General features: G+C 47.1%; 2 protein-coding genes across 2 annotated transcripts; one reads left to right on the top strand and one right to left on the bottom strand.

Moving 5' to 3' along the window:
• Positions 1-34,116: 34,116 nt before the first annotated feature.
• On the bottom strand, positions 34,117-59,457 carry agpat2 (1-acylglycerol-3-phosphate O-acyltransferase 2 (lysophosphatidic acid acyltransferase, beta)). The gene is made up of 6 exons (XM_078426104.1): positions 58,987-59,457; positions 48,511-48,644; positions 45,300-45,475; positions 43,071-43,166; positions 42,165-42,237; positions 34,117-35,804 (listed from the first exon to the last, which is right to left on the bottom strand). The coding sequence occupies exons 1-6, from the start codon at positions 59,160-59,162 to the stop codon at positions 35,653-35,655; spliced, it is 807 nt and encodes a 268-aa protein (XP_078282230.1). The 5' UTR covers positions 59,163-59,457; the 3' UTR covers positions 34,117-35,652.
• A 3,671-nt stretch (positions 59,458-63,128) lies between these two features.
• LOC144608335 (V-type proton ATPase subunit G 1-like) lies at positions 63,129-71,722 on the top strand. The gene is made up of 3 exons (XM_078425996.1): positions 63,129-63,261; positions 68,398-68,498; positions 70,523-71,722. Exons 1-3 carry the CDS (start codon positions 63,180-63,182, stop codon positions 70,694-70,696), a joined length of 357 nt encoding a protein of 118 aa, XP_078282122.1. The 5' UTR covers positions 63,129-63,179; the 3' UTR covers positions 70,697-71,722.
• Positions 71,723-72,089: the final 367 nt, after the last annotated feature.

Genomic DNA, 72,089 nt, shown 5'->3' with positions numbered 1-72,089 from the left:
GACGGTAGACGAAGACAAGGAGGTGCAGAATGTGCAGGAGCATTCTGTACAGTGTGCGTCTCTTCACATCACGAAACGGCACGCTGGGCATCTCGGAAAGGCGGCTCAAGTTGTGCGGAGCCGGCGCCCGAGAAAAATCCCGGAGCCTAGGCCCGATGAGCAAATCTGATGGAGCGGGGGTAAGCTCAGTCAGAACCACTCTGGGCGCACGCCTCTCCTCGACACCCGCCATGACAGGGTGAGGACCGGCCACTCCCGCAGCCACAACATCCCCCTCCCCTTGTGGAGCAACATGTCGGCTGAAAACAACCAAATTCCTCACTCTAAGCACGTCACGATAGAAACTAGGCAGACCCCGTAAGGCGGGTCGACTGATGCCCGCCACCGGGAGCCGCGAAACCCCCCCGTAGGCAACAACCCCGATGCGCGCTCTCTCTCTCTCTCTCTCCTCTCTCTCTCTCTCTCTCTCTCTCTCTCTCTCTCTCTCTCTCTCTCTCTCTCTCTGTGGATACAAGAAACTGCAGTTGCTGGTTTACTAAAAAAGACACAAAGTGCTGGAGTAAACTCTGTGGGTCAGGCAGCATCTCTGGGAATGTGTATAGGTGACATTTAGGGTCAGAACCCTTTTTCAGACTGAAGAAGGGCCACGACCCGAAATGCCACCCAGCCATCCATGTTCTCCAGGATGACCCATTGAGTTACGCCAACACTTGGTATCTTTCTCTGTATTTCTCTATTTTTTTAGTAAACAGTTTATTTTTGAAATGTAAGCATCGGCTCTTTTAAGCATTTTGAGTGCATGAACTAGATTTAAGTTTACATTTTTAAAGTTTAATTAAAATGTAATTCCCGGAATTTAAGTTGAACTCTTCCAGACTCTTTTAAGCAATTTATATTCTTGAACTAGGTAACACCTCAGCCGCTAGCAGCCAAGGAAATGCAGAAGCAGAATGCAGGGGGGTGGCACGGTGATGCAGAGGTAGAGTTGCTGCCTTACAGCGGCAGAGACCCAGGTTAGATGCCGACTACGGGTGCTGTGTGTACAGAGTTTGCACGTTCTCCCCGTGACCGCTTGCATTTTCTCCGGGTTCACCGGTTTCCCCCCACACTCCAAAGACGTGCGGGTTTGTAGGTTAATTGGCTTCAGTACAAATTGCAGATTGTCCCTCGTGTGTAGTGCTAGTGCTAGTCGGCGCAAATTTGTTGGACCGAAGGGCCTGTTTCTGCGCTGTATCTCGCTTTATCTCTAAACTAAACTAAACTAAACTAAACCTGATCTCTGAAATTTCGTAGCCCAGTAAAAATGCCGTAAATCCACATTGCCACTGCTCCAAGGCCAGAGAGCCCAGAAATGAAGGCAGTGCTATGGATAGAGTCTAAACAGAGCTTTATATAAAGCTCTAGCATACCTTCCACGCTCTGTACTTCAGCTTTCTCTGCAGACAAAGGCCAGCATGTCATCGGTCTTTAAACTGTCCCACCCCATCCTCCTGCTTTCAATAACTGGGAGCTTTGGCAAAGTCATGCCTTTGTTCGGGATGCATTTTATGGATTTTAATTTATTTAGGTGGAGACGAGGTAAATGGAAGAGTGTGGAGGTTTAACCAGTTTTAAGAAGCGGGGGATACATTTAATTTGCTGAACGAACTGAGGAAGGCAGCAAAACTGTCGAACAAAGGGAGGAAGTGTTGTATGTGCCTCCCTGTTATCTCCCTCCAGCAGTCGTGACCTGCAGACTGAGAGGAAGGAGCTGCCTGTGTGGAGGAATTTCCTGTCTCAACTTAATGAGCTAAAAGTGGTTCCATGGAAAAAAGTGTTAAAGAGCATACCTTCGGCTGTTTCTGTCAGAGTAGGTCAGGTGAATTCTGGATGTCGAAAATGGTCAATCGACCATGGTTCCTTTCCCCCTTATTCTCTTGAATGTTATCTTCCAGACAAGGGGCAAACCTGGTGCGATTCACTCCAGCCTTTAGGCAGGCACGTACGTTCTCAGTCACCATGGAGTGACGGTGAATACACTTTGCAGACAGGCAGAGAGGTGAAGTACAGGACACGTTCCCACAACTCTTCATAATGAGTCACACGTTGTCATGAGAAGATAATATTTTAAACATTCATCCTCAAGAACAAAAGCCACTCTTAAAGGGAACAACTATGCTAATGGGACTGCTGTTCCCGAATATGCCTCCTTTGATCCAGCTTTAGACTAGACATTGGACTTAAGAGGAACAGCGCGGAAACAGGTCCTTCAGCCCACCGAGGCCGAGCTAACAAGCAATCGCCCTGTACGCCAGCACTATCTTACACACCAGGGACTATTTACAATTTTACCGAAGTTGATTAAGTTACAAACCTGTACGTACGTCTTTGGAGTGTGGGAGGAAACCAGAGCACCCGGAGAAAACCCACACGGTCACATGGAGAACGTGCAAACTCTGCACAGACAGCACCCGTAGTCAGGATCGAAGCCGGGTCCATGGCGCTGTAAGGCAACAACTCTACCTCTGCGCCACCGTGCCGCCTCAATGTTAAATGAGGCAATTTGGGTGGGGACCTATGGATGATGGTGCAATTCAAGGAGACTTTACATCTGACATCGAATTTACTGGAAAATATGGGTGAATAGTTTCTCCCAACCAACAATCACCAACTGCAAGAGAAAGAGATACAGAATTGATGGAGGAAGAGCAGCGCTCCTGCTGATAAATATAGACAGAGGCACACAGACACACGCACACGCAAACACACACACACACACACACACACACACATACACACACGCACACGCACACACACACACGCACACACACATGCACTCAGACACACGCACACACGCACACGCACACACACGTACACACACATACACACTCACACACATACACACACACGCACACACACACGCACACACACACGCACACACACACACACACTTAAAAATACGCAATGACTTGGCCTCCACAGCCTCATATTCATTCTAAAGGTACCCCCTTTTATTCTGAGGCTGTGCCCTCTGGTCCTAGACTCTCCCACTACTGGAAACATCCTCTCCACATCCACTCTTTCTGGCCTTTCACTATTCTGTAGCCGAGTTCCCTGTGTGCAAAAAAAAACAATGGGTCCAGATTGTCCGGGAAGTTGTCGTTCTAAGAAACACAAAACTTTGGCTTGCAAATAAATATTTTTCTGAAAATACCTGCAACAAAATTGAGCAAAACACAAAGTACTGGAGGAACTCAGTGGGCCAGGCATTATCTGTGAAGGAAATGGGCAGATGATGTTTTGGGTCAGGACCCTTCTTGAGACTGATTGTAGTGGGGGTGGGGGGGGGGGGGGAGCAGGTGAAGCAAGGAGCGGATTGGGGCAAAGCCTGGCAAGTGATAGGTGGATGCAGGTGGGATCAATTGATAGGCAGATGAAGGGAGTAAATGATAAAGGCTAGGGGTGAAAAGGAGACGAAAGGGTGGTGGGGTTGTGGGGGAGAGGGGCAGGAAGGGAGTTTACTGGAAGTATGAAACCTGAAAATGGAGGAGGTTACCAGGTAAGTGGGTGGGGTATGGAGACCTCAGATGTTTGTGGAATTTGAAAAAACAATCAAATGGATAGTCAAGGAAGTGATGGTCAGCCTTGTTTTGGTCACCACCCAAATCATGGTCCCGACCCAAATTATTGTCTACCCATTTCCCTCCACAGACACTGCCTGACCCACTGAGTTTCTCCTGGAGTTCTGCTTTTTAGACAGGTGAAATTCTTTTCTCCGCAACAAAAGGAGGCTGAGGGGGGTGACCTCTTGGAAGTACATAAGCTTACGAGAGGCATAGATGATATAGTTAGTCATCATCTGTTTCCAATGACAGGAGTATCAAAACAGAAGGGCGAAGACGTAAGGTGGGAGGGAGGAGTTTTAAGGGGATCTGAGGGGAAGTATATTTACGCAGAGACTAGTCCCACCTACCTGCATTTGGCCCATATCCCTCCAAATCTGACCTGTCCATGTACCTGTCCAAATGTTCCTTAAACGCTGCGATACTACCTGGCTCATCTGCCTTCTCCGGCAGCTTGTTCCATACACCCACCACCTTCTGCGTAAAAAAGTTAACCCTCAGATTCCTATTAAATCTTTCCCCATTCACCGTAAACCTATGTCCTCCGGTACCTGATGTCCCCAACTCTAGGCAAAAGACTGTGTGCTTCTACCCGATCTATTCCACGTTTGTAGTCATGTATAGTCTTTCCACCGACAGGAGAGCACGCAACATAAAAGGTTTTCACAGGAGCTGCACATGACAATAAACTAAACTGAGCTAAAGAAAACATTTGAAAAGAACTTTATCAAACAACTTGGGCTTATTGGGCATGATTAGCAGAACATGAACGATTTTGTCCTTTTGAGCAGTGTTGTTGAGCTGATCTAACTCCATCACTGGGATGTAAGCATATGCTCCCAGATTGCTATGGACATGAACCCCTTCAGAGGCAAGGTATCGATTTAATTTACATCTTCTCCCTTCACTCAGTGCACTTTTCACATTTTCACAACGCTATCTCAGCTCATCATCAAATACTTGCACAACTAAATCAAACGTTCACCTTTCTATGGAAAGTGCGACCTGACCATCAGTCTGAAAAGGACTTTGAGCAGGTGGGGACAGTTATGTGCCTTTTCCAAGTTAAAACTCCCACAGAATTTTTAAGGAGAACCTGGATGCTGCTTCCCCTATCTAGTATTTAGCAGAGGCTCTGATGCAAGAAGATGAGCACTATTTATATTACTCTAAACCAGAGCTTCAAAATTGCACAGCGCACTAGTAAGAAATACTTGCTTGTATACTGAAGCGTCACAATATAATTAACTTAAAGTCGGTATATAGCAAGATTAACTGAATGGCTTTTGATTTGTGGTGATAATATTTGGAAACTAAAAGCCCTGGGGTTCAATGTTTTGGGTTAATTTGGTCTCCAGCCCCTTCACACCATGATCAGCTCGGGTCTGATGAAAGATGATTGAGCAGGAACATTCATTTTGTTTCTTTCTCCACAGACGCTGCCTGACTTGCTGAAAGTCTCCGACATCTCTCCTTATTCCACCTGGTGGCGCGGTTCAGATGGATCACAGAGCAGGTCCCCCGTAAATCAGCAGTTTATGACACAAATTCCCTTCAACGTCAAGAGATGATTCAAGCAATCATCTTTGCCAGTGATGGAATTTTAGTTTTATTTAGCTTAGAGATGCAGCACAGAAACAGGACCTTCGGCCCACCGACTCCACATGGGCCAGTGATCACCCCCTACACAGGCACTACCCTTAAGGAGAAAAAGAGGGCCTTTAAGTTGGGAAATAAGGAGGAGCTGAAGGCTGTGCAAAAGGAGCTGAGGGGGAAGATCAGAGAGGGGAAGAACAGCTACAGGAAGAAGTTGGAGGACCTGCTGCAGAGGAATAACATCAGCAGAGTCTGGAGAGGCCTCAAAACCATCTCTGGGTACAAGGAACCGGACTCCCGGGCCGTGGGAGACCAGAAATAGGTGAACGATCTGAACCTTTTCTTCAACAGGTTTGATCAGTCACCTACCCCTCCCCCGGTCCAGTTACCTCTGATGCCATCCCCTTGTCTGCACGTCCAGTACACTGCCCCACCACCCCTCCCACAGCACTTGGGTCACAGTCACCACCCACTGCTTCTGCTTCTCCTGCCCCCCCCCCCCCCACCATCCCCACCTCCTCCCCCCACACCCCCTCCTCCTCTCACACCCTCGAGCACCTAGCCCCTGTGCTCCAATCTGTCTCTCTCCACAGAGCAGGTGAGGAATGCGCTCAGGAAGATCAATGCGAGGAAGGCGGCTGGTCCGGACGGCATCAGCTTGAGGCTCCTCAAGTCCTGTGCAGACCAGCTGTGTGGAATAGTGGAGCACGTCTTCAATCTGAGCCTGAAACTGGGGAGAGTTCCACAGCTGTGGAAAACATCCTACGTGGTACCGGTGCCAAAGACGCCGCACCCGAAGGAACTCAACAGCTACAGGCCGGTGGCACTGACATCACACCTGATGAAGACACTGGAGCGTCTGGTCCTCGCTCATCTCCGCTCCCTGGTGAGACCATCAATGGATCCGCTGCAGTTCGCCTACCAGACTCGCAGTGGGGTGGAGGACGCCATCATCTACCTACGGAACAGAGTTCCTTCACACCTGGAGAAGCCGGATAGCACTGTGAGAATCATATTTTTTGATTTCTCCAGTGCATTCAATACCATCCAGCCGGGGCTTCTGGGGGACAAGCTGGAGCGCACAGGAGTGGATCACCACCTCACATCCTGGATTCTGGACTACCTCACCAACCGACCACAGTATGTGAGGACAAAGGGCCTGGTCTCGGACATGGTGGTCCGCAGCACAGGGGTTCCGCAGGGAACAGTGCTAGCTCCATTCTTATTCACCATGTACACTGCGGACTTCAGGCACAGCTCTGCAAACTCCTATCTACAGAAGTTCTCTGACGACTCTGCCATCGTCGGCTTCATCACAGACGACGATGACAGGGCATACAGAGAACTGATCAAGGAGTTTGTGGACTGGTGCCAGCGGAACCGCCTCCGGATCAACGCGGGGAAAACCAGGGAGATGGTGGTAGATTTCCGCAGGCACAGCTAGGTCCCCCTGACACCGGTGAACATCCAGGGAATGGACATCGAGAGGGTGAATTCTTATAAGTACCTGGGTGTCTACCTCAATAATAAATTGGACTGGACCGAAAACATCAATACACTGTACAGAAAGGGCCAGAGCAGACTTTATCTGCTGAGGAGACTTCTAAGGAGGGGGCACTTCTAAGGACCTTCTACAACACGGTGGTTGCATCAGCCATTTTCAATGGAGTGGTCTGCTGGAGCAGCAGCATCTCAGCAGTGGAGGGGAAGAAACTCGACAAGCTGGTCAGGAAGGCCAGCTCTGTCCTGGGTTGCCCCCTCGACTCAGTGCAGGTGGTGGGAGAGAGGAGGATGATGGCAAAGTTAACATCGCTGCTGGACAACGACTCCCACCCCATGCAGGACAGTCACTGCACTGAGTAGCTCCTTCAGTGACAGACTCCTTCACCCCAAGTGTGTGAAGGAGACATATCGGAGGTCCTTTCTTCCCGCTGCTGTGAGACTGCACAACCACCACTGCTCCCAGCAGACGAGTCAACAGTAACAGTTAAGGAATACATAGTAAATGATGAACATTTATCCTTGTCTTTTATTTATAATGAATGATCTCTTGCTATCCACTTTGCTGCTGTAACACTGTAAATTTCCCCGGAGTGGGACAAATAAAGGAATATATATATAAACTCTGGACAATTTACAATTTTTACCAACACCAATAAACCTACAAATCTGTATGTCTTTGGAGTGTGGGAGGAAACCGGAGCCCCCGTGGGAAAACCCACGCGGTCACGGAGAGAACTCCGTATAAATTTAGTGCAGACAGCACCCATAGTCAGGATTGAACCCGGGTCTCTGGCGCTGTAGGGCAACAATTCTACGGCTGCTCCACCCATGGTTTTGTTGCAGAATAAGATCCTAAACTATGTCTGGTCAATTTCAAATGTCTGAATTGGGGGGTGGTCCATAGGTGGGGAAGGTCAGACAAACATAAGTGGAACTGTCACCCCTCAGAGTTATACAGTTCGAGCATTTCAAATAAATTTTATGACCAAAAAGAGGTAATTTTTGTGTACAGTAGTGTGAAATGATAGGGAATCAGTAGTTGGTCCTGGAGTAGGAAACACACCACGATGGAATCATATTATACAGCGTCCCCAAGCTAAATTCAAGCTATTTGATGTTTTACGTTTAATTGAGGCCTAATACTTGAGGCCTCCATCACTATTGTGATTAAAAATATCATAATAGTGATACTTTCAAGGACATCATCCAAAGATCAAAAATATTTCATTAATACCTACCTTGTGGTTCAGTTATAGAAAGTGTATCACGTTTAATGGTGCCGGTTTTTCTCTCCAATTTGCACTTATTTAAAAAAGTAGGCGGTTCTCTGGAACGCCCAAGGTTGAGGGGAGAATTGATAGAAGTATATTGATTGAAATAACAAGTGGCATAGATGGGGAAGGCAGTCACTGATGAGGTTTAAGTGAGTGCCTGGAATACTCTGCCAGAGATGTTGGTGGTGGCAGATACAATAGTGGCTTTTAAGAGACTTTTGTTAAACACACTGGTAGCACAGGGGTGTAGTGGGAGAGCTGCTGCCTTACAGCGTCAGAGAGCCGAGTTTGATCCTGACTGTCCGTACGGAGTTCGCACGTTCTCCCTGTGACCACGTGGGTTTTATCCAGGAACTCTGGTTTCCTCCCACATCCCAAAGACAGGTTAATTGGCTTCGGTAAAATTTGTGAATTGTCACTAATGTGTAGGATAATGTACGGCGCGATCGCTGGTCGGAGCAGGCTCAATGGGCCGAAGGGCCTGTTTCCATACTGTATCTCCAAACATGGTTATGTAGGGAATGGAGGGATATGGAGCATATGCAGGCAGATAATAGTTGATCATGTTTGGCACAGACATTGTGGGCTGAAAGACCTGTTCCTCTGCTGTGCTGTTCTATGTTCTAATAGTCTGACAAGATGTTGCAAGCCCAATGCTGAGAATAGAGGCTAAGTCAGTACCAGTGTTAATGAAGGCCACAATCATGGAACAATGTGTATATGTACATCATGGATGCACTTACTGCACTTTATAAACGTGGTACAGTACATGGGCACAGGAGGACACTTTTCAACAATTCCCTTTAACTTGTTTTGCCTTCAGCTTCTCCAAGCTGCTCATTCAAGTTTCCCAAAAACTGAATCCATTTGACGCATTTCCTTTTCCCATTTAGATGGCAATTGTTCTTTGAAACATGTTACAATCCAGCAGCTCCGCTGATTTCCTTCCTTGCTGGTAACAAACCTTAAGGGCCACAATGAGAAATTTGATCTTCCAATAAAAAAATAAGACTTAGCAAATTGCGTTTGTAATTGATCCTGTTCCATTTGCTGAGCTGAAGGTACAATTCGGAGAATTATTAATGTGGATATTGAGGTTAATTCATTCCTCCCTGCATTCTTTGCTTGGTAATCATATCAGGAGCACATTTTTGGAGTCTTCAGTAATGTTCATTGTCTTGTGAAGATTGCTTTACAAAGCCAGAGCACCATTTCCTTTCCTGTATTTATTAGTGTTATGGCAAAGCTGAGAATGAACCCAACCATTTGTCAACGTCTGTGCTTTCCTGGATTTTTACAAATATAAGTAGAAACACGTGTAAGTCACTCGTGAGCTTCCTCTGGCATTCAATGTGATCGTCACTGCTTTTGTTATCTCAATGCCACTTTTTTTCCATTCATCCAATATTCCTTAGTCCTCTGAAGATCCAAAACTCTTTCCATTTCGGCCTTGAATGTGCAGGAAGGAACTGCAGATGCTGGTTTAAACCGAAGGTAGAGTCAAAAAGCTGGAGTAACTCAGCGGGTCAGACAGCATCTCTGGAGTAAAGGAATAAATGACAGACAACTTCAGATGGCTCAGTGGGACTATTGGCTCTGGAATTTACATGTATCCCAATCAATCTCATTGAAACATACAAATTCTAACTGGGCTTGACAGGCAAGCATAGAGATGGTGCATTGCTTGGTTGGGGTATCTCGAACCAGAGGCTCAAAACCTTGGCCATTCAGTGTGGAGCTGCAAAGACATTTTTCCTACAAGAGAATAATGATTCTTTGGTTGTGAAGGCCATTGCTGAGTATATTCAAGGCAGATAGACACAAAAAGCTGAAGTAATTCAGCAGGACAGGCAGCATCTCTGGAGAAAGGGTCTGAAGAAGGGTCTCATCCCGAAACATTACCCATTCCTTTTCCCCACAAATGCTGCTTGACCCGCAGAGTTACTCCACCGTGTTGTGTCCATCTTTGGTCTCATTCCAGTTTCAGGTTTGTGCTCAATGGTTGCTTCGGGTGGATCTTAATATATGATTGTAGGAGGGAGTCTACTCTTTATTCCAGACTGGGGTCTATTTCTATTGTTTTGCTATGCTTCACAAAGGAAGGTGAGGGAAGTGAGACCAGAGGCCAAAATTTCTACAACATCATTAACAGGAGAAACAATATCGAATTGTCCAGGTATTTCGAAATCTGTTTCACTCTTGAATATTTATCCAGTTTGTTTCGGGCGGTGGAGTCAGATTCAATGAAATGATTCATTGATTCAATTCAATAATTCAATGACATTTTATTGTCACATGTACCGAGGTACAGTGAAATGCTTTGTTTTGCACACAACCCCGTGAAATCAAATAGCAGACCGCACCTAAGCACGACACAAGTGTCACCACGTTTTGGCGCTGGCAAAGTTACAGCGCCAGAGACCAGGGTTGGATTCTGACTACGGGTGCTGTCTGTCCAGAGTTTGTACATTCTCCCTGCGGCCGTGCATGTTTACTCCCCCACACTCCAAAGACGTGCAGGTTGGCAGGCGAATTGGCTTCGGTAAAAAATGTAGCTTGCCCCCACTGTGTAGGATAGTGCTAGCGTACGGGGATGGCTGGTCGGTACAGACTCGGTGGGCAGAAGGGCCTGTCTCTAAACTAACCTGAACTAAACTTGTTTTTGAAAAATTCACACCTCGACTGCCCTGACAGTTGGCAGGTTGGACTCTCAATCGCCGTTAGGTGTTGTGGGGGTGGGCTGAGTTTCAGCTCTATTTTCATTTCCAGTTAGTTAGTTGCAGGAAGTTAAATTTGAAAAGGGCGAGTTCAACAAAATCTGGCGAAATTCCCAAGACACGTCAGCAAAGAAAGTGGGGGCTTTTCTTGGAGTCATTGAGACTGCAGTATACAACCCCCCCCCCCCTGAAGGCACAATGCCTGTTGAAAGTTATTTCCGACTGCACTGACAAAATCTTTCAGCTTCTAAGGTCAGCCTGAGCAACGGATTTGTACATGCGTCTTGACCTCATCAATATCCGCAGAAGACCTGAGATGAGAAGGGTTAAAACAAACTTCCTCTCACATCAAGCATTTCAGAAAATTATCAAATGCATTTCAGTGCAGGAACGGACTGATGATCGAGAGTCACAGATTCATGGGGTTATGTGGCAAGGGGGCAGACTCTTCGACCCATCTCAATAGACAATATAGACAATAGACAATAGGTGCAGGAGGAGGCCACTCGGCCCTTCGAGCCAGCACCGCCGTTCAATGTGATCATGGCTGATCATTCTCAATCAGTGCCCCGTTCCTGCCCTCTCCCCATAACCCCTGACTCCGCTATCCTTAAGAGCTCTATCTAGCTCTCTCTTGAATGCATTCAGATAATTGGCCTCCACTGCCTTCTGAGGCAGAGAATTCCACAGATTTACAACTCTCTGAGTGAAAAAGTTTTTCATCATCTCGATTCGAAAAAGGCCACCCCTTATTCTTAAACTGTGGCCCCTGGTTCTGGACTCCCCCAACATCTCGATCTTGCTGAACGATTACTTCCCCGAAGTGGTCCCATTTGGCTGCCTTTGGCCCGCACCGCTCAAAAGTTCTCATTAATGTACCTGCACAAATGCCTTTTAAACATTGGAATTGTCCTTAGCTCTATCACTTCCTCTGGCAGTTCGTTCCATACACCCACCACCGTCTGTATAAAAACACATGGCAGTTAGATTCCCATTAAATCTTTCCCCACTCACCTAAGCCTGTGCCATCTTGTTTTGGGCAAAAGGCTGTGATTATACAATTTATCTAAGCCCCTCATCATTCTATATATCTCTCTATAAGATTGCCCTCACCCTCCAGGGAAACAATCCCCATCTTGTCCAATCTCTCCTTGCAGTTTAGGTTGGCACAGTGTCACAGCGGTAGAGTTTTTGCCTTACTGCACCAGTGCCCGGGCTTGTTCCTGATGATGGGTGCTGTCTGTGCGCAGTTTGGACGTTCTCTCTGTCAAGTCAAGTCAATATTATTTGTATAGCACATTTAAACACAACCCACGTTGACCAAAGTGCTGTACATGAGTGCAGGTACTAAAAAAGAACTTACAATAGCACACAAACCTAACAGCACATACATAAACAGTTCACAGCGCCCCCTCAGAGGGCCTCAAACGCTAGGGAATAGAAATAGGTTTTGAGCCTGGACTTAAAGGAGTCGATGGAGGGGGCAATTCTGATGGGGAGAGGGATGCTGTTCCACCTCATATAAGGTCTTGGAACAAATGCATTAGAGGTGCATCTTGTACAGGGCAATGAATTATATTTTCCAAGTGCTGTGATACCATACTGCCTTCAAGTGCCAGGCCTTATATCTGTGTAGAGAAATCAGCTGGTATCTTCTGCACAGGATATGGCACCCTGCTAGATACATTTCCATGAAATAGTCAAAGCCTCTTCACTTGGCTCGCTATAAAATCGCTGAGTCAATGTGTTCAGCGCCTCCTAACCAATTTTGGTTTAAGTGCCGCCATGAAAATGTGTAAATGCAAAATGAGAAGCAATTGAAATGCAATGTTCCTCGTGGACATCCGAGTCCAATTTCAGTACCACGTTTGACCAGAAGGATGCCTGGATTAGAAGATATCACCAATAAAGACAGATGCTCTCTTCTGTGACCGTGTGGGGTTTCTCCGGGTGCTCCGGTTTCCTCCCACACTCCGAACAAAATGTGCAGGTTTGTAAGTTAATTGGCTTTTGTAAAATTTCTGTAAATGATCCCCAGTGTGATAATGGTGATAATAGTGCTAGTGTACGGGGTGATCGGGGCACGGCGCGGACTCGGGGGCCAAAGGGCGTGTTGGTCTCAACCTCGAGCCCTCCAGTCCTTTAACATCTTGGTGATACTTTCTGCACTATTTCCAACTGAATGATCTCCTTCCTACAGCTGAGCGACCAGAACAATGGGGCGGCACAAGTGGCGCAGCGGTAGAGTTGCTGCCTTACAGCGAATGCAGCGCCTGAGACTCAGGTTCGATCCTGACTACGGGCGCCGTCTGTACGGAGTTTGTACGTTCTCCCCGTGACCTGCGTGGGTTTTCTCCGAGATCTTCGGTTTCCTCCCACACTCCAAAGATTGACTGGGTAAAATGTTTTAAAAAAATTGTCCCTGGTGTGTGTAGGATAGTGTTAATGTGCGGTCGCTGGGTATCTCTAAATCTAAAAAATCTAAACACCGCACAATACTCCAAATGTGGTCTCACCACTATCTTGTTCAGCTGTGTGAAACATGACATCCCGACCTTTATACTCGAGGTTCTGACCGATGAAGGTAATTGTACCAAAAGTTGTCTTGTGTTGCAACTTTCAGGGAACCCCTCTCTCTCTCTCTTTCTTTCTCTCTCTCTCACTCTGTTCTACAACACACCACAGTGCCAACAGGCTCGGTCTGATCAGGGCGCTTGTCCTGTGTGGCACGAAATGCTGGAGTAACTCAACGGGTCAGGCAGCATCTCGAGAGAGAAGGAAGGGGTGACGTTTCGGGTCGAGACCCTTCTTCAGACTGATGTGTGTGTGTATGGCCGGGCAGTGTGCGGATGCATACTGCTCATGCAGTCCCTGTGAAACACGCAGTGTATGAGCGAGCCCTGTGAAAGCTGTCCCAGTGTGAGTCCAGCACTGTGAGTTCAGGGACCGTGAGCTGGCTCAGACGGAATGGGCATTGATCCCACTGGTCACAAGAGCGAATGGCTTTGCCCAAGTGGGCATTGTGCAAACAGGCACCTACCTACCTGCAAGCTGTCCGGTGTGTGTCCAACCCCTGTGTCTGCTCAGGCACTGTGTGAGATGGCACATTGTGAGCTGGCACCTCAGCAATATGCAGTATGCAATACGCTGCTATCATTATGTAAGCTGGCTTAACCAACAGGTTCCATGTCATCTATTAAGGGCGCTGGTCCATCTGGCGCTGTGACCTGGTGCCGTTGTGGCAGCTTGTGTGGTACGTTAGCTGTGAAGCAACTGTGAATGCCTGTTGACATTGTGCCCACGGCCACTGTATGAGTAGCCACAGTCTGAGCGGGCAATGAGCTAGCACGGCGTGAACGGCACTCAACACAAGCTCAGATACTGGACCAGCAGAAAGTCACAGTTACACATCCAGGAAATAGACCCTTCGGCCCAAATAGCAATACTGACAAAGGTGCCTACCTGAGCTAATCCCACCTGCCTGCACTTGGCCCATATCCCTCTACAACCTTCCGACATCTGAAGATAGACACAAAATGCTGGAGTAACTTTACATACTTCTAGAAGAGAGAAGGAATGGGTGACGTTCCTGGTCGGGATCCTTCATCCACTTGTATGAAGTACATGAGCACCAAGTGTCACAACGTCCCTGGTCTCACACACACACCACCCCTGTCACCTCCTAGCGGTTCCTTTATCTTGAGCTCCCTTGCAAATCCGGTTCATTACACAACACTGAATCCAGAATTGCCTTTTCCCTGGTAGGCTCCACCACAAGCTGCTCTAAGAAACCATCTCAGAGGCCCCATGACCAACGTGGCATTGCCATTCTTACATGCCGACTTATGTGTGTGAGCACGATATGTGAGCAAGAGTACGTGTGAATGTGTGTATGCGCAGGGATGCGTGTGTGGGAGAGAGAGAGAGAGAGAGAGAGAGAGAGAGAGAGAGAGAGAGAGAGAGAGAGAGAGAGAGAGAGAGAGAGAGAGAGCAGAATGTATGTGCGTGTGATCAGGGATGTATGTGTGTGTGTGTGCGTGTGTGTGCGTGCGCGTGTGTGTAATCAGGGATGTGAATGTGTGTGTTCAAGGTTGTGTGTGTGTGAGCAGGGACATGTGTGTGTGTGTGAGTGTGTGTGTGTGTGTGTGTGTGTGTGTGTGAACAGGGACGTGTGTGTGTGAGCAGGTGTGTGCGTGTGTGAGTAGGGTGTGTGTGTGTGGGCAGGGGTGTGTGTGTATGTGGGCAGGGATGTGTGTGTGTGAGCAGGGACGTGTGTGTGTGTGAGCAGGTTTGTGTGTGTGAGCAAGTGTGCGTGTGTGAGCAGGTGTGTGTGTGCGTGTGAGCAGGGACGTGTGTGTGTGAGCAGGGGTGTGTGTGTGTGATCAGGGGTGTGTGCGTGTGTGAGCAGGGACGTGTGTGTGAGCAGGGGTGTGTGTGTGAGCAGGTGTGTGTCTGTGAGCAGGGGTGTGTGCGCGTGAGCAGGGACGTGTGTGTGAGTAGGGGTGTGTGTGAGTAGGGGTGTGTGTGTGTGGGCAGGGGTGTGTGTGTGTGAGCAGTGTGTGTGTGTGTGTGAGCACGGACGTGTGTGTGAGCAGGGGTGTGTGTTTGTGCAACGCGTGTGGCCGTGTGGGTGAATCATTCTGACCAGGGTTTTGCACGTTTTTTGAGATTTCTGTGAAATATTAAAACGTCCACACAGCAAAACGACGATTTAAGAGAGAAAGTTTGTTGAAGAAAACTGTGGATTGCAATCCATTCAGCGAAAAGAAATTGTTCCAATAGCGGAAAGACAGGGCGGTTTGTGATATAAATATATCAGCGCGGGGTCGCTGCGAGGCACAGATTAGCCGAGGCAGGATGGCTGTTTGTTACAACAACTCTTTATCACTGCCAACAGGTAGCGGAATTCCGGTGCGGACTCCCGGGCGGCGCTGATTTATGAACCAATTGTCACCGGATGAAAAACGCACTCTCTAAAAAAATCAGCAGCTACAACTAGCTGAGCAGGAGCGTGTGGCAGAGGCTTGGAGCGGGACTGGGCGCTGTGTGGTAACGGGACTGGTGCTGTGTGGGGATGGGACTGGTGCTGTGTGGGGATGGGACAGGGCGCTGTGTGGTAACGGGACAGGGCGCTGTGTGGTAACGGGACAGGGCGCTGTGTGGTAACGGGACTGGTGCTGTGTGGTAACGGGACAGGGCGCTGTGTGGGGATGGGACTGGTGCTGTGTGGTAACGGGACAGGGCGCTGTGTGGTAACGGGACAGGGCGCTGTGTGGTAACGGGACAGGGCGCTGTGTGGGGATGGGACTGGTGCTGTGTGGTAACGGGACAGGGCGCTGTGTGGGGATGGGACAGGGCTTTATGAAGGGCCGAATGGCCTACTCCTGCACCTATTTATCCAGTAACGGGACAGGGCGCTATCTGGGAATTGGGATAGGGCTTCATCGAGTAACGGGACTGGCGCTGTGTGGTAACGGGCTGCTGCTAACTGGACAGGGCGCTATCCGGTAATGGGACAGGGCGCTGTTTGGGGATGGGACGGGGCTCCATCCAGTAACGGGACAGGGCGCTATCCAGTAACGGGGCTGTCCGGAGAGGGGCAAGACGCTGACAGGGAACTGGACTGAGCGCTGTCTGTGAACGGGATAGGGCGCTGTCTGGCAACGGGCTGCTCCTAACTGGATAGGGCTCCATCCAGTAACGGGACTGGGCGCTGTCTGGGAACGGGACAGGGCGCAGACAGGGCGCAGACAGGGCGCAGACAGGGCGCAGACAGGGCGCAGACAGGGCGCAGACAGGGCGCAGACAGGGCGCAGACAGGGCGCAGACAGGGCGCAGACAGGGCGCCAACTCCCGCGGACACCGGAGCGAGCGGAGAGGTCTCTTCAACCCTCACTGTGAACTCAGAATAACGCTTCTTGTTTGCAGTTTGCGGATCCTTAGCGGCCCCTGCCTCGTCGGATGGAAGGTACCGTCAGTGCTCACTGTCTGAATCTTCCGCACACGACCCCCTTGTTCGAGGAGCCTCCTCTCCCGGTCCCCCCACTCCTCCACTCCCACCCTGTGCGGGAATGGGTGCGGGTCGCCGCGTCCGCAAACGACGGCCGGGAGCGGTTCTCCAAGAGCCGGGAACCAGGGGGGGTTGAGTTAGCGCGCCAGCCGCGGGGCAGTGGAGTGCGGCACATAACAAGACAAGTGGCGCTCCTGGAAACCAAGCGCGCAACAATCAGAAGTATCTGTCCTTCACCTGAAGTGGCCTTTAGTCGCTTGGAGATCTCTCTCCGTGCTGCCTCGCGTTCCCAGCCTCTCTGCCCCTCTCCCCAGTCTCTCATCGCCCCACTCTCTGAGCCAGACCTCCGCCCTAAGACCCCCATTCCCATCCCCAAAGCCAGGTCATTCCGCGTGCCCTTCTCAGTCTCCCTCGTGTGCCAGCGGGTGGTGAATCTGTGCAACTCAGAGGCCAAGCCAGTGGATCATTTTTAAGGCAGAGATAGACAAATTCGTGATTGGAACGGGTGTCAAGGGTTATGGGGGTGAAGGCAGGAGAATGGGATTAGGAGGCAGAGATCAGACACGATTGAATGGCGGAATAGACTCGATGGGCCGAATGGCCAGTTCTACTATAACTTGTGAACGTGTGAACTATGAGCTTAACTCCTTTTTGGTATCTCTTTCCACCTCCTTCAGTCTCTCTCTCCCGTCTCCCCGCTTTGGTCTATCTCTCTCATCTCACCCCATCCTCCCCCACCCACCACCCCCCCCCCCATTTCTCTCCCCAGCCTCCCCCCCCACCCCCCCCCCCCCCCATTTCTCTCCCCAGCCTCCCCACCAATTTAGCTGGGAATACAACAGAAGTAAGATACGATAGAAATGTATTTATCCCGGGAGGGAAATTGATCAAAACTCAGCGGGACAGGCAGCTCCATCTCTGGAGAGAAGGAACGGGTGACGGTTCGGGTCTGAAGAGGGGTCTCGACCCGAAACGTCACCCATTCCTTCTGCCCAGCTTTCTGTGTCTATCTGTTGGCGGTAAGAAGCGGCCAGAAGGAAACAGGGCCGACAACAGATGGCCAAGGAAGGGTGGGGCCCATAGTGGCCCTTTGCTGGGTGGGGCCCATAGTGGCCCTTTGCTGGGTGGGGCCCATAGTGGCCCTTTGCTGGGTGGGGCCCATAGTGGCCCTTTGCTGGGTGGGGCCCACAGTGGCCCTTTGCTGGGTGGGGGGGGCGACGTGATAACGAGATGGAAACAAGGATGTGAACAGCCGCTGGTGTCAACAACACGGAGCGGGAGGGTCGAGGCGGTCTTTGTGAAACCAGAACCTACGAGCTCACGACTGAGAGCATACATCACCCATATGTGACCGTGAGTGAAACATTTTTGATTTATCTTTGAAAGGCTGGAATAGTCATGTCTCAAATGGGATCTAAATTATCCAAGGAGAAGAACATGACCTGAAAGCAGAATTGTGGGGAAGATTCGCGAGTGGATATTTTTTTAAGGCAGAGATAGATATATTCTTGATTAGTACAAGGTGATAGAGGTTTTGGGGAGAAGGCAGAAGAATGGGGTTAGGAGGGAGAGATAGACCAGCCATGATTGAATGGCGGAGTAGACTTGATGGGCCGAATGGCTTAATTCTACTATTCTTTATGACCCGTCTGCTGAGAGGAGATTGCTTTGGTCTCTGGCTCGGAGGGAAACGGGGTGCATTATGATCCTGACAGTGATCTACAAAAGCGCTTGTAAAACACATGCACAGGAATAGAGACACTGTCCTGGAGCAACTCAGCGGTTACGCCGTTGAGTTACTCCAGCACTTTGCGCCTCTCTTCGGTAAAAAACCAGCATCTGCAGTTCCTGGATGAGGAGGAATTTCTTTCGTCAGAAGGTGGTGAATCTGTGGAATTCATTACCACAGAAGGCTGTGGAGGCCAAGTCAAAGGATACTTTTAAGGCAGAGATAGATAGATAGATTCTTAATTAGTGAGGGTGTTTGGGGTCATGGGGAGCAGACAGGAGAAAGGGGTTGAGGGGGAGATATAGATCAGCCATGATTGAATGGTGGAGTCGACTTGATGGGCCAAATGGCCCGATTCTGCTCCTATCACTTATGGACTTTCTACACATGTGCATAGGGATGTTGAGTCAGGCCAGGGTTTTTCTCTCATTTCTCTGCGATTGAGAGGATAAGACTCAGGAATGGCCACTTCCCAAAAGGAGCCTGCAATTCATTCGCAGCCTAAAGTCTGACACAAAATGCTGGAGCAACTCAACGGGGCAAGGGGCAGCATCTCTGGAGAAAGTGAATGAGTGAGGTTTCTGGTCAAGACCCTTCTTCAGACTGAGAGTATGGGGAAAGGGAAATGAGGGATCTAGATAGCACATAGAACAAATGAATTAACGATATGCAAAATGCAACAACGTTCATTGTTTGTAGGGTAGGTGATAACGACTGATACAGACAGTGAAACTGAACAGGCCAACAGTGAAACTAGCACGACGACTAGGGTGGGGGACACATGAGTTTGCAACATGTACCCAATCATAAAGGCTACAAGCCATCACGCAGTTGGGGATCCTGTTGTCTATAGTTCTGCTGTTAAACCCTTTCTACCCTACCAAACTACATTCACATACATCATTTGTATGCAAATTTTGAATACTGCATTGTAATGATAATTCTTCAGTGCTTTTACCAATGGCTATTTTGTATTTAACTTTATTTTGCGTCAACACACGAATAATGAATTTGGGAGGTTACATTTATTTAAGGCAATTATAGAAACATAGAAAATAGGTGCTGGAGGAGGCCATTTGGCCCTTCGAGCCAGCACCGCCATTCATTGTGATCATGGTTGATCATCCACAATCAGTAACCTGTGCCTGCCTTCTCCCCATATCCCTTGATTCCACTAGCCACTAGAGCTCTATCTAACTCTCTTTTAAATTCATCCAGTGAATTGGCCTCCACTGCCTTCTGTGGCAGAGAATACCACAAATTCACAACTCTGGGTGAAAAAGATTCTTCTCACCTCAGTTTTAAATGGCCTCCCCTTTATTCTTAGACTGCGCCCCTGGTTCTGGACTCCCCCAACATTGGGAACGTTTTTCCTGCATCTAGCTTGTCCAGTCCTTTTATGATTGTATACGTCTCTGTAAAATCCCCTCTCATCCTTCTAAACTCTAATGAATACACGCCTAGTCTTGTTTAGCCTATAGGTTGTGAACACTGTATTCCAAGAGAACATTGCATTATGTATCTGTGAAGCAACAAAGAAATATTGAGACTTTGGCAAGCTGCAAGCATGGTTCAACTGACATCTCAGTAAGTTCAACGAAATGTGTAGGAAGGAACTGCAGATGCTGGTTTAAACCAAAGATGCATACAAAAAGCTGGAGTAACTCAGCGGGACAGGCAGCATCTCTGGAGAGAAGGAATGGGTGACTTATGAAGAATACGTCAGTCTGAATTCAGTCTGAAGAAGGGTCCGGACCCGATACATCACCCATTCCTTCTCTCCAGAGATGCTGCCTGTCCCACTGAGTTACTCCAGCATTTTGTGCCTACCTTCATCTCAGTTATGTGCCCTGATAGAAAGGACAGTTTCTCCACCTAGTGGAATTTTAAAGTACTTACACCTTTTCTAAAAATTACTGTTATGGAGAACTAAGCTCATGTCTGGGGTTTTAATGTGTCCTTTTACAATTCATTTTACTTTCTTTTAAATTAAGATTTTTTTCATGAGCAATGAAATTGATTCTATTTTAATCACCTGAAGGAACTAACGCTCTTGCATTGTTCCCACAGCTTGTTTTTAACCACAGCAGGTTAATTGGCTTTGGTAAATTGTCCCTCGAGTGTAGGGTAGTGCTCCTGTAAAGGGTGATCGCTGATCGGCATGGTCTTGGTGGACCGAAGGGCCTGTTTCCGCACTGTATCTCTAAAGTCTAAAGAAAGTCTAAATGAGCAGTTCCACAAAATAGATCTACAGAAGGTATAGAAGGTAGACACGAAATGCTGAAGTAACTCAGCGGGTCAGGCAGCATCTCGGGAGAAAAGGAATGGGTGACGTTTCGGGTCGAGACCCTTCAGGTTTGATTGGGGGTCATGTTTAGCACATACATTGTTGGACGAAGGGCCCTCTCCTGTGTAGTACAGCGCCATCTTCTGGGTGTCCACGGACTGTGGATAGCAATGGTCACAGGCTGAATGGCTCTCTTCCATCTCACTTTTATGTTTTAAAATTCTTCACAGGAGACAGATGTTGGTTGGAGTGGAGATGCTCGTGGAAATGGATGAAGGAACATTGAGCACGTGTCCTGCAGTATCTGTCGTTGTGCTTGTGCTGATTCCAGATGTTTACAGCTGGAGTTCGTGCTTGCGTGGAGATGCTGATAAAATGTCATATTTTGGTTTTCGAAATAGGTAAACAAGTTATTATTGCTTCCTTCAATGTTTCTCACCGCTTTGAAACTGCAAATGGCCAAAGTCCAAAACACAATCTTGTTAATTACTTTGCGAATAACAATAATTGCCCTTTTTCAATGCTCAACTGTTATAGCTCCACTTGCCTTTTTTCACACTGACAATGAGTTATGAAAATATTTTTAGAGTCATACAGCATGGAAACAGGCCTTTCGGCCCAACTTGCCCACACCAGCCAACATGTTCCATCTACATTCCATCCCACCTGCCTGCTAAACCTGCCATATCCTTCTAAACCTGTCCGATCCATGTACCTGTCTAATTGTTTCTTAAACATTGAAATAGTCCCTGCCTCAACTACTCCTCCAGCAGATAGTTCCTATACCCACCACCCTTTGTTTGAAAAAAATGACCCTTCAGATTCCTATAAAATCTTTCCCCCTTCACCTTAAACCTATGTCCCCTAGTTCTCAATTCCCCTGCTCTGGACAAGAGACTGTGCGACTACCCGATCTATTCCTCTCATTAGCTTTGCTATTGCAATTTAAATATAACTTTTTAAAAGGTAAAAGAATTACAGCGTAGGAAGGCTGAAAATTCCCCCACTTCCATATTATTCCAGAGTATCAGTGACACACACACAATACCCACGCTCTGACCCGCTGAGTTAATCCAGCTTTTTGTGTTTACCCACGCAGGAAGCTCAAGATTAGCTCGAAGGAATGTTTCAGACCTTTAGAGTATCTGCTGCAGTGGCTGCACCCATTGTTTCTCTCATGGACAGATTGCACATTGTTTAATTAAGATACCTTATCTCATTAGCAAAGTTGCCAAGATCAATATACTCTGAGATTTGCCCATGTCAAAGTATACTCATTCCTCCAGTGGAACATATCTAGTGATTCATTCTACTCACTCAAATGCTGAGCAGGGCTATTTCCCTTTAATCAACATTGCTGTTAAAACATACTTTAACCCATCGTTTCCCTACATTTGGTTCTTAATGATTTAGCTCTCAATGAAGCAGTTGGCGAGAACGATTGAGTAATCACTCCCCCTGAAGTTGATGTTTCTAGTATCTTTTCAACATGACATATTGCTCTCCTAAAGTGTACCCCCTTTCATTCCATTTACAAGCATAAAATTCATGCGATGAGATTTAATTTCTGGCAAGGTTTCACAGCCAACAATGATCTCAGTGATTAACAATGACACAGCCTAACACTGACTAGTCAAATGTGCCAAGGACTACAATTGTTTAATGCCGGTAAAAGCCTACAATTCCTGCCGACAATTATCATTCAAATAAGTAGGTGATTCAAGGCAATTATTTCTGCAATAAACACTGTTTGTCGGTAATTCCCCATAATGAAATTTCTAACTCTATTGTACATCGGACATCAGTGCCATGTAATGCTTAATGCATAGTGTTCAGAGCACTGTGGCAGAACATTCAGCCCCACCAGTCAATGCTGGTGCATTTAGTTTTTCCACTCTCAGTAAATCTCTTTCCATCTGCCCCTGGCTATCCCTATTTTGCAAGCCCCACACTGCCACCACTCTTTGAGGCAGTGTTTTCCCCCAATATTTCCAATAAGATTTGGCTGTGATCATTGAATTCCCCCATGAGCTGTAATCTCTCTTCCGCATCTGGTTCTTGAAATGTGGTGAGAGAATATTCAGCTCTTCCTGACAGTTGTACCGCCTGCTATCATCCCTGCAAATCATTCCACTCTTTCCTTCATGAGCATGTTATTTATTGTGCAACATAACTTCAAGTATAGTCAGTCAAGACACTCTAAAATAACTTTTCTTTCAATTCGACTCTTCTGAAAGTGGACACCAGTGCATGTTTGCATTTATTTGGAATGGGGTAGCACACTTTTGAGGAAATGATTCTATGCGATCATACCATGAGTCACATCTTCCCCCCCCCCCCCACACTTTACTGCTTTCAGCGGGGACCAATCTCCTTGCGATTCCCTGGTTTGCTCATCACTCCCCACCCCAACCCTTCACCTCCCCTGGCACTTTCCCCAGCAACTGTAGGAAATGTAACCCTGTCCCTACACCTCCTTCCTCACCTCCATCCAGGGTCCCAAATGGCCCTTCCAGGTGAGACAGAGCTCCACCTGCGCCTGCCCCCCCCCCCTCCAACCTCGTCTTTTGCATTCAGTGCTCCCGACGTGCCCTCCTCTACGTGGGTGAGACCAAACGCAGACCAGTACACTGCTTTGCTGAACGCACGCTCTTTTTGCAATGGCCATCTGGATGTCCGGGTTGCCAGTCATTTTAATTCCTCTTCCCACACTGACTTATCAAACCTTGGCCTCCTCCTCTGGCAGGATAAAGGCAAATGCAAAGCAGAGGAACGGCACTTCATATTCCACCCGGGTACTCTCCAACAACATGAACATTGAATTCTCCAATTTCAGGTATCCACCCCCCTCTGTCCCTTTCTGTCTCCTCCTCCCTGCCCTGGTACTCTCTCACACCCCCTTCTTATATCCTACCTCCAGCGGCTGTAATTCTCCACACATGGGATCACCCTCCCCGCCCTCCCCTCCCCCCCTCACTTCTCACTCCCCCCCCTCCCCACTTCTCACTCCCCCCTCCCTCTGTTGTCCCATCTTGCACCTCTTCAGTGTGATCAGGAAGTCGATGGTCAGCATGGACTCGGTGGGCCGAAGGGCCTGTTTCCATGCTGTATCTCTAGACTAAATTAAACTAAATTAAATTAATGTCATTTGCCAGTGGAAGCTTCAATGCAAAGTCCTGATTAAATTGCTGAATCCCGCTTTCAGCCACTGTTCGTCATGGTTCCTCATCCAGACTTTCTGTCTTCTGTCTGCGAATCCATGAACATCAATCTTTAAAATGTAATGAACTATTCCAGGAAATGATCCAAAAAAAAGGCTGGCGGTTTTATCAAATAGGCTGGAGGCAAGAATTTGATTGAGGCTTTTGAGGCGGTGTCGAAGGTGATCGATGAGGGTAGGACTGTGAATGTCATCTAAGGGATTTGATAAAGTCCCCCTGGAAGGCTGACCCAGAAGATTAACATGCATGGGATACACGGTGACTTTGTCATATGGATTCAGAACTGGCTCACTCATAGAAGGCAGTGGGTTGTGATGGAAAGGCATTATTGTGGATAGAGATCTGTGACCAGTGGAGTTGCATTGGGATCTGTGTTGGGACCACTGTTGTTTGTGATGTACCGTACATATATATATATAAATGACTTGGATGTAAATGTAGATGGGTTGATTGCAGCGATACCAAGATTACTGAAGTTGCATACAGTGAGGAAGGCTAGTAGGATAAAAAACTGCAGATGCTGGTTTAAATCGAAGGTAGACACAAGATGCTGGAGTAACTCAGCGGGTCAGGCAGCATCTCTGGAGAGAAGGAATGGGTGACGTTTCAGGTCGAGACCCTTCTTCAGACTGATGTCAGGAGAGGGGGCGGGACAAAGATAGGATGTAGTCGGACACAGGAAGACTAGTGGGAGAACTGGGAAGGGGGAGGGGATAGAGAGGGGAAGTGGGAAATCCCAATCTGACCTTTCTGTCCTGGGCCTCCTCCATTGTTAGAGTGAGGCCCAGCGCAAATTGGAGGAACAGCACCTCATATTTCGCTTGGGCAGTTTACACCCCAGTGGTTTGAACATTGACTTCTCCCACTTCAGGTAGTCCCTGCTGGCCCGCTGAGTTACTCCAGCATCTTGTGAGGAAGGCTGTCGAGGTATACAATGGGACATCAATCAACTACAGAGAAATGGCAGATGGAGTTTAATCCAAGTGAGTGTGAGGTGTTGCACGTTCGGCGGTCGAATATAAGTGGAAGATATACGATTGATAGCGAAACCCTTCACAGCATTGATGTGCAGAGTGATCTTACGTTCAGGTCCAGTGCTCCCTGCAAGTATCAACGCAAGTAGATAAAGTGATAAAGAATGTGTGTGGTATGGTCGGGGCATTGAGTATAAGAGTCAGGAAGTCATGATACAGCTCTGTAAGATTTTGGTTAGGCCACATTTGGAGTACAGCGTGCACTTCTGATCGCCCCATTACGGGAAGGGTGTGGAGGCTGAGGGTGTACCAGAGTACTGCCTGGATTAGGGGTTTTCAACTACAAAGAGAGGTTGACAGACCTTGCTTGTCACGCATTGGCAGAGGTGGCGGTCGAGGCAGATATATAGTCGTGAAAGAGGCTTTTTGACAGACACAAGGATGGAATGAAGACCTCTGGATCATATGCAGGCAGATGAGACATATTTATTTTATCATCACACAGGCATTATGTGTTGTAGGGCCGGTTTCTGTGTTGTACTGTCCTGCATTTTATATTCTAAGAAGTTCTGCTTCAGTGATCAAAGCCCCTGAGAAGATCACATTTGAAGCAGTTGGATAGACACAAAATGCCGGAGTAACTCAGTGGGTCAGTTCGGGGCACCATATCTGAGATAGAATGTACCTGTTTTGGATGGAGCATAAAAATAACTTTATCGGAATAGGATCTGGACTCAAAGTTGATTTAAATTGTCTTTTAAATTTTAAATTGAGGAGATTGCACCAACTAAGGCCGTGCTCTCTTGAGGGAATGCAAAGACTTGGTGATTTTGTTACTGGTCCAGAATCCATTGACCTGGCCTACTCTGGGGATGTGAATATGTAATTCCTTGTAGTTACTGGAGAATTTATATTCCAATAATTAATTGAATCCAGAATAAGAAAGACAGTATCATGATTGGCGAATACTTAATTGCCAGACTGTCATGAAAGCCCAGAGATAGACACAAAGTGCTGGAGTAACTCAGCGGGTCAGGCGGCATCTCTAGAGACGTTTCGTGTCGGGATCCTTCTTCAGACTCGAAACGTCACCCATCCTTTTTCCCTTGAGATGCTGCCTGACCTGCTGAGTTACACCAGCGCTATGCGTCTATCTTTGGTATAATTCGGCATCTGCAGTTCTTTTTTTCGACTGTCTTTTATAGCCCGTCTATTTTACAAATATCCTTCAGGGAAGGACATTTGCCATTGCTGCAATTGACTTTTATTTCCTCGTTGAAACATTACAGGTCAGTGGTTTTAAAGGAATGCGTGGATATCCAGTAATGATCCAATATCCGACGAAACCAATAAATGAAAATAGAAAAGTGCAGGAAGGAACTGTGGTTGCTGGAACTTCGTTTCTCGTCATAATGAGACAGAGGTCACTACTTCTTCAATGTCATCGTATCAAGGACCTGCCTTACAAAATTAATGGCAAAACCGTCACCACCTTCATCAAAACGAAGTAGATGAGAGGGGATTTGAGAAGAAAGGTTTTTACACACAGAGTGGTTGACAGCTGGATGTCACAAGTTCACAAGTTATAGGAGTAGAATTAGGCCATTCGGCCCATCGAGTCTACTCCACCATTGATGGCTGATCTCTGGCTCCTAATCCCATTTCCCTGCCTTCCCCCCCCATAACCCTTGACACCCGTTCTCATCAAGAATTTGTCTATCTCTGCCTTATAAATATCCACTGTTGTCACTGGTGAAGGAGGTAGCGGAATGAGATACAATTTAGACAGGACATTTAAATAAGTAGGGCATAAAGGAATACAGTCCTAATGCAGGCAAATGGGATTAGTGTAGATGGACGCTTCGGTGGGTATGGACATGGTGGGCCGAATGACTCACTGCTGTGCTGTATGACTTCATGGTGCTCTCAGCATCACAGTTTAAGGAGGTGAACATAGGCTGCCCAGGACAGGCTTGGATAGAGTGGATGTGGAAAGGATGATTCCACTCGTGGGAGAGTCTAGGACTAGAGGTCACAGCCATAGAATTAAAGGACATTCTTTTAGGAAGGAGACGAGGAGAAATCTATTCAGTCAGAGGGTGGTGAATCTGTGGAATTCTTTGCCGCAGAAGGCTGTGGAGGCCAAGTCAGTGGAAATTTCTAAGGCAGAGATAGATAGATTTTTGATTAGCACGGGTGTCAGAGGTTATGGGGAGAAGGCAGGAGAATGGGGTTCGGAGGGAGAGATAGACCAGCCATGATTGAATGGCGGAGTAGACTTGATGGGTCGAATGGCCTAATTCTACTCTTATCACTTATGACCATGTGAATTTATGCCAGTCGGAGAATCAGAATAACCACCATCTTAGTTGGTAATTTAGAGCCCAGGTTCAGGTTGGTTGGCCTGGGAGTCGGGGCCTTTGGCAAACATCTGCAAAACAAGAGGTGGACGGAGCGAAGAGCCCTTGACCATCACAAGCAGCGTCCGTCCAACAGGTTCCCACAGGTTTACACGGATCGGGACCACTTGTGCCCGGATCATTTGGCGGAGAACAGGTCGTGGTTTTGAAGACTGAATTGACTGAAGAGGACACCAAAGCCATTTATTCCCTGGCAGATTTCAGAAAACATGGCCAGTGTCTTTCAAAAAGTGGCCCAGATCAAGTCTCGCCTGCGAAAGGATAACAACTTGTACGTCAGTGACGGTTCATTATTACTTTTGGTACGCGCTGTGACACTTCAAACTCGTACCGTGAGTAATAATGCACAGTGGCTGACAGTCTCACCGGAGAGTCCTCATCTCAGTGAAATGTTAGACTCAAGGAGACTGACTCCAGGTTTCAACTCAGCGACAACACTGAGCTCTTTGCTAATGTTCGCAACACCTGCATGAAATCTAGGCAAGGAAGGCAGAGGATAATTATGATTTAGAGCTCACTTCCTCTTTAATGAAATATCACACGAGGGTGGCAAAAGCTGGGTTAGATTCTAAGTTCATTTTCTCTTTGTCTTTGTTGCTATACAATCTGTTGTGAAATAAATGTTGCATAATTATTACGAAGGTCAAGCCACCTCTTCTACTGAGGGATGACATGACCAGGTAAATTAATTGCCAGTTATGGTGTTAACTCCTTGCATTAATACTCTTAACAATTTATCCGCAGGGATTTTCTCTGGAATTAGCAAGCGGATGACTGATATATTTACAGTATATGCTTTACAAAACACTATTCACTTTTTATCTCCCCGAAGACAACCATTTGAGAATATTTTAACAGGTAATATTTAATGAAGTAATGTGGGTACAAAAATGCTTGGAAAATAAAGCTCTCTTTAACAGATTCCTTGAAGCTGGTGAGGTTGAAGGGAGACACTGTATTTTGTGTGGACTTGTAACATGGGGCCTTCAGAGACCTCTGCTAACTATTTCTCCACAGTAATTCAACCACGTTACAAGATTTTTTTAAACTTTGATAATGGTTCTGTATGTTAAGGAAAGACATTAAGATTTATATTTCTGTTGTTCGATTTCAGATGATTTTGGAATTTACTGCCGAACCCCAATCCCCTCCATCCGCCCCTTCCTCACCCCCCTCCATCTCTCCTGTCCCCACCCCTCTTCACGTCTCCCTCCCCAACCCCCACCACCTCTCTCGCTCCCAATCCTTCCATCTGCCCCTTCCTCACCCTCTCCACCCCCACCCCTTTCACCTCTTTCTCTCCATCCACTCCATCTCCTCTGCCCAGCCCTCTCCCTTCTCAACCCCCCATCTTTCCCTCTCCATCACACCTTCCACAACCTCCATCCCTCTCTCTCCCCCTGTCCCTCCATCTACCTTTCCCCAATTCCCTCCTCCTCTCCCCCACCACTCCTCCCCCCACCGCCTCTATCTTTACCGCTCAGCCCTCTCTTGTTTTCAAGTGAATTGGCATGAGGTTTTCTAGGTTCAACGCAAGCATTACTTGCATTTACGTTTCAAAAATAAACCTGATTGTATTCGTGTAAGCTCGCCACATAGATTTTTAGATTTTAGAGATACAGCGTGGAAACAGGCCCTTCGGCCCACCGAGTCCGCGCCGCCCAGCGATCCCCACACATTAACACTATCCTACACCCACTAGGGACAATTTTTACATTTACCCAGTCAATTAACCTACATACCTGTACGTCTTTGGAGTGTGGGAGGAAACCGAAGATCTCGGAGAAAACCCACGCAGGTCACGGGGAGAACGTACAAACTCCGTACAGAGGGCGCCCGTAGTCAGGATCGAACCTGAGTCTCCGGCGCTGCATCCGCTGTACGGCAGCAACTCTACCGCTGCGCCACACCGCAGAATAAGTGTGACCTGATGATCCATTTCAGTTTACCTTTGTTGTAAACAAAAGGTTTGTAACTGCTCCAACCTCACTGCCTCTCACACTATCGAATAAAACTGATCCATGCTGTGGAGCTGGAAATACCTGTCATTCTTACTGTCTCGGCAGGGAAATTCTCCAAACTGCAACGGCAAGATCTAAATTACAGAAAGTTTAAAAAATCTGGAAGCATTTTGCAGTGACAAGAGTTCAAAGGCAGCATGGGTGTGAGCACAAAGGGAGGTGGCAGCTTTATGGCATTCAGTAGACAATAGGTGCAGGAGTAGGCGATTCGGCCCTTCGAGCCAGCACCACCATTCAACGTGATCATGGCTGATCATTCTCAATCAGTACCCCGTTCCAGCCTTCTCCCCATACCCCCTGACTCCACTATCCTTAAGAGCTCTATCTAGCTCTCTCTTGAATGCATTCAGAGAATTGGCCTCCACTGCCTTCTGAGGCAGAGAATTCCACAGATTTACAACTCTCTGACTGAAAAAGTTTTTCCTCATCTCCGTACTAAATGGCCTACCCCTTATTCTTAAACTGTGGCCCCTTGTTCTGGACTCCCCCAACATTGGGAACATGGTTTCTGCCTCTAGTGTGTCCAATCCTTTAATAATCTTATATGTTTCAATAAGATTCCCTCTCATCCTTCTAAATTCCAGTGTATACAAGCCTAGTCGCTCCAGTCTTTCAACATATGACAGTCCCGCCATTCCGGGAATTAACCAAGTGAACCTACGCTGCACTCCCTCAATAGCAAGAATGTCCTTCCTCAAATTTGGAGTCCAAAACTGCACACAGTACTCCAGGTGCGGTCTCACTAGGGCCCTGTACAACTGCAGAAGGCCCACTTTGCTCCGATACTCAACTCCTCTTGTCATAAAGGCCAACATGACATTAGCTTTCTTCACTGCCTGCTGTACCTGCATGCTTACTTTAAGTGACTGATGAACAAGGACACCCAGATCTCTTTGTACTTCCCCATTTCCTAACTTGACACCATTCGGATAATAATCTGCCTTCCTGTTCTGACCACCAAACTGGATAACCTCACATTTATCCACATTAAACTGCATCTGCCATGCATCTGCCCACTCACACAACCTGTCCAAATCACCCTGCATCCTCATAGCATCCTCCTCACAGTTCACACTGCCACCCAGCTTTGTGTCATCTGCAAATTTGCTAATGTTACTTTTAATCCCTTCATCTAAGTCATTAATGTATATTGTAAATAACTGTGGTCCCAGCACCGAACCTTGCAGTACCCCACTATTCACTGCCTGCCATTCTTGTGTGTCGGGAGTGTGTGCGAAAGTAGGATAACATAGAACACAAAATGCTGGAGTAACTCAGTGGGATGTTGCCTGTCCCACTGCGTTACTCCAGCATCTGCAGTTCTTTCCTGCACTAGTAGGGTTGGGTTTAACTTCCACAATATTGACTAGGATTGCCTCAGTGCAAGAGACGTGAATGGGATGGAAGTTGTTGAGTGCCTCCAAGAGAGGTTCTTGATGCAGCATAAAGGTCGTCTAACTAGAGTCGAGGCAGCACCTGACATTGGAGTTGTATTCCTGTGACACACCATGTCAATGCTTATCGTAGGAAATTAAACTGGACAGGACCTGACTACGGGCGCCGTCTGTACGGAGTTTGTACGTTCTCCCCGTGACCTGTGTGGGTTTTCTCCGAGATCTTCGGTTTCCTTCCACACTTCAAAAAAGTACGGGCTTGTAGGTTAATTGGCTTGGTGCAAATGTAAAATTGTCCCTCGTGTGTGTGTGGGGGGAGTGTTAATGTGCAGTAATAAACACAACAAAACAGACAATGGCCTTCAAATTAAAAGCAAGTCAGAAAGTAAAAGAAAATAAACAGCATATTTAGTCAAGAGGGGTACTGATTGAGAATGATCAGCCATGATCACATTGAATGGCGGTGCTGGCTCGAAGGGCCGAATGGCCTCCTCCTGCACCTATTGTCTATTGTCATTATTAAGAGTATTAGAGTCATGAGTTCATGCAGCACGGTCACTATAGAAGCAATCCTCAGTTTTTATCATGTGCATCACAGTGGATAACATCACATTAATCCACATTATATTCTATTTGCCACATCCCCAATCCCTGCCTCTTGGTCTCCTCCTCAGACTCTGCATGATCAGGGCTCAGCTTTCTACCCTTACGCCCCCCTACCCTCAGTGACTTAAGACAAGATATGATGTCGAACCTCCGTCGCCTCCACGACCAGATCCAAGACCCATTGGAGTCTGACGAAGGGTCTCAACCCGAAACGTCACCTATCCATTTCCCCAGAGATGCTGCCTGACCAGCTGAGTTACTCCAGCACTTTGTGTCCCCCAAGATCCATTCTCCTGTCTGCAACATTTCCGATCCTGGAGAGCAACACGTGTCGGAGGTTATGGGGAGAAGGCAGGAGATGGGGTTAGGAGAGATGGATCAGCCATGATTGAATGGCTGAGTAGACGATGGGCCAAATGGCCTAATACTGCTCCTATCACTTATGAACATGAACTTATGAACACCTCCCCAAGCCCCTTACCTCCCCTGATCTATTCATCACGAACGGTGGAATGTCACGCATCATCTTTATTTACCTCTCTGTGTATCTTACAGAGGACATATGTCAGTTCTCAGACTCGTCCTTGCATCTCCCTTGGGACCATGACCAGACCGACCAACATCAGGTCAAAGTTCCCTGGATCATGGACCATTGCATCAGCAGTTCTTCCCTCGACAAACTCCGAGCTGGCAGTGCCCCTACCCTGCACTGCCCACTTCTACCTCCTTCCCATGATCCACAAACAGTTCTGTCATGTTAGACGTATTGTTTCAGGCTGTTCTTGACCTACTGAACCTATTCCTTCCTATTGCAACTCGATCCTATGCTCTCTGGAGCACTTCCTTCCCACTTACATCTCCGAGACTTCTCCCACCCTCACATTCTGACAATTCCCATTTCCCATTCAGTTCATCTGAGGAATAGTTCGAGTCAAAATGTTGGAAAAGGCGTAGGAAATCTTTGGCTCGCCCCCTCCCCTGACATCAGTCTAGCTTGACCAGTGGAGATCTGTGCTGGGACCTCTGTTGTTTGTGATATTTATAAGTTACTTAGACATAAATATAGACGGGTCAGTCAGTAAGTTTGCAGACAACACCAAGGTTGCTGAGTTGCAGACTGTGAGGAGGGCTGTCAAAGTTTGGCTGCATAGAAGTAGGTGGAGAAGTGGCAGATGGATTTTAGGCTGAGCAAGAGTGAGGTGAATGTAAAAGGAAAATATACTGCCTTCATTGGTCAGGGTATTTAGTACAAAAGTCCGGAAATCATGATGCATCTTTAAGGTCTTTGGATAGGCCGCATTTGAGCCACCCCAATACCAGACGTTGAGGCATTGGAGAGGATGTAAACTAGGTTTATTAGAATTCTGTGTGCAGTCGGGGTGTTTAAGTAGTTTTTAAATAGGCAGATGCATATGCAGGAAATGGAGGGATATGGTTCATGCGCATGGCATGGTTATGGTTCATGAGATCTTGGCATCATGTTCTGCACAGACATATTGTGGGGTGAATTGCCTATTTCAGTGATGCACTGTTCTATGCTACCGAATTCAAAGAACTGAAAAACAATATCTCCCTGGCATTTGTTTGACTTCCCCATATATTGATTCAAAATCCATTTCACTTGTCACAGATGTAGCAGACCTGAGAATCTGCAGATGTTCAGTTTTTATTTCAGATCTGCAATTTGTTTTGCCTTATAGTTTTTACCTGGCTGGGTCTGTTAACAGATCCAGCCGTAATGTTCATTTATTTTGTTTTTCCCTACTCTCATTCATCTTTTATTTCCATCTCAAGACCGAGCGCACGCACACACACACATTCCAAGCTTTCTACACAAGATGGCACTGGCACCACCTCTCAAGTTACCTACCCCAGTTGGCTCCTTCCCTCCCCCTTTACTGCACCTTGAAACACTAAACACTACGTGCGGCACGGTAGCGCAGCGGTAGAGTTGCTGCCTTACAGCGAATGCAGCGCCGGAGACTCAGGTTCCATCCTGACTACGGGTGCTGTACTGTACGGAGTTTGTACGTTCTCCCCGTGACCTGCGTGGGTTTTCTCCGAGATCTTCGGTTTCCTCCCACACTCCAAAGACGTACAGGTTTGTAGGTTAATTGGCTGGGCAAATGTAAAAAATTGTCCCAAGTGGGTGTAGGATAGTGTTAATGTGCAGGGATCGCTGGGCGGCGCGGACCCGGTGGGCTGATGGGCCTGTTTCTGCGCTGTGTCTCTAAATCTAAAAAAAAAAAACCTTGCCCTCCTCATGAAAGGACATCAACCTGACCATTGTGGACTGACATTTCCTTGATCATCATTGCTTTTTGCATGTCTTTCAGTCCTTTGTCTTATGTACCTTCTATATCTCACTGTTCTCGGTTCCCGTTCCCGGTTCTCGGTTCCCGTTCCCGATTCTCAGTTTGAAAATGGGTCTCGACCCAAAACATCATCTATTCCTTTTCTCCAAAGATGCTTCCTGACCCGCTGAGTTACACCGTGATTAGCTGCATCTCCAAAGTTACTCCAGGTTTTTGTGTCGATCACCAACTTAAAATTAACTCTGTTTCCGTCGACTGGTACTTCCCATCAGTATTGATCCGAGGGCTCTGGAGACGCAGCTAATCATGAAGTTCATTCTAACATACTCACACACTTCGTAGGGCAGGGTATAATTCCCCTGAACTGTTCTTGTAGACGCAGTATTAACGTAGGTAATCAAGTGGCAGTTGATGGAGCAAGAGGCGGAAGAGAAGCCAATGTGTCATTTAAGCATTGCTGGTATTTTATTTTGCAATAAGTATGGCAACATTTCAAGCAATCTGTGCTAATACCTTTCAAGTATTCTGCAATTACTCCTGACCCTTGAAATATCATGGCCCAAATTACTTTATTGTTCACTAAAATGCCGTTGTCACAACTAATTAAGACAGAACCAATTGTCAATTTTCAAAGGAATGGGAAGGAGGGAAAAGGTACAAAGACAGACTTGCAGCTAAATATTTATTCAAAAGTTGATGGAAAATAACTTTAAAAAGGTTTGAATGCCTTCACACAAGCCAAAAACAATCAAATTACATTTGCATGCAACATTATTTAATATTTTACCAGGACAACTGCAAATGGTCGAGAAATGGACATTCAAAAGCAAGAGCAAATAATAGCTGCAGAAACCTATATATCTATGGCTCTAAACACAGATACTTTGGGAAGAGCCCGTGACAGGCAAGGAAGCTTCCACATTATCTGACCCAATGAACAATGCTCGACTAAATTCTGGGGATGGACACAATTTGGTTCTGGTGCCATAAATATAGTACGGTCACATTTGCACATACATTTAACTGCAGGTTAAATTGTGTACATCTAGTATACCGTGAATACTGAGACTTGTAATTTACACCAGCTCCCTGACCCATGTGCTCAAACTCACTGCGGCTTTAACTCATCAGCAATGCAGACAGTGACCATCTCATTCGTGAGGATTGCCTCCCTCGAAGCTTAAGACATATCTGCCTCAATAAATACACAGTAGCTAACTCAACAAGTGAAATACATTTGGATGAAAGCATTTGACGAAGTCAATTGTGCATACCAGAACAGTATCTCTGACTCACTCACAGGAGGGTGGGCACCAACAACCCAGGTAAGTGATTTAGGCAAGGAAATAGAGGCCAGATCAAGATCGGACGTGGAATGTAATAATGGGATCCGTGACGACACAACGATTATCCCGTTCTGTACATTAAAACATAAAATTGTTACGTATTGCAATCTAATGGACAGCTTGCCGCTGTTATTTTAGTGAATGCGATGGCATTTAATTGTGGTTAATAATTGTGAATGGCAGCCATAGATTTCAGCCTAGTGCCTTAACTTGCGTGTTGGCATGTATCCAAAGTTTTATGTCGGAACTTAGGTACACTACAGGAAGACAAGGAACTCACAAAGTAAAACAGCCTGAGTGGGGGTGGGAGAGAGGGCGGGAGCACCTGGGTAGTAGAAATGACAGCAGTTAAACAGCTCACAGAGCGTCTGCCCCTTTTCTATTAGTTACAAGCAAGAGATCCCACCTCAGGTTCCAAATCCATCGGCTGGGATCTCCTGCCCATACAGTCCAGCAAGAGACTATCTCATAGCCCAAGTGACTGCGTCTTGCTGATCAATGAAGAATTCCTAATGTCCCATGAAAATTCCTTTAGTGTAAAACTCTTGCACAATCTGAACCAGTGGACCTCAGCATAAACATCACTGACGCAAACACTCCACGCAGAGATCAGTGAAAGGTGAACTTTTTTTTTTTTTTAGTGCTTTCCACTCGCTTTGAGCAACGGAGCGGAGATTTCATTCCAAGTGGAGATGAGCAGATCCCGTGATTTCTCTGTTAGATCTGGCACATCATCTGTTGTCAGCCCACAAGTCTCGATTGGAGGAAGAATCTGAACTGTGCACTTGCCTGCAAATGAAGAAACACATTGATAACTGTGGCTCTGGGCAAGGAGATATTCCCCAGCACTCTGCACAGCTAGGAGTGACGCTTACCTTCCTCATTCATCACTTAAAAGCCCGTTCAATCCTTACTTAACTGCAAAGGTTGCATAATTTGAGGAAGGATATTCTTGCTATTGAGGGCGTGCAGCGTAGGTTTACTAGGTTAATTCCCGGAATGGCAGGACTGCCATATGTTGAAAGACTGGAGCGGCTAGGCTTGTATACGCTGGAATTTAGAAGGATGAGAGGGGATCTTACCGAAATATAAGGGGTTGGACACGTTAGAGGCACAAAACATGTTCCCAATGTTGGGGGAGTCCAGAACCAGGGGCCACAGTTTAAGAATAAGGGGTAGGCCATTTAGAACGGAGATGAGGAAAAACTTTTTCAGTCAGAGAGTTGTAAATCTGTGGAATTCACTGCCTCAGAAGGCAGTGGAGGCCAATTCCCTGAATGCATTCAAGACAGAGCTAGATAGAGCTCTTAAGGATAGCGGAGGTATTTATTTCACAAAACTGAAGAAGGGTCTCGACCCGAAACGTCACCCATTCCTTCTCTCCTGAGATGCTGCCTGACCTGCTGAGTTACTCCAGCATTTTGTGAAATAAATACCTTCGATTTGTACCAGCATCTGCAGTTATTTTCTTACACTTAAGGATAGCGGAGTCAGGGGGTATGGGGAGAAGGGAGGAACGGGGTCCTGATTGAGAATAATCAGCCATGATCACACTGAATGGTGGTGCTGGCTCGAAGGGCCGAATGGCCTACTCCTGCACCTATTGCCTATCGTCTAAGGTCGCATGGATGAACTACAACAAGTGTTCATCCCAGTTTGGCAAAAGAACAAACCAGGAAAGGTAGTGCATCCGTGGCTAACAAGGGAAATCAAGGATAGTATTAAAACAAAAGATGAAGCATACAGATTAGCCAGAAAAAGTAGCATACCAGAGGACTGGGAGAAATTCAGAGTCCAGCAGAGGAGGACAAAGGGCTTAATTAGGAAAGGGAAAATAGATTATGAGGGAAAACTGGCAAGAAACATAAAAACAGACTGCAAAAGCTTTTATAGATATGTCAAGAGAAAAAGATTAGTTAAGGCAGATGTAGGTCCCTTGCAGTCGGAAACAGGTGAATTGATCATAGGGAACAAGGAGATGGCAGACCAATTGAACAAATACTTTGGTTCTGTCTTCACTAAGGAAGACATAAACCGTCTGCCGGAAATAGCGGGGGACCGGGGGTCTAAAGAGATGGAGGAACTGAGGGAAATCCAGGTTAGTCGGGAAGTGGTGTTAGGTAAATTAAATGGATTAAAGGCAGATAAATCCCCAGGGCCAGATAGGCTGCATCCCAGAGTGCTTAAGGAAGTAGCCTCAGAAATAGTGGATGCATTAGTGATAATTTTTCAAAACTCTTTAGATTCTGGAGTAGTTCCTGAGGACTGGAGGGTAGCTAATGTAACCCCACTTTTTAAAAAGGGAGGGAGAGAGAAAACGGGGAATTATAGACCAGTTAGCCTAACATTGGTAGTGGGGGAAATGCTAGAGTCAGTTATTAAAGATGTGATAGCATTACATTTGGAAAGTGGTGAAATCATCGGACAAAGTCAGCATGGATTTACCAAAGGCAAATCATGTCTGACGAATCTTATAGAATTTTTCGAGGATGTAACTAGTAGAGTGGATAAGGGAGAACCAGTCGATGTGTTATATCTGGACTTTCAGAAGGCCTTCGACAAGGTCCCACATAGGAGATTGGTGTACAAACTTAATGCACACGGTATTGAGGGTTCAGTGTTGAGGTGGATAGAAAATTGGTTGGCGGACAGGAAGCAAAGAGTAGGAATAAACGGGTCCTTTTCGGAATGGCAGGCAGTGACTAGTGGGGTACCGCAAGGCTCTGTGCTGGGACCCCAGTTATTTACAGTGTATATTAATTATTTGGACGAGGGAATTGAATGCAACATCTCTAAGTTTGCGGATGACACGAAGCTGGGTGGCAGTGTTAGCTGCGAGGAGGATGCTAGGAGGCTGCAGAGTGACTTGGATAGATTAGGCGAGTGGGCAAATGCATGGCAGATGCAATATAATGTGGATAAATGTGATCCACTTTGGCGGCAAGAACAGGAAAGCAGAGTATTACCTGAATGGTGACCGATTGGGAGAAGGGGAGATGCAACGTGACCTGGGTGTCATGGTGCACCAGTCATTGAAAGCAAGCATGCAGGTGCAGCAGGCAGTGAAGAAAGCGAATGGTATGTTGGCATTCATAGCAAGAGGATTTGAGTTTAGGAGCAGGGAGGTTCTGCTGCAGTTGTACAGGGCCTTGGTGAGACCGCACCTGGAGTATTGTGTGCAGTTTTGGTCTCCTAACCTGAGGAAAGACGTTCTTGCCTTAGAGGGAGTACAGAGAAGGTTCACCAGATTGATCCCTGGGATGGCGGGACTTACATATGAGGAAAGACTAGATAGACTGGGCTTGTACTCGCTGGAATTTAGAAGACTGAGGGGGGATCTTATAGAAACATATAAAATTCTTAAGGGGTTGGAGAGGCTAGATGCGGGAAGATTGTTCCCGATGTTGGGGGAGTCCAGAACCAGGGGTCACAGCTTAAGGATAAGGGGAAGTCTTTTAGGACCGAGATGAGAAAACATTTCTTCACACAGAGAGTGGTGAGTCTGTGGAATTCTCTGCCACAGAAGGTAGTTGAGGCCAGTTCATTGGCTATATTTAAGAGGGAGTTAGATGTGGCCCTTTTTGCTAAAGGGATCAGGGGGTATGGAGAGAAGGCAGGTACAGGCTACTGAGCTGAATGATCAGCCATGATCATATTGAATGGCGGTGCAGGCTCGAAGGGCCGAATGGCCTACTCCTGCACCTATTTTTTATGTTTCTATGTCTAATCTTTTTCAAGCTCAGAGCCTGCTTGTCAAACCCTATAACATAGAAACATAGAAAATAGGTGCAGCATGGGACGAGAATCTTACTCCACAGAGGGGAGTGGATCAGCCCATTTGCCCCTTTTTCAACTCCATTACAATTAGTCTGAAAGGCCCAATCCAAAACATTGCCTAACCATGTTCTCCTGAGACATTGCCTAATCTGCTGAGTTACTCCAACATTTTATTTCCTTGGCCCTTTGGAAAAGCTGGTTAATTATTCTTATTCCGATTGTTCTGCATGCAACACTGAGCAATATTTCCTTTTCCCCTCCAAGAGTTCATGTAATAACCTTTTCAGAAATTGGCATTCACTTTAAGTTCAGGCAGAACCTTACAGGCCATAATAATTTGACATTAGCTGGAAATAACCCAGTGTAAAATTTTAGCATCAAGAATTTGGCAATAATCATGGAAGCAGATAGACCAAAAGAGATAACAGGATAATCACGGAGAGAATTAGAAGATGGTTATAAGGAGCTGAATTGGTGATTTGGGAGGAAATTTTGAGGGTTCACTGAATTTATTCAAGCCATAATGCAGATCAAGAAACATTGCGCTGAACAATGGGTTTGGTCAGCACAATTTTTAAGGGCAAAGTCCATGCAAAGATAGGGTCTGCACTCCAAGACAGATCAGCTAACAGGCTTCGGGTCAGTAGAAGGAACAAACTGTTGAGCACGAGAGCAAGTATAGAACCCAAAGGCATGTGTATTTGTAGGTCAATTAGGATCTCCCGGTGGCCGAGCACTTTAACTCCCCCTCCCACTCCCAGTCTGACCTTTCTGTCATGGGCCTCCTCCAGTATCATAGCGAGTCCCACCGGAAATTGGAGGAACAGCACAATAGACAATAGACAATAGGTGCAGGAGTAGGCCATTCAGCCCTTCGAGCCAGCACCGCCATTCAATGCGATCATGGCTGATCACTCTCAATCAGTACCCCGTTCCTGCCTTCTCCCCATACCCCCTCACTCCGCTATCCTTAAGAGCTCTATCCAGCTCTCTCTTGAAAGCATCCAACGAACTGGCCTCCACTGCCTTCTGAGGCAGAGAATTCCACACCTTCACCACTCTCTGACTGAAAAAGTTCTTCCTCATCTCCGTTCTAAATGGCCTACCCCTTATTCTTAAACTGTGGCCCCTTGTTCTGGACTCCCCCAACATTGGGAACATGTTTCCTGCCTCTAATGTGTCCAATCCCCTAATTATCTTATACGTTTCAATAAGATCCCCCCTCATCCTTTTAAATTCCAGTGTATACAAGCCCAATCGCTCCAGCCTTTCAACATACGACAGTCCCGCCATTCCGGGAATTAACCTAGTGAACCTACGCTGCACGCCCTCCATAGCAAGAATATCCTTCCTCAAATTTGGAGACCAAAACTGCACACAGTACTCCAGGTGCGGTCTCACCAGGGCCCGGTACAACTGTAGAAGGACCTCTTTGCTCCTATACTCAACTCCTCTTGTTATGAAGGCCAACATTCCATTGGATTTCTTCACTGCCTGCTGTACTTGCATGCTTCCTTTCATTGACTGATGCACTAGGACACCCAGATCTCGTTGAACTCCCCCTCCTCCTATCTTGACACCATTCAGATAATAATTTGCCTTTCTATTCTTACTTCCAAAGTGAATAACCTCACACTTATCTACATTAAACTGCATCTGCCATGTATCCGCCCACTCACACAACCTGTCCAAGTCACCCTGCAGCCTTATTGCATCTTCCTCACAATTCACACTACCCCCCAGCTTAGTATCATCTGCAAATTTGCTAATGGTACTTTTAATCCCTTCGTCTAAGTCATTAATGTATATCGTAAATAGCTGGGGTCCCAGCACCGAACCTTGCGGTACCCCACTGGTCACTGCCTGCCATTCCGAAAGGGACCCATTTATCCCCACTCTTTGCTTTCTGTCTGTCAACCAATTTTCTATCCATGTCAGTACCCTACCCCCAATACCATGTGCCCTAATTTTGCCCACTAATCTCCTATGTGGGACCTTGTCGAAGGCTTTCTGAAAGTCGAGGTACACCACATCCACTGACTCTCCCCTGTCAATTTTCCTAGTTACATCCTCAAAAAATTCCAGTAGATTAGTCAAGCATGATTTCCCTTTCGTAAATCCGTGCTGACTCGGAATGATCCTGTTACTGCTATCCAAATGCTCAGCAATTTCGTCTTTTATAATTGACTCCAGCATCTTCCCCACCACTGATGTCAGACTAACTGGTCTATAATTACCCGTTTTCTCTCTCCCTCCTTTCTTAAAAAGTGGGATAACATTTGCTATCCTCCAATCCACAGGAACTGATCCTGAATCTATAGAACATTGAAAAATGATCTCCAATGCTTCCACTATTTCTAGAGCCACCTCCTTAAGTACCCTGGGATGCAGACCATCAGGCCCTGGGGATTTATCAGCCTTCAGTCCCATCAGTCTACCCAAAACCATTTCCTGCCTAATGTGGATTCCTTCAGTTCCTCCATCACCCTAGGTTCTCCGGCCCCTAGAACATTTGGGAGATTGTGTGTATCTTCCTCAGTGAAGACAGATCCAAAGTAACGGTTTAACTCGTCTGCCATTTCTTTGTTCCCCATAATAAATTCCCCTGCTTCTGTCTTCACGGGACCCACATTTGCCTTGACTATTTTTTTCCTCTTCACGTACCTAAAAAAACTTTTGCTATCCTCCTTTATATTATTGGCTAGTTTACCCTCGTACCTCATCTTTTCTCCCCGTATTGCCCTTTTAGTTAACTTTTGTTGCTCTTTAAAAGAGTCCCAATCCTCTGTCTTCCCACTCTTCTTTGCTATGTTATACTTCCTCTCTTTAATTTTTATGCTGTCCCTGACTTCCCTTGTCAGCCACAGGTGTCTCTTACTCCCCTTAGAGTCTTTCCGCCTCTTTGGAATAAATTGATCCTGCAACCTCTGCATTATTCCCAGGAATACCTGCCATTGCTGTTCAACCGTCTTCCCTGCTTGCAGCCCAGTGGTATGAACATTGACTTCTCCAACTTTAGATAGTTCCTCTGTCCCTCTCTTCCCCTCCCCCTTCCCAGATCTCCCACTGTCTTCCTGTCTCCACCTATATCCTTCCTTTGTCCCGCCCCCCTGACATCAGTCTGAAGAAGGGTCTCGACCCGAAACGTCGCCCATTCCTTCTCTCCTGAGATGCTGCCTGACCTGCTGAGTTACTCCAGCATTTTGTGAATAAATACCCTAATGTATAGGGAGTGGGCGAGAAAGTGGGTGACCGATGGTTGGCATGGATACGGAATTCAGTGGGCCGAAGAGCCTAATTCCATAATGTATCCCCAAAAAACTGAATCAGACTGTTTCTCAAGTATGTCAGAGCTCCCTGCACAATACATACCAGAAGTAAACCTTTTCTCTGCCCTGTTGTAGAAGTCATTGTAAGAGGAGAAGACCACTGGAATAATTGGAACCTGAAACACAACAGTATATTTGTGTGAAATAGAAACACACACCAACATGATAGCTGTGCACTGCCAGAAATTAAAACAAAGAGGGATTTGCATTTCAGACCATCAGGTCGTAGCATGTGGGGAAAAAGCAACTGCTGTTGGCAAAAATGTTGGCATTTAAGCCACTCCTAGATGGAGCCCAGTTAAGCCGTCATGACAGGGCTCAGATTGGGATGGGCTCTGCAAAATCAATGTAATGTTGAGTCTCATCCCATCTACCTGCACAGACCCCTTAAGGAAACATTGCTTGGTTTCTTCTTCTCAGGCAATCCCTTGGGGTCAAGGATTATCCACCTCAGCAGTAAATTATTATGGATTTTGTATAGGGTTTCACAATATTGGCTTGCACTATTTTGGTCCGGTGGCCAAGTATAAATGATAAATATACAGTAAACAGCACAATAAATATGTTGTGTTGTTGCGATCCATGTGCATGTAAAGCCCCCGCAAGTGAGAACTTTGTTTTGTTCCCAGTACATATGCCAATTAACCACTCTTGTCTTGTCTCTAATCTATTCTGGGTGGCTTTGATCAACAGGAAAGTTCTGTGTAGGACCCAGATATCGGTGTGGACAGACGCCTCCCAGTGCCATCGTGGAGATTTGCTCGGTGACATTTTCCTGGCAGTCCCTCCTCAATTCTGGGCGGGCAGGAGCCTGGGATTCTGACGGATAGGTTGAAATGGCATTCCCCACTCCCCTCCTCAGAACTTTCATCTGCTCTACAACTCTCACACATTGCACCGACAGCGGCCACACACTCTCTACATTCAGTGAATAACATCTTCATCTTACCTGTGCCTGCACGGCTAAGTGGAAAGCCCCTCGCTTAAATGGCAGCATGTTCCCATCGTGGTTCCTGGTCCCTTCGGGAAACACCCACAACCTAATCTGGAAGGGTACCAAAGTCTCAGTGCACCGTCAACCTCAGCATTCACAATATAACTCTCAATTTTAATTTACAACCAAATGGCATGCAAAACAATAGCTTCTTACAACGACAGAAGATGCAACGTTCCCCAGCAGATGTAATGCAGAAATTGTATCCACGATCAGACCTTTACGATACATACAAACACATTTTGCTCAATGCAGTTCAAAGCCTCACCATATTAAAAACAAAACCGTTGGACATGTGCTTGGAGCAATTTTGATATACAGCTCTTTTCAGAAGCAGGAAAATGGCCTCAACGCAATTACCACAGAGGGACAATTAGCCTCAGACACAGAGAAGAAAAAAGGCAGGATTACAAAGTTAGAACTTTAAGCAGAAGGGCTAATTAAAAAGGAGTGTTGCTATTTATCTGCTTACACGGTGGTCTTTAAGCAGTGAGCAGTGACTGCTAGACACATTAGCTTAACAGAATGTAGTTGAAGACAGTTGCTTCACGGATTCCTTTCTTGTTTGGAGACTTAAATATGCGGTTGGATTTCGCGGTTTGGCTTTTGAATATTGCAGAGGGCATGGAAGAGGAAGATAATCAAATAGGAGCTGAGTGGTGATGCTGAGCAACAAGCTGAGCAGATGGGAGTGGGGTAAAGAAAGAAGTTAAAGCAAGGAGGAAGGTGTGCAAGGAACTGCTAGCAATGTAATATTGGGAAACTAAGATCATTTGTTAGTCATAAGCAGCATTTCTTATCAGTATTCATCTCTTCTTGCACGTAGGAGGCGATTTGGTCCTTCAAGTCTAATCCACGACCCCAAGTTATCGCCACTCCCTTTCCTTTCACACGTACACCAACTCCGATTCAACTGCCAACTACCTACACTGGGGATAACTTACAGTCGCCCCTAGTGTAAATGCTGCCTGACCCGCTGAGTTACTCCGCCATTTTGTGTCTATCTTCTGTATAAACCAGCATCTGCAGTTCCTTTCTACACGATGTGTGCCACAAACATCAGCAGACCCAACGACGACCCCCTGCGGCACTCCCAACAACTAACCCTCCGCAACTACCCCGTAACTCCTTCCTCCAATCTGATTTTGAATCAGCTTGGATTCCGTTAATCTATTCAGACCAGCCGACCACTGTCGGAAGAGTCCACTGTCCTGCCCAGCCCTCAATCCTCTTGTTAAACTCTTTAAAAAAAACTGGACCGTTGATACAGAGAAAAGTTAAAATCTCACAGCAACCAAGGAATTTGAACAATTAAATAAATCCAGTTTTAAAGAATACAAGGGGCAAAAGAAAATACATGGGGAAGGTTGAGCAAATTGATGATATACGTTGTAATAGTTCTTACATCACTCCCACCCTATTATGAAATTCCCTTCCAATGAGTTTTAGTGAGACAATAGACAACAGACAAGAGTCTATTGCAGGAGTAGGCCATTTGGCCCTTCGAGCCAGCACCGCCATTCAATGTGATCATGGCTGATCATTCACAATCAGTACCCAGTTCCTGCCTTCTCCCCATGAGGGGGCAGGTGAGAGAAGAAAACCAATGAGCTTGATCTTAGTCGTGAGGATTAAGTCCACCTGGAGTCGTCTTGAGGAATGTATTGATACTTTACAGAATGCACTGAAATTGCATGGGGTGGTCGGAATAACTGAAATCATTCAAATTTTTAATGTATTAGTCACTATCATTCTGTGGTAATTGAGATATCTAATCTTTTGCTGCAATCCCTCAAGCAAGTCATTGAAACAAAGCCTGATGTCCAGGTTCAGGAACAGCTTCTTCCCTATGGCCATCAGACCATGAAGCAGTACAACAGCCAAATTAGCTGGGAACTGCATAGAAACGCGTGAATGCACTGAACATTTTTTCCTTTATTATATTGTTGACAGAGTACTATGTTTGCATATTCTGTTGTGCTGCTGCAAGTGAGAATTTCATTGTTCTGTTTGGGACATACGACAAAAGACACTCTTGACTTGTCTTGAGATTTTGTTTTGCCCTACAAATTGATCCCTGAATATTGCCAACTGTGCAAATCTACATTTGCAGCACAGACATGTTTAAATGTCAAGTGAGGCAAATGGACACAGAGACACGATGGCCTTGTAACATGGACTCACGTTCTCTCTCAGCATGGTCTGAGCAGCTTCTGTCATCACACTCTTGGCATCACTTTTTTTCTGGCGGTTGATGAAGACGATGCCAGCAAGCCAGCAGGCCAGCCCCACCGTGCCCGCGTACATCAATTCCTTCTTTGCAATTGCCACACAGCGATTAGGAAGGATTTCCATCATCCCTTGCAAAACAAAAAAAAAGTTATCGTAATGGCCCTGGCATCAGGAGACTGAATGTCACGGTGACATCTTATTGTACAGCAAAAACAAATAACCCTTAATTGCACAAACTGCAACACAGGAAAATACTCAGCCATCCCCTCAAGAGGGGAGAAAGGGGGTGGATCAAAGGAAAAGGTGTAAAAGGGCCTTGGTGGGACCGCACCTGGAGTATTGTGTACAGTTTTGGTCTCATAATCTGAGGAAAGACATTCTAGCCATAGAGGGAGTACAGAGAAGGTTCACCAGATTGATCCCTGGGCTGGCAGGACTTTCATATGAAGAAAGACTGGATAGACTAGGCTTATACTCGCTGGAATTTAGAAGACTGAGGGGGGATCTTATAGAAACATATAAAATTCTTAAGGGGTTGGAGAGGCTAGATGCGGGAAGATTGTTCCCGATGTTGGGGAAGTCCAGAACCAGGGGTCACAGCTTAAGGATAAGGGGGAAGTCTTTTAGGACCGAGATGAGAAAACATTTCTTCACACAGAGAGTGGTGAGTCTGTGGAATTCTCTGCCACAGAAGGTAGTTGAGGCCAGTTCATTGGCTATATTTAAGAGGGAGTTAGATGTGGCCCTTGTGGCTAAAGGGATCAGGGGGTATGGAGAGAAGGCAGGTACAGGTTACTGAGCTGGATGATCAGCCATGATCATATTGAATGGCGGTGCAGGCTTGATGGGCCGAATGGCCTACTCCTGCACCTATTTTCTATGTTTCTATGTAAAAGCTACAAAGGCAGCAAATCGATTTTCCTCAAGAGTGATGGCGCAAAATACATTTTATGTCAGCAGACTACTAATTCACAATCATTTCATTGCTATGACTGTAGTCCTAAATAGGATGGTTTTACACAAGGATGAATGGATAGCTGACATCCTCAACATATCACATCACACGTAGTCTCCCTTTCACTGGCTGAAAAGAGTTATTAAAGAGTTCATTTTTCACTAGCAATCTCAGCATTGTTCGCCAATTTAACACTCCTCCAAATCACCAGTAGATCAATACTCTTACACAAATTTATAAAAACTGGAAACAAAAGTGGCCAAAGCAGATGGAACCGGGGATGCAAAATTCGACAGCCTTTTTTAAAAAAACATTCACCCCACCGGTGGCAAGAAAGATAAAAGAGAACCCAGGCACATTTAGAGCAAGGAGATAATTAGAAAGAGAGTAGATTCCCTTAATGACCTGTCTGATCTGCTATGTGTGGAGTCACAGGAGATGGGCGAGGTGTTAATGAATACTCTTGTCTGTCTTTTATTGTAAGTAAATTTACAGATGATACGAAAATTAGCAATGTTGCAGACAGTGACAAAGGATATTAATGCTTATAACAGAATCTAATCAAAATACAACTGAATTGGCAAGTGCACTTCTGTACATCTTTGGCCAGGTCTTGCATAGTAAATGTTAGAGGCCTGAAGAGTGTTGTAGAACAGAGAGATCTTGGAGCACAGTTCCTTGAAAGTGGCGAGTCAGGTGGACAATGGTGAATAAGGCGTTGACCACACTTGCCTTCATTGAAAAGGGTATTGAGTGCAAATGTTGGGAACAGTACAAGTTGTTGGCGAGATCAGACTTGCAGTATGAAGCAGTTCTGTTTGCCCAGCTATAGGAAGGATTTTATTAAGTTGCAAAGGGTGCAGAAGCGATTCACCGGGATATTACCTGCTTGTCGGCTCGAATGAAAGGGAGAGGCGAAATAGGCTTGGATTTACTTTCTTTAGAGTTTGGAGGCTGAGTGGTAATCTTATAAAGGCGATCGAGAGGGCATGGATAGAGTGAAGACTCAGTTTTTTTCACCAGGGTAGGTGATTCCAAAACTAGAGGGCATAAACTTAAGGTGATAGATTCAAGAGAAACCTCAGGGGCATCGTTTTCACTCAGAGGGTAGTCTTTATCTAGAATGAACTCCCAGAGGAAGCTGGAGATGATACAATTATGACTTGAAGAGTACCCCAAGGTGTGTATGCTCCACACACACTGCGCCACAGGGCCCTGTGTTTATCCTGCCCTTGGTTAACTTCCCAAAATGCATCTCTTTTCACTTGTTTGAGTTAAATTCTTGCTGCTATTTCTTTGCCCGCTTTCCCAGTTAAAGAGCCAGAGAGCTATACAGCCGTTACCTTTCCTATCCTATTTGTATCTGTCCAAATGTCACAATTGTATTAGCTTCCTCTGGGAGCTGATTCCAGATAAAGACTACCCTCCGAGTAAAAACGGTGCCCCCGAGGTTCCTCACGAATAACAGAGGTTTAAATGTCACTTTATTTGATTACATTTTATGAGGAGCAACAAGTTAGATTTTGGATAGATGGAGGAAAGGTACAGGAATTGAATCAGGACACCAGGCTCGACCAGTATGCATGACCAGTGGTGATATGAAAGCAGTGGTGATATGAAGGGTACAAGGCGGTAGAGTCGGTGTAGATAAAATCATTAAATTAACCAACCCAGAGAGAGTGATAGACTTTTGGCAAATTTGGCCAGACGGTTCAGAATTGCAAATCTTCGAGAAATAATAATGGCCAAAGAACCCCGGTAATGACAAGTCTCAAGAACAGAGTAGGAAGGAACTGCGGGTGCTGGTTTAAACCGAAGATAGACACAAAATGCTGGAGTAACTCAGCGGGACAGGCAGCATCTCTGGAGAGAAGGAATGGGTGACGTTTCGGGTCAAGACCCTTCTTCAGACAGAGAGACTGGCTCAAGTTTTAGAAAAGATGGCCAGTCAGGCTGAAGGTAAATGCAATTCCACCCAATGAGGAGATGGAGGGGAACCTAGACTGATAGCCGTTGCACCCCTGAGTGATGATAGGGCTATAAAAGACAGCTATCCCAACTATATTTTACAACAAGCATTACAATTCATTCAAATGAGTCCTCTTTATCCACTCTACCTGTGCCACAGCACCCAGTGTCCACACGAGACTGTAAATAACAAGACTCTACAAAGGAGAAAGGCAACACACTGGCATAGCCCATCCTTACCCATCAAATCCAGAGAGCTCTGGTGATTGGAGATGATGACATATGGACCCTTGACGTTCAGATTCTCCAACCCTTGCACTTCAAGCTTAATTCCGTACAAATTCTTGACGTGTTGCAACACACTACGGACTATCCTGGAGCGGAACAAAACCATGGAATGCATGAGATAGTTAGATTCACTCTGCAGACAAATTTGGACGGGTGGGGAAGGAATCCAAGTAAATTTGTCATGCTTAAACAGTTCATAACTCAACAGTAAACAAGCAACAGGAATGTGTCATGGTAATGAACACCATGAATAGTGATTTGTACACAAAACAATACAAATTACTGCACATCTCTTTTGACAAGATGCAATCAGTCAGAGACATACAGTATGGAAATAGGTCATTTGGCCCATCGTGATCCACCAAGAGAGGGAATAGGCAGAGAGTTCAGGAATTCCCTGTGGTCATTCCCCAGCAGAACAGGTACCTCTTTGGATACTGTTCAGGAGGATGACCGTTCAGGGGAGAACAGTAGCAGCCAGGTCTGTGGCACCAGGGCTCGCTCGGACGCACAGCGGCCTAGGGTGAAGTCAGGTAGAGTGATAATGAAAGGAGACTTGGTAGTTACGGGGGGGGGGGGGGGGGCAGACAGGAGATTCTGCAGCGGTAAAAGGGACTCCAGAATAGTATGTTGCCTCTCTGGTGCCAGGGTCCGGGATGTCCCATAATGGCTGCAGAATATTCTCAAGGGGGAGGGGGAGCATCCAGCTGTCATTGTGCACTGTGGCCCAAATGACATAGGTAGGAGAAAGGATGAGATCCTGTGCAGGAAATATATGGAGTTAGGCGATAGTTAAGTGTGTTTACTTCAATGCAAGGAGTATTGTGGGTAAATTTGATGAACTTAGATCCTGCATCAGTGCTTGGAATTATGATGTGGCCATTACAGAATCTTGGACGTGAGAAGGGACAGGAATGGCAGCTCAACGTTTCTGGGCTTCAGTGTTTCAGATGAGATGTGGGGGTCGGGGGTGGGTAAAAGAGACGGAGGCGGCATTTTGCTAATCAGGATGAATTTCACGGCGTTACTCAGAGAGGACATACTGGAGGGTACGTCTACCGAGGTATTGTGGTTTGAACACAAAAATAAGAAAGAAGCAATTACTCTAATGGGATGATATTATAGGCCACCCAATAGCCAGAGGAAGGCAAAGGATCAGGTATGCAGATAGATTACGGAAGGATGCAAAAACCATAGGGTTGCTGTAGCGAGGAAGTTTAACTTCCCCAATATTGACTGGGACTCACGCAAGGCAAGAGGATCAGACGGGGCAGAAATTGTTGGGTGCAACCAATGAGGTTTTCTTAAACAGTAGATAGACAGAAAGGGTAGAGTGAAGATAGGGAGAGCATTATTAATAGGAGACTGGGGAGTTAGGGGGACAGACAGAAGATTCTGCGGAGGTAAAAGGGACTCCAGAATAGTCTGTTGCCTCCCTTGGGCCATGGGATATCTTGTAATGGCTGCAGAACATTCTCAAGGGGGAGGGAGAGCAGCCAGAAGTCATTGCACACATCAGCCCGAACGACATAGGTAGGAAAAAGGATCAGGTCCTGTGGAGTGAATATAGGGAGTTAGGCAAAAGGTTAAAATGCAGGATCGCAAGGGTGGGAATGTCTAGACTACTACTGGTGCCTTGTGCTAGTAAGGGTAGCAATAGGAGAATAAGACAGATAAATGTGCGGCTAAGGAGTTGGTGCAGGTGACAGGGATTGAGATTTTTGGAACATTGGGATCTCTTCTGGGGCAGAGGTGACCAGTACAAGAGGGACGGGTTGCACTTGAACTGGAGGGGCACCAATACTCTCGCAGAGAGGTCTGCTAGTGCTACTCGGGAAACTTTAAACTAGAATGGCAGGTGGGTGGGAATTAGAGTAGGTGGTCAGCAAATGAAAGGGCTGATGAGAAAGTGGTTAGCACATGCAAGTCTCAAAGGAAGGCCAGGCAGGGAGAGGTTCATGAATATGGGGATAATGAAGGGCTGATGTGTGTTTACTTCAATGCAAGGAGTATTGTAGGTAAATTTGATGAACTTAGATCCTGGATCAGTGCTTGGAATAATGATGTTTTGGACATTACAGAAACATTGGTTGTGCCTGGGTTTCGATGTTTCAGCGAGATGTGGGGGGGGTATAAAAGATGGAGTTGCTTTGCTAATCAGGGAGAACGTCACTCAGAAGACATACAGGAGGTACATATACTGAGGCATTGTGGTTTGAGCACAAAATAAGAAAGAAGCAATCAGTCTAATGGGATTATATTGTATGCCACCCAATAGAAAGCGGAAGATAGAGGATCAGTTATGTAGGCAGACTATGGAAGGATGTAAGAACCACAGGGTTATTGCAGTGGATGACTTTAACTTCCCCAATATTGACTGGGACTTACCCAGCACAAGATTAGACAGGTCAAATATTGTTAGGTGTATCCAAGAAGGTTTCCTCAAACAGTAGATAAGGTGCTGGAGTAACTCGGCAGGTCAGGAGAAAAGGAATAGGTAACATTTCAGGCCAGGACCCTTCTTCTGACTTAAACAGTAGTTGGATAGGCCGATTTGAGGAGAGACCATACTGGATCTTGTATTGGAAAACTAGCCTGGCTGGGTGACTGGTTTTGAGGAGAAAGAAAAAATTGGAAATAGTAATCACAGCTCCACAAATGTTTAGATTGTTTTGAATAGGGACGGGGCTGGATATTGGGGGAAGGTACTTAAGTGGGGCAGGGAAGATTACAATATCATTAGGCGTGAGCTAATAACGGTAGATTTGGAGCAGTTGTTATTGGGCAAGTGCACACATAACACGTGGCAGTCGTTTAAGGTCACTCAAAGTCCAGTATCAGCACGTTCCAGTAAAGAGTAGGGACAGCAAGGTGACATCAGACATCATACAAGGAAAATTTACTAGGTTAATTCCCGGTATGGCGGGACTGTCGTATGTTGAAAGACTGGAGCGGCCAGGCTTGTATACACTGGAATATAGAAGGATGAGAGGGGATCTTATCGAAACATATAAGATTATTAAGGGGCTGGACACGTTAGAGGCAGGAAACATGTTCCCAATGTTGGGGGAGTCCAGAACCAGGGGCCACAGTTTAAGAATAAGGGATAGGCCATTTAGAACGGAGATGAGGAAAAACTTTTTCAGTCAGAGTTGTAAATCTGTGGAATTCACTGCCTCAGAAGGCAGTAGAGGCCAAGTCTCTGAATTCATTTAAGAGAGAACTAGATAGAGCTCTTAAGAATAGCAGAGTCAGGGGGTATGGGGAGAAGGCAGGAACGGGGTACTGATTGAGAATGATCAGCCGTGATCACATTGAATGGTGGTGCTGGCTCAAAGGGCTGAATGGCCTACTCCTGCACCTATTGTCTATTGAGTCTACAGCGAGTATGAAAGAATGCGGGCGATTAGAAAGGCCAAAGGGGGCCTTGAAATGTCATTGGCAGGTCGGATTAAGGAAAATCCCCAGGTTTTTAAAACCCATGTTAAAAATAAGAGAGTGACCAGGGAGAAGATAGGACTGCTAAAAAATAAAGCTTGGAGTCAGAGGATGTAGGTGAGGTACTAATCGAGTACTTTGCATCTGTATTCACCGAGGACTTGGAGGACAGCTCGATCAGTGTGGAGAATCAAATATGCTAGGGGAGTTTCAGATTGAGGAGGTGGTGCTGAGGCTCACGAGAAACATTAAGGTGCATAAGTTCCCAGGTCCTGATGGGATTTATCCTAGGTTATTAGGAGAGGCAAAAGAGGAGATTGCAAGGACCACAGAGATCTTTGTTTCGTCTCCAGGCACAGGTGAGGTCCCAGAGGACTGGAGAGTGGCCAAGGATGTTCCTTTGTTTAAGAAATAAAGTAGAGAGAATCCAGGGAACCATGGGCCGCTGAGCCTCAAATCAGTGATAGTGATAACGTGGTGTCACAGGTCGATGCATGGACAAGGAAACTCGGAATATTGGCCTTCATCGGCCAAGGCACAGAGCAAAGAGGTTGTGATGTAATGTAATAGTTTTACAAGACATTGGTGAGGCCGCATTTGAAATATTACATTCTTTTTAGGTCACCCTGCTGTATGGAGGATGTTGTTAAGCTGGAAAGAGTGCAAAGAAGATGTACGAGGATGTTGCCAAGACTTGAGGGACCAAGATAGAGGGAGAGATTGGGCAGGTCAGGACGTTATTCCTTGGAGTGCAGGACACTCAGGGGTGATCTTATAGAGATGTAGAATATGAGGGGAATAGATAGGATAAATGAACAGTCTTTTACCAAGAACAGGACAATTAAAAACTGGGGCGCTTGTTTAAGGTAAGATGGGAAAGATTTAATGGAACCCGAGGGGTTACTTTTTCCATAGAGGGTGAAGGGCATATGGAACGAGCTGCCAGAAGAGGTAGTTGGGGCAGGTACGATAACATTTAAAAGACATATGGACAGGTTCCTGGACTGGAAAGGTTTGGAGGAATATGAGCCAAATGCAGGCAGATGGGACCAGTGTCTGGTCGGCACAGTTAAGTTGGGCCAAAGGGCCTGTTTCCATGCTGTATGACTAACCTCTATGTCCTGGGCCTCCTCCATTCCCAGACGAGGCCACACCAAATTGGCCACACAAAAGCATCTCATATTCTGCCTGGGTTGGTTACATCCCAAAAGGTATGAACATTTGAATTCTCCAATTTCAAGTAACAATGTCCATCTTTCCACAGTTTTCCCCACGGTGCACACATCCTCCCATCATTCCCCAACACCCCAGTCACACTGCTCCATTCCCCTCCTTCATGTGGTCACCTCCCCTCTGTGTCCAACAGTTCCCTTTATCTCCCCTCTTTTCCCTCCCCCTGTCCACTTCCATTCATATCCCACCCTCCAGCCTCACGTTTCACTGCTCCCCGTTCCTTATCCAGCACCCTTTGTCTCCTTTTCACTTCTAGCCATTGTTACTTACTCCACTGGAGGGGCACCTACATCCACTCATCTGCCAACCAAACCCTTAGCTGAACCCAGCTACCACTTGCCACCAGGCTTTGTCCCATCCCCACCTCTTTCCCAGCTTTCTAACCCCATCTCAAATCAGCCTGAATTGCCCCGGCAGGAATGAGCTTGTTGCTCATGATCCCAGCATCTGCATTCTCTTGGATTTCCAAAAAAGTGTTTTGTTCTGAATCCCACAAGTAGCCGTCCACTAGCACCATTCACAATGCACACAGATGCTGCAAGACAGATCATCTTTTGTGTTCAAACTGACAAGCACAACAATGTCAGATAAATCCAATATCAATGAAGAATCGCAACACTTTGCATGTATTCAAAGGACTGTCTCAATCTTATCTGCAGTTGGCACTTTCGAGAGCAACATATAACTCAGTCCCTTGCCAAGTGATGAAACATGTCTTTAAAAGTGCTTGCTTCTAAAATATCAAAGGCATCACAAAATGCTGGAGTAACTCAGGAGGTCAGGCAGCATCTCTGGAGAGAAGGAACGGGTGACGTTTCGGGTCGAGACCCTTCCTCATTCGGAAGGGTCTTGACCCGAAACGCCACCCATTCCTTCTCGCCAGAGATGCTGCCCTAACCTGCTGAGTTACTCCAGCATTTTGTGATATCTTCAATTTGTACCAGCATCTGCAGTTATTTTCCTGCTTCTAAAATATTGGCATTAAAAATAACTGCAATGCAAACATATTGCAAAAATAATTTCATTCCTACTTCACCACCACGACATTAAGCATCATCTCCTTGCATTTTTCAGTTACAATTATTGCTAAGATGGTGATGATCACAATCATTCTTTACCGTCATTTCTACAGCTGAAATATGATGAAAATGAAAGGAAGGGACAAAAATTATTTACAAGTCAATGTGATAATTAGGGACAGTCATCATGGCTTTGTAAATAAAGAGAGTGCTGGATGAACTCAGCAGGACAGGCAACATCTGTGGAACATAAGACATAGGGGCAGGATTAGGCCATTCAGTCCATTGGGAGTCTATTCCGCCATTCAACTGTGGTTGATCTATTTTCCCCCTCTCAACCCCTTTCTCCTGCCTTCTCCCAGTAACATTTGATGCCCATAATATCTTGGATATCGATCACCTATTCCTTTTCTCCAGAGAGGCTGCCTGACCCGCTGAGTTACTCCAGCTTTTTATGTCTATCTTCGGTTTAAACTAGTATCTGCAGTTCCTTCCCACACAATAATCATGAACCTATCAATCTCTGCTTTAAAAACACTCGATGTCCTGACCTCCACAGTTGTCTGTGGCAATGAATTCCACAGATTCACCACCCTCTGCCTAAAGAATTTCCTCTTTCACCCTTTTATTCTTAGATTGTGCCTTCTGGTTCTACTCCCCCACTTATGGAAACAGGCGTGTACAGGCCCAGAATCTGTTCAAGCCCAGAATTCAGTTGTTAACTGAATCATCCCCGGGATCATTCGTGTAAACATCCTCTGGACCCTCTCTAATGTCAGCTCATCTTTCCTCAGATATAGGGCCCAAAACTTCTCACAATATTCAAAATGTGTCCTCATCTTATAAACCCTCAGCATTAATTACATCCTTGCTTTTATATTGTGGTCCCCTCAAAATGAATACTAGCATTGCATTTGCCTTCCTTATCGCTGACTCAACCTGCACATTAACGTTTTGGGAATCTTGCACCAGCACTCCAAAGAACCTTTGCACCTCAGATTTCAGAATCCTTCCCCTATTTAGTAACTAGCCTACGCCTTTAATCCTTCTACCAACGTGCATGACCACACACCTTGCTACGCTATAAACCATTTGCCACTTCTTTGACCATTCTCCCAACCTGTCCAAGTCCTTAGGCAGACTTCCTGCTTCCTCTGAAAGGGGAATTTAAAAGGGGTATTTAAATGCTTTAAATACATAATAGATGCACGAGGGGATACAGGACTACCTTTTATAGCTTCGTAATTCTTCTTTAGCAGGCTTTCTCTAGTGGGGAAGTGCTAGACAAACTCAGACTGCTGGGCCTGGGTTTGGAACCATGACTAACGCCTTTAGAAATATGTCTTTCCTGTTCTTCCTTTAATGTACCTGGCTGTTAAGAGAGACAATCTCAGAGTTGCCTGGAAGGTGTTAACGAACTACAGCATTTTGGGACAATCGTTCCTGTTTTTGATGTACATGGCTATGTAAGAGAGACAATATCAGAGTTGCCGGGAATGTGTTAACGAACTACAACATTTTGGGACCATGACTAATACCTTACGGAATGTGTCTTTTTGATCTTTACAGTATAAAACATCCTGTCCAGTCTTTGTTCTGGGGTGTGGTAGCTCGGGACAGTCAAGCGCTGGTTGGACACTTGATTGATGTACATCCCAACGCTAGCTGATCAACCAGTAAAGCTTGTGTTGGTTTGCCTAACCCATTGTGTTGTCGGTTTTAAGAAGAAGCAAACTTTAATACCTCAACACTACCTGCCTATCTTCGTATCATCTGCAAACTTGGCTACAAATACATCATCAAGATCTTTTTTAAGCTGCAACATGACCACACTTGCTTGCAGTTCCAGTCACCCGATTAGAGGAAGGATGTGGTAGCTTTGTAGAAGGTGCAAAAGGGGTGCTCCAGGTTGCAGTCTGGATTAGAGGGTATTAGCTATAAGGAAAGGTTGGACAAACTTGGATAGTTTTCTCTCGAGCATCGGAAGTTGAGGGGAAACCTGATTGAAGTGTATCAAATTATGAAGAGTATCAAATTATGAAGATAGCTAAAAAGCTGGAATAACTCAGCGGGACAGGCAGCATCGTTGGAGAGAAGGAATAGGCGGCGTTCTGGGTAGAGACCCTTCTTCAGACTCCCTCGCCACTCCATATCAAATTATGAAAGTAACTGATAGGGTAGGCAGGCAACCATTTTCCCCAGAGTGGAAATATCAAAGGCCAGAGGGCATAACTGCATGGTCAGATGGGGTAATGCTTGAAGGGGGTGTGTGGCGAATGGAAGGATATGAATCACGTGCAGGCAGAGATTAGCTAAATGTGTAGGAAGGAACTGCAGAAGGCGGTTTACACCAAAGATGGACACAAAATGCTGGAGTAACTCAGCGGGACAGGCAGCATCTCTGGATAGAAGGAATGGGTGACGTTTCTTCAGATTAGTTTAACTTGGAATCGTGTTAGAACAGATATTGTTTGCCGTAGGTCATGCTATTTTGCTGTACTCTTCTGTAACCTCAATTTCAAAATCTGCAATGAAATGATTCAGAGCAGCAATTATACGATCAGAGACTGATCATGAGTGCTCCACTGGTGCAGCAGAGGACATTTACTGAAGGGAGCTACCACTCTATCCAGATGTTCCTGTGTCACATCTGGGTCAACTCACACAATAGCTCATGTTACAAAGCACAAACAGCATTTTCTTTTGTGTAGGAAGGAACTGCAGATGCTGGTTTAAACCGAAGATAGACACAAAATGCTGGAGTAACTCAGCGGGACAGGCAACAGAGTCTGAAGAACGGTCTCGAACGGAAACCAGAGATGCTGCTTGTCACGCTGAGTTACTCCAGCATTTTGTGTCTATCTTCAGCATTTCCTTTTGCTGTATCCAAGTGGAACTTTCTTGAACCTAAAGGTTGGTAATGATCAGTTTATTGTCACATCGAGCAATAGCAAGCAATTTTCAAACACTGGTTCCTCCAGCAGTTTGTTTCATGTTCACTTTGACTGGGGGGCAGGAGAGTAGTAGATGGCAATAGACCCTGGCTCATTTTCATAACACTACCGTGGGAATTTTAAGGAATGAGGGGGAATGTCTTGTTATAAATTTTAAAAAAACATTGATTAGGCCACATCTGTCTGCAGTTCTGTGCACCACAGTGTAGAATAGATGAGACTGCACATGAGGGGGTGCAGTGGAGCTTTACCAGGATATGCCTGGGTAGAATGACCTCAGATGAGTTGAGACTGGAAAGGCCAAGTTGGTTTCCTGTGGAGAGGAGGATGTTGACGAGTGACCCGATAAGAGCTTTACAAAATTATACGGGGCTGTGATGTAGTGGGGAGTAAGAATTATCTTCCCATGGTGCGAATATCTAAACAAGAGGGCTTTGGTAATCAGGTGAAAGGTAGCTTTAGAGGAGATCAAAGCTGCATTTTCTTTTCCAGAGAGAGAGATTAGAATCTGGCAAGGCAATGGTGAAGAATTCAGATCAACACTTGAATCATCAAGCCACAGAAGGCTATGGACCAAATGCAGATAAATGGTTGGTAGGATATGGTGGGCGGAAAGACCCACTTCGGTGCAGCATGAAGATGAACCGGCCCTAAATTGTAGACACTTAAATATGAGAAAATTACTACACCACACTCCACGATTCGTATTCATTAATACAAATGTCTTTTCTATGCTATAAATGTAAACAAAAGAGTATTCTTCGCCCATCATTCTTTGCCATTATTGCCAAAGAAAACTGAAGAGAAACCATCACATTATAGCCAAAAAATGGCACTGCCAATACTGTCCCTGTACCTTATTAGATGAATAATTATTGCTCACCCTTCGCATAACCATTTCTGAATGTGGATTCAAATCTAAGTCAGAAATCTGAAATAGGCTGCTTAAAATACTCAGCAGGTCAGTCGTATCAGTTGGGAGAAGATCAGAGTTAGTTTCAAGTCAATGCTACTTCATTGGAGCTATGCTTTTCTCCACACAGATGGTGCCTGGCTTCAGTAACTTTATTTTCTGTCATTCTATGCACACCCAGATCATTCTATTAACATTTCTGATCACCATCCTCCAGTACATCACCCAAGTTATTATCCATACCTATTTGCCATAAAGACATTAACAATCTAACATGACCCGATTAAACATCCCCATCCAATTACTGGCTCTAATTTGCTTTGCTCAATTCACCTCCTTGGAGATATACCAGTTGCTTTCCCACACAAAAGGAACACACCCTCCATCAGACCAGTCTCTTCTCCCACTACCCCCATTTCCCACCCCACATACCTCCCCCCATCCAATTGTCCTTCCCCAGCCTCCTGTTCCTCCCCTGCCTTCATTGTTCCCTCCCCCCCATTATCGCCAACCCCCCCACCTATCCTTACCCATTCATTCTCCTCCACATCCCCAGTCATCTGCACCCCAATTGCTTCACCTCATTCTCCCCCCCCCGTCACCTCACACCTGCCCCCCAGTTGCTCCATCCCCCTCATTCTCCCTCCCCCCACTGTCACCCCCACCATCTACCCCGACGACATTCCTGCCCCCAAATTGTTAACTCTCCTCACACCACCTCACTCACTCCCCTGTCGACATACCTGCGCCCCAATGACTCTATCCCCTCACACCGTCTCCCTCACTACTCCAGCCCGCCCTCCTTCCCTCGAGCCTGGCTACCTGCCCCCGCCCACCCTTCCCTCTCCCCCATGGCGAAGTCAGGGCCCACCTCATGTTGTCCACGTCGCGGCCCCTCCACAGGCAGAGCGGGATGACGGGTATGGCCAGCACCATGATCCACGAGTAGTAGAAGGCCATCTTGCAGTAGTAGCGGAAGTTGACGCTCAGCAGCCAGAGGGGGAGCAGCAGCAGCGGGACGGCCAGTAGTAGCCAGAGGGGGGCCATGCTCGCTCGGGGCCTGGCTGAGCCTCCGCCTCCACCTCCTCCGCTCCGGGTGGGGAAACCTGCTCCTTCCGCGCTGCCCCCGACTGACTGCGGCCCCGACCCCACTCGTCTCCGACACACCTCCCAGCTGCTGCTGCTTCCGTCTTCCGTCTACCGTTCACCGTCTACACCGCCACTGCTGCTTCCGGGAGCCGCGGACACCCAGCGTCGCCTCAGCGGCCGAACACAGCGGGGGGTGGGGCCCACTCCGCCCACGTGACCCAAGCGCCGCTGCCCAGCCTGTCCATCACACGTGGAGGCGGGACCCGTCTTCAATCACGTGAGCCAAGCGCCGCTGCCCAGCCTGTCCATCACACATGGGGGCGGGGCCAGTCTTCAATCACGTGCCCACGATCGCGTCTCCGCCTGTCCATCACTGGGGCGGGACTCCATCCAGTCACATGATCCAACCGACTCCCCCGACCTGTCGATCAGTTTGAGAGGGCGGGGAACCATCACGTGATCACAGTGCCTCTGCTCCCAAAGATACTCGGATCTTTGGGCGGGGCTCCATTCAACCACGTGATCAAAGCGTCTCCGCCGTTGCTCCTCCTGTCGATCACAACGAAGGAGCGCGGGGCTCCTCTCAGCCACGTGATCAAAGCGTCACCGCCGTTGCTCCTCCTGTCGATCACTGCGAAGGAGGGCGGGGCTCCTCTCAACTACGTGATGGAACACGGCAACGTCTCCGCTCCGGATGCCAATTTGTCCATCACCGCCAGGGGGCGGGGCTCCTCCCAACCACGTGATGATGCTCCACACACCAGGAACTGCAGATGCTTGTTCATACTCAAAAAGACACAAAGTGCTGGAGTACCCCAACAGCTCAGGCAGCATTTCTGGAGAACATGGATAGGTGATGTTTACGGTGGGGACCCTTCTGCACACTGGTGTGGTGTCTGGGTGAGGGGAGAAAGCTGAAGAGAGGACATTAATGTCTATTAATTACAGACATTGAATAGAAATCCATGTGTAATAGGTGGATACAGATGAGAGTTTGTTTTTATAGGTCTATGATTTGATAAAGGCCAAAGATGAAAACACAGATGTGAGATAATGATATAAGTGCGAATTGCAAAGTCAGAGGAAGGAATGTGGGTGGGAGGGGTGAAATGGGTGCAAGTCTAGGAGGGGCACAGAGAAGGGGGGGGGGAATGAAAAGGAGGAGAGGTATAAATAGGGATGTTTGGGCAGGTTGCAAGCCACCCAAACAGAATGTAAGGTGCTGTTCTTCCAGTTTGTGTGTGGCCTGGAGGAATGTCTCACAGACTGGCAATGGAAACGTTAGTATGGGAATGGGATAAGGAGTTAAAATATTTAGCAATCGAGATTTCTAGTAGACTCTGGTCATCTGTGTGCAAGTGTTTGGTGAAATGGTTTGCCCCTGGCCTGAAGAAAATGAGAGGAGTCAGAAGAGGTTGTCGAGGGTGAGGACAACTTTTGCCAGGCGGAGGAGAGTGTTAGTAGAGGGAAACTGATGGAGGGCAATGAGACCTTCCTGGTGGGGAATGGAAGTATAAAGGGGCTGGATGTCTATGGTAAAGATCAGGCAATTGAGGATAGACACAAAAAGCTGCAGTAAATCAGCGGGACAGGCAGCATCTCTGGAGAGAAGGAATGAGTTTCTGGTCGAGACCCTTCTTCAGACTGGTTAGAGATAAGGGAAATGTGAGATATAGATGATGAGAGACAAAGAACAATGAATAAAAGATATGCAAAAAAGTAACGATGATAAAGGAAACAGGCCATTGTTGGCTGTTTGTATGGTAATTGAAGCCCATAGTTATTGAAGTGTTGAAGGGCATGTGTGAGGTGTCCCGGATGTAAGTCGAAGGGACCGGACAAGTGGGAATAGGATGGCATCAAGTTATCTAGAAAGGAGTTCTGTGGGGCAAGAGCAGGCAGAGACGACGGGAAGGAGATAGAAACGTTTGTGGACTCTGGGAAGGAGATAGAAAAGGGCAGTGCGGATTTGGGGAACTACAAGGTTGGATGCTGTGGAGGAGATGGGTAGGTATGAGGAGGTATCCGAGAGCTGGCCCTTGGCCTCAGCATGGTAGAGGTCAGTCTGCCAGAGTAGAACAATAATGGTGGGTTTGTTGCTGAGTGAGCTGAGAGTTGTGCGCTCAGAGGTGCGATTGGACCTCTGGCAATGTCAAACGTAGCGAAGGGGGTGGTACATCTCATCAATGATTACGTTGTCAAAGTGCTTGATGTTCAGCTCCATCTGTGCACTTAACTGAGTCCATGTCCACCATCGATCATCCATTCACACTAGTTCTATGTTATCCCGCTTTCTCATTCACTCCCTACACACCACGGGAAATTTATAGAACCAAAGCTACAAACGCACACGTCTTTGGGATGTGGGAGGAAACCGGGGCACCCGGAGGAAACCCAGGCAGTCACAGAGAGAATGAGCAAGCTCCACGCAGATAGCATCGGAGGTCTGGATTGAACCCGGGTCTCTGGAGCTGTGAGCCGACAGCTCTACCAGCTACGCCACTGTGATGCTCGGAGAGTGCAGAGCAATTATTTAATGCCATTCCCCACGATCTACTTCTCTACCCTTCACACCCAAACTCTGACCCACTCCCACCCCTGCTTCCCTGTAGCCTCACCTTCTCACTTGCTCCATCCTCACCAGGTCATCTCCCCATCCTCAGCTGCTCACCTGCCCTGTCCTCACATGACCTAACCCTCCTTTGCCCCATCCCCCCTGTCCCATCCCCTCTACCCCATCCCCATTGTCCCACCCTCCCTGCCTCATCCACCCTGCCCCAACCTCCCTGCCCTGCCCCACCCTCCCTGCCCCACCCTCACTATCAAAGATACTAGAGGAGCAAGATAGACCACTCAAACCCAAAAAACTGTAGTATGTCATGGGGCCATTTTAGTAGGCAGAAACTTGCAGAAACATTTAAAAAGAAAAATAACAAAAATCTGTGATAGATGAGATATATTCTGCATTTTAATGGTATCATCACACATACTGTTCCCCCACAACACTGATTACACTGCGAGAAGCAGAGCGAACGGAGGCTTTTGCCTATTAAAATGGCCGACGTTACACTCCTTTGCATACTACACTTAAGTATAGGCGATTTCAACGGAGTGTCAAGTCAATTTTATTTGTATAGCACATTTAAAAACAACCCCACGTTGACCAAAGTGCTCTACATCAGTTCAGGTACTAAGAACGAACATACAATGGCACACAAACATAACAGCACATACATAAACAGTTCACAGCACCCCCTCAGAGGGCCTCAAACGCTAGGGAGTAGAAATAGGTTTTGAGCCTGGACTTAAAGGAGTCGATGGAGGGGGCAGTTCTGATGGGGAGAGGGATGCTGTTCCACAGTCTCGGAACTGCAGCCGCAAAAGCGCGGTCACCCCTGAGCTTAAGCCTAGACCCGCGGGATAGTCAGTAGCCCCAAGTCGGCCGACCTGAGGGACCTGGAGATAGAGTGGTGGGTTAGAAGATTTTTGATATATGGGGGGGGGGGGGGCAAGCCCGTTTAGGGCTTTGTATGTGAATAGGAGGAGCTTGAAGTTGATTCTGGACTGTACTGGGAGCTAGTGGAGAGAGGCCAGAATCGGGGTGATGTGGTTCATCTTGTTCCTCTAGTATCTTTGCTCCCTACCCCACACTCATTCCCCCACCCTCATTCCCCCACCCTCACTCCCCCACCCTCACTCCCCCACCCTCATTCCCCCACCCTCATTCCCCCACCCTCATTTCCCCCACCCTCACTGCCCCACCCTCACGCCCCACCCACATTCCCTCCACTCTCCCCCACCCACCCTCATTCCCCCACTCTCCCTGCACAGTCAGCGCTCGGCCTGCAGGGGGCGGTGCTGGCGGCGGGTTGCGCAGGCGCGGGCGGGCGGAGCGGGGTGCGCAGGCGCGGGCGCAGCGGGGTGCGCAGGCGTGGGCGGAGCGGGGTGCGCAGGCGCGGGCGGAGCGGAGGTTCGATGGCGAGCCAGTCGCAGGGGATCCAGCAGCTGCTGCAGGCGGAGAAACGCGCGGCCGAGCGGGTGGCCGAGGCCCGCAAGCGTGAGTGGGACCGGGGGAGCCGCCTCTCCATCCCCACCGCCTGTCCTCTCCCTACTCCCCCCCTATCCCCCCCACACTCTCCACCCCTCCCCCACTCTCCCCCCTCCCCCACAACCCCTCCCCCTCCCCCACACTCTCCCCTCCCCCCCACCCTCCCCCCCACCCTCCCCCCCACTCTCCCCCCCCTCCCCCCACACTCCACCCCCTCCCCCACACTCTCCCCTCCCCCCCACACTCTCCCCTCCCCCACACTCCCCCCTCCCCCACACTCCCCCCTCCCCCACACTCCCCTCCCCCCCACTCTCCCCCCCCCACACTCTCCCCTCCCCCACACACTCTCCCCTCCCCCCCACACTCTCCACCCCTCCCTCCACACTCTCCACCCCTCCCCCCCCCACACTCTCCCCCCCTCCCCCCCCACACTCTCCACCCCTCCCCCCCCACACTCTCCACCCCTCCCCCCCCCACACTCTCCACCCCTCCCCCCCCCACACTCTCCACCCCTCCCCCCACACTCTCCACCCCTCCCCCCCACACTCTCCACCCCTCCCCCCCCACACTCTCCACCCCTCCCCCCACACTCTCCACCCCTCCCCCCACACTCTCCACCCCCCCACAATCTCCACCCCCCCCACACTCTCCACCCCCCCCACACTCTCCACCCCTCCCCCCCACACTCTCCACCTCTCCCCCCACACTATCCACCCCTCCCCCCACACTATCCACCCCTCCCCCCACACTATCCACCCCTTCCCCCACACTATCCACCCCTTCCCCTACACTATTCACCCCTCCCCCACATACTCTCCCCTCCCCCCCATACTCTCCCCTCCCCCCCATACTCTCCCCTCCCCCCCACACTCTCCCCTCCCCCCTCCCCCCCACACTCTCCCCTCCCCCCTCCCCCCCACACTCTCCCCTCCCCCCTCCCCCCCACACTCTCCCCTCCCCCCCATTACTCTCCCCTCCCCCCCATTACTCTCCCCTCCCCCCTCCCCCCTCCCCCCTCCCCCCCACACTCTCCCCTCCCCCCCACACTCTCCCCTCCCCCCACTCTCCCCTCCCCCCCACACTCCCCTCCCCCCCACACTCTCCCCTCCCCCCCACACTCTCCCCTCCCCCCCCACACTCTCCCCTTCCCCCCACACTCTCCCCATCCCCACACACTCTCCCCTCCCCCACACACTCTCCCCTCCCCCACTCTCCCCCCTCCCCCACTCTCCCCTTCCCCACACACTCTCCCCTCCCCCACACACTCTCCACCCCCCCCACACTATCCACCCCTCCCCCCACTCTCCACCCCTCCCCCACACTCCACCCCCCCACTCTTCACCCACTCTCCACCCATCCCCCCACACTATCCACCCCTCCCCCCACTCTTCACCCACTCTCCACCCCTCCCCCCACACTATCCACCCCTCACCCACTCTCCACCCCTCCCCCCACACTCTCCACCCCCCCCACACTCTCCACCCCCCCACTCTTCACCCACTCTCCACCCCTCCCCCCACTCTTCACCCCTCCCCCACTCTTCACCCACTCTCCACCCCTCCCCCACACTCTCCACCCCCCCCACTCTTCACCCACTCTCCACCCCCCCCACTCTTCACCCCTCCCCCACTCTTCACCCACTCTCCACTCCCCCACACTCTCCACCCCACCCCTTCCCCCCCACCCCTTCCCCCCACCCCCCCTTCCCCCCACCCCCCCCTTCCCCCCACCCCCCCCACTCTTCACCCACTCTCCACCCCTCCCCCCACTCTTCACCCCTCCCCCACTCTCCACCCCTCCCCCACACTCTCCACCCCCCCCACTCTTCACCCACTCTCCACCCCCCCACTCTTCACCCACTCTCCACCCCCCCACTCTTCACCCACTCTCCACCCCTCCCCCCACTCTCCACCCCTCCCCCCACTCTCCACCCCTCCCCCCACTCTCCACCCCCTCCCCCCACTCTCCACCCCCTCCCCCCACTCTCCACCCCTCCCCCCACTCTCCACCCCCTCCCCCCACTCTCCAACCCCTCCCCCCACTCTCCACCCCCTCCCCCCACTCTCCACCCCCTCCCCCCACTCTCCACCCCCTCCCCCCACTCTCCACCCCCTCCCCCACTCTCCACCCCCTCCCCCACTCTCCACCCCCTCCCCCACTCTCCACCCCCTCCCCCGCAGCGACTCATTATAATATAAGAAAATAACTGCAGATGCTGGTACAAATCGAAGGTATTTATTCACAAAATGTTGGAGTAACTCAGCAGGTCAGGCAGCATCTCGGGAGAGAAGGAATGGGTGACGTTTCGGGTCGAGAAGTCTGAAGAAAGGTCTCGACCCGAAACGTCACCCATTCCTTCTCTCCCGAGATGCTGCCTGACCTGCTGAGTTACTCCAGCATTTTGTGAATAAATAATAAAACTCATTATAATAAGTTTTATTTAAATCGGTCTTATTTTTTTTTTTGTTAGAGACATTTTAAAGTTCAAAAATCTCATTTCTAAACACATTTTTCCAAGGGCTGCTGTGCGTATGACGTCACCATAGGGCACGCACGGACTCTCTCTTCACTCGCACAAACAAGATGGACGCCGTTAGCGGAGCCGCCCGCCTGCAATCAGAGCGCCCGCCCGCAATCTCCTCTCTCCCCTCGCTGCCCTCTCCCCTCTCCCCCACAACCGCCGCAGTAATCCCAGCTCGGCTAGGCCACAGCCGCCGCCGCGCTGCCCGTCTCCAGTAGTCCGCCGCTCCGGGAGAGTAAGAGTGGGGGGGGGGGGAGGGTGGGTGGAGGAGAGAGTGGGGCTGGGAGGGAGAGTGTACAAAAGACTTTGTACATTCACCCTATCTATTCCCCTCATGATTTTATACACCTCTATAAGATCACCCCTCAGTCACCTACGCCCCAAGGAATTAATCCTAGCCTGTCCAACGTCTCCCTGTAGCTCAGGCCCGCGAAACCTGGTAAAATCCTCAGAAATCTTTTCCAGCTTAATGTCGGGTTTCCTTTGGCAAGGTGACCAACACTGAACGCAAACTCCAAACTACACCGTCTTGCTCAACTGCAGCATAACATCTCAACTTCTTTACTCAATTCCATGTCTGATGAAGGGCAGCCTACCAAAAATCTTCACCACCCTATCTACTGTGATGCCACTGTCAGACAATTGTGAATCTGTATTCCTAGATCCGTCTTTTATACTCCCCAACATACTGCCTTTCACTGTGAAGGTCCCTCCCTGGATTGACTTTCCAAAATGCAACACTTTGAACTTATCAGAATTAAAGATAGACACAAAATGCTGGGAGTAACTCAGCGGGACAGGCAGCATCTCTGGAGAGAAGGAATGGGTGACGTTTCAGGGCGTGACGCTTCTTCAGACCCATTAGATTGGAGAAGTGAATGTGAAATTGAGGCACTGAAGAAATAGAGAGGTCTGTATGAAGAAATAGAGGGAAGAGACTGTCTGAAAAAAGGTCTCGACCCAAAACATCACCTATTCCTTTTCTCCAGAGATGTTGCCTGTCCCATTGAGTTACTCCAGCATTTTGTGCCTATCTTTGGTTTAAACAGCATCTGCAGTTCCTTCCAACACACTTATCTGAATTAAACTCCATTAGCCACTCCTCGGCCCATTGGCCCAACTGATTTATATCTTAAACTGAAATGTCCTGCTGTAATTTTTGATAACCATCTTCACTGTCTGCGAGACTATCTATTTCAGTGTCATTTGCAAACTTACCAATCGTGCCTTGTACATTCTCATTCAAATTATTGATATAAATGACAAACAGTAATGGGCCCAGCAACGATCCCTGACGCATAGGTCTCCAGTTCGTAAAACAACCCTCCACCACCACCCTCTGCTTCCTACCATGAAGCCATTTCTGTAACCCTATTGCTTGTTGTGCATTTAGTTACTATGGGGTGTGGGGAGAGGGGGTGTCTCTTAGTTCAGTGGGCCATTACTTTTCGTATTAACCTAATGATTAACAGGATATTAATGCTGAGTTCACTGTCAAGAACGATAAAGACTGAGGAAGCAGGCCGGCATCAGGTTCGATTAAAATAGACAATAGGTGCAGGAGTAGGCCATTTGGCCCTTCGAGCCAGCACCGCCATTCAATGTGATCATGGCTGATCATTCTCAATCAGTACCACGTTCCTGCCTTCTCCCCATACCCCCTGACTCCACTATCCTTAAGAGCTCTATCTAACTCTCCCTTGAATGCATTCAGAGAATTGGCCTCCACTGCCTTCTGAGGCAGAGAATTCCACAGATTCACAACTCTCTGACTGAAAACGTTTTTCCTCATCTCCGTTCTAAATGGCCTACTTCTTATTCTTAAACTGTGGCCCCTGGTTCTGGACTCCCCCAACATTGGGAACATGTTTCCTGCCTCTAACGTGTCCAACCCCTTAATAATCATACGTTTCGATAAGATCCCCTCTCATCCTTCTAAATTCCAGTGTATACAAGCCTAGTCGCTCCAGTCTTTCAACATTTGACAGTCCCGCCATTCTGGGAATTAACCTAGTAAACCTACGCTACACGCCCTCAATAGCAAGAATATCCTTCTTCAAATTTGGAGAGCAAAACTGCACACAGTACTCCAGGTGCGGTCTCACTAGGGCCCTGTACAACTGCAGAAGGACCTCTTTGCTCCTATACTCAACTCCTCTTGTTATGAAGGCCAACATTCCATTGGCTTTCTTCACTGCCTGCTGTACCTGCATGCTTTCAGTGATTGATGCACGTGGACACGCAGTTGTATGTCCCCTTTTCCTAACTTGACACCATTCAGATAATACTCCGCCTTCCTATTCTTACCTCCAAAGTGGATAACCTCGCACTTATCCACATTAAACTGCACCTGCCATGCATCTGCCCACTCACACAACCTGTCCAAGTCACCCTGCAACCTCATAGCATCTTCCTCACATTTCACACTACCACCCAGCTTTGTATCATCTGCAAATTTGCTAATGGTACTTTTAATCCCTTCATCCAAGTCATTAATGTATATTGTAAATAGCTGTGGTCCCAGCACCGAGCCTTGCGGTACCCCACTAGTTGATAACAAACATGCAGATCTTAAGTTGTAAATCCGCTGTACCGAATGTCTCTTTGACTTTTCTCCTTTGCAGGAAAGCATCGGCGGTTGAAGCAAGCGAAGGAGGAGGCCCAGGCTGAGATCGAGCAGTACCGCCTCCAGCGGGAGAAGGAGTTCAAGAACAAGGAAGATGCTGTACGTGGTAACAGTGCACTGTAAACCGCAGGGCAATGCTATAAAGGCTTGGCTTCAGATCTGAAACATGTACTTAGAGTATTGAGTTGCTCCTGATTGCATTTTAAGTGCAACCGTGGTCTGTTTGCAGGAATCCAGTTAGAAGTGATAAGATTTTATGAAATCAGGAGCTTTCTTGTTAAGTGCTGCTGATCTCTCTGGAGTAGCAGATCATTGATCTTCAGTTAATGATTGTTTTTAACATTGACTTTTTGTGGAAAATTGATTCAAAGTGCTGGAGTAACTCGGCCATTAATCCAACACTTTCTCTTTTTGCAAACCAGCATCTGGAGTTCCTTGTGCCTACCTTTTGTGGATGTTCTGTGTCGCCTTAAAATTGAAAATGTGCCGACGTTGTCCAAATGCGATTGATAATCAGAAGGACTAATCTTAGGGGTGGCGCAGTGGTAGAGTTGCTGTCTTGCAGCGCAAGAGATTTGGGTTTGATCCTGACTGTAAGTGCTGTCTGTATGGAGTTTGTACGTTCTCCCTACGACCGTGTGGGTTTTCTCCGGGTGCTCCAGTTTCCTCCCAAGTTCCAAAGACATGCAGGTTTGTAGGTTAATTGGCTTCTGTAAATTGTCCTTGATGTGGCAGGGAAGAAGTAGTGTATAGGTGATCACTGGATGACGCAGACAGGCCAATGAAACTGGGAAAACGGATTAGATGAATGGTTCCATTGAGGATAACAGTCAGAATGGAAGGAGACCCCCCCCTGTGATTTATTTCCCTTGTCACTGAGAATGCACCCCATCTGTGGTTTGTCCATTTTATTTGCAGCTAAAGTTTCCATCAGTTTTTAGTCGATCCAGTATCTCAAGAATGTCATTTTGTGCATCTAATTGCAGCAGCATCCTTGATTCAACAGCTTGCAAATAATCGTGGAGTTTTCTCTCTTTTTAAATGATATCTATCTGGCACTCTGCATTGATTACACGGCCAGTTCTCTTTGTCAGAAAATATTATCTGCTTGGTGTGAGGTTATGATAATGAAATTGGTGTGAGGGGGTTGGGGGGGGGAGGGGGGAGGGAGCTGAAGAGGACAATAGCTGATTCAGGTTGAAGGATTAAATTGGAGAAAAGTGTAACTCATGAAGAGGAAGTGTAAATTAGAATGGAGAAGTGAATGTGAGATTACGGCACTGAAGAAATAGACCAGAGGGAAGAGACTGTCTGAAGAAAGGTCTCGACCCAAAACGTCACCCATTCCATTTCTCCGGAAATGCTGCCTGACCCGCTGATTGACTCTAACATTTCGTGTCCATCTTCGGTGTAAACCAGGATCTACAGTTCCTTCCTACACAATGGAGGGGCAAGGAAACATAAATGCTGAAGTTATTATTTTGAGGGCTCCTTCTTAGAAATCAATAGCACGAGTCTTGAACACTGACTCGTTTGCAAGAAATGTCAATGTCAGAGATTGGCAGCAATTGATCCTTGTGGTCAGATGATGATGGCTTGAAAAGAAATGGACATCATTTTAAGTTTATATATCCATGGTGTAAATCGAGCAGTCTCCCTCTGCTCACAGTGTCCGTGGGGAGTGTGGTGGCTATTGTGCATTTAAAATAATAAAATTGGCTATTGGCATCACTGATTTTTGGCAGGAAAGTATGGCTCTGAATTCATATTCTGAAATAAAACGTGACCAATTAATCGTGATGATGGATCTGCAGCTGGAAATGCAAGAGTTAGAATGTGAAACCATGTTCGTAAGGCCAATTCCTGAGTTCTTAAAGGTTGCAAATAGAAGGAATGTTTTGCAGGGAACTAACCATAATCCAGTGTGCGTTTGAGATTCTTTTGGCTTAATGTATGCATGGAATTCAGACCAGCGCTCGGTTACTGGTTTAATATTTAATGAACTGTATCGCTACATGAATGTTTAAAATGCTGGACAAAGGCTTCAGTGTGTGTGTTGTGCAAAAGGCACAATTCGTGTGTAGAATTGAAGACGCTGTTGACAATTTTACATTCCTTTTCAGGCACTTGGTTCACATGGTGATTCGGCCACTGAAATTGACAAAGACACTCATGAGAAAATTAAAATAATTGGGGCAAGCTATGAGCAGCACAAGGAAATGGTTTTGAATAACCTCCTCAACTTGATCTGTGACATAAAGCCAGAAATTCATGTCAACTATCGCATTAATGGTTAGAACTGGATTGTAGTTTTGCGTTGAACAATACCAAAGAACCACTGGGATAGCAATATTTTGTGACATTACTATGCCTATGCAAACCCCTATTTGTGCAACATTTCTACTTTCAAATAAAATATAAATCAGATGAAATTTTTAATAAAGGGCAGTTTGAGTTTCTCTTGTGAAGTTTCCTATGATGTTGAAACTCTTACATGTTCCTGATTTCCACTAGATTTTGCCAGGCAAAACTGAAGATGTTTCAACAATGATTTTCCATTTTAAAAGTGAGGAATTCAGATATTAGGTGATATAAATGCGCACAATATTAATCACACTTGAATAAAACAATTGCTTAGATTATATTTTGAATTAAGGGTGCATTTTAACAGTAGACATAATTAAAATATAAAATAGTGCTTAACACAAGTAGGTACTTGCATTCAGATCATTAGAGCTTGTGTAATCTGCTGATTATTTTTTGTTGCACAAACATGGTCAGCCTGACAATGTAAGCTAATGTAGTGATCCAAGAAATCTTTATCAAACTGCTAAGAATTGAGGGAGGCAAAGAATGCACTGAATTCTGTCCATTTGAAATATTTTGGGATGAAAACGCTTTATTAATGTTCTAAATTGAAATACAGGACATTGTCAATTGGATCCATCTTAGATTCGGATCCCATTGTAACGCGGATCAAAATGGCCTTGTGCAATTATAATCTGTTCAGACTCTGCATAGTTGGTGTAAATGCACCTGTTGGAACAGATGTTTGAGTGCCATTAAAATCTAATATATAAAAAGGAAACATGGATAATTAAGTGATTATTTTCAGAATCTAAGCTGTATAACAGCTGATTATTGTAATGAGAGTCCAGCTTGGTGTTTGAATTAGTGTTGTGTAGTACCATTCCAGTGTGCGACAGAGTAGTTTATTCTTTTACTTGAAACTGCTGGGAATTAAAAATCTTTGTTTTTGTTAACATTACTGTTCATCATAATACTTTTGTCTTCATCTGGTAATAAATCTGTTGCTGCCTTCACATCATGTACATGTTTTTTTTTGTTACACATGCATTTCATGGGATTTTATTCCCAAGCTGCTGCATCTGGTTAGGAACAGCAGGATATGATCAGGCTTTTTCAGGGTGGTCTGGCTCTCTTGCCTTGTTGCCTTAATGTGGAGCGTCAACTGCTTTGCCTTGCTTTTAATTACATGAATTCAATCAGAATCAGGGGGGAATGGGGAAACTGGTGCAAAGGTGAGAACCCAAAGGTCCAGGCCAAGCTGGCAAATTGGATCCAAAATTGACTTGATGAGAGGTGTATGGTGGGGTTTTGTAATGGGAAGCATGTGGCCAACGGTGTACCTTGGATTAGGGTCGGGAAACTTTATGTATTAATGGTTTG

Source organism: Rhinoraja longicauda, chromosome 31 (assembly GCF_053455715.1).
Source record: "Rhinoraja longicauda isolate Sanriku21f chromosome 31, sRhiLon1.1, whole genome shotgun sequence".
NCBI lineage: Eukaryota > Metazoa > Chordata > Chondrichthyes > Rajiformes > Arhynchobatidae > Rhinoraja > Rhinoraja longicauda.
Note: the sequence above shows the minus strand (reverse complement) of the source record. Positions and strands in the feature narration are given on the sequence as shown.

Excerpts from the sequence above, each read along its gene's own strand:
- LOC144608335 (XM_078425996.1), top strand. The coding sequence starts at position 63,180 with ATGGCGAGCCAGTCGCAGGGGATCCAGCAGCTGCTGCAGGCGGAGAAA. Across the intron at positions 63,262-68,397 it reads GGTGGCCGAGGCCCGCAAGC|GAAAGCATCGGCGGTTGAAG; the intron begins GTGAGTGGGACC and ends TCTCCTTTGCAG. Across the intron at positions 68,499-70,522 it reads TCAAGAACAAGGAAGATGCT|GCACTTGGTTCACATGGTGA; the intron begins GTACGTGGTAAC and ends ATTCCTTTTCAG.
- agpat2 (XM_078426104.1), bottom strand. The coding sequence starts at position 59,162 with ATGGCCCCCCTCTGGCTACTACTGGCCGTCCCGCTGCTGCTGCTCCCC. Across the intron at positions 48,645-58,986 it reads CGCGACGTGGACAACATGAG|GATAGTCCGTAGTGTGTTGC; the intron begins GTGGGCCCTGAC and ends GTTCCGCTCCAG. Across the intron at positions 35,805-42,164 it reads AGAGAAAAGGTTTACTTCTG|GCAAGTGCACAGTTCAGATT; the intron begins GTATGTATTGTG and ends CTTCATTTGCAG.